At 51.4% G+C, this 70,516-nt stretch overlaps 4 protein-coding genes and 2 long non-coding RNA genes across 6 annotated transcripts in view; 2 read left to right on the top strand and 4 right to left on the bottom strand.

The window, feature by feature from the left end:
* Nucleotides 1-12,006: 12,006 nt before the first annotated feature.
* LOC125707808 (uncharacterized) lies at nucleotides 12,007-28,202 on the bottom strand. The gene is made up of 3 exons (XR_007382362.1): nucleotides 28,074-28,202; nucleotides 13,450-13,581; nucleotides 12,007-13,368 (listed from the first exon to the last, which is right to left on the bottom strand). It is a non-coding gene; the product is annotated as an uncharacterized LOC125707808 (long non-coding RNA).
* On the top strand, nucleotides 25,895-27,736 carry c14h2orf50 (chromosome 14 C2orf50 homolog). Its single transcript, XM_048975146.1, has 3 exons — nucleotides 25,895-26,327; nucleotides 26,515-26,554; nucleotides 26,995-27,736. Exons 1-3 carry the CDS (start codon nucleotides 26,086-26,088, stop codon nucleotides 27,190-27,192), a joined length of 480 nt encoding a protein of 159 aa, XP_048831103.1. The 5' UTR covers nucleotides 25,895-26,085; the 3' UTR covers nucleotides 27,193-27,736.
* Nucleotides 27,897-32,681, top strand: slc66a3 (solute carrier family 66 member 3). The gene is made up of 7 exons (XM_048975145.1): nucleotides 27,897-28,186; nucleotides 29,361-29,443; nucleotides 29,564-29,633; nucleotides 29,756-29,813; nucleotides 31,418-31,538; nucleotides 31,625-31,666; nucleotides 31,772-32,681. The coding sequence occupies exons 1-7, from the start codon at nucleotides 28,041-28,043 to the stop codon at nucleotides 31,861-31,863; spliced, it is 612 nt and encodes a 203-aa protein (XP_048831102.1). The 5' UTR covers nucleotides 27,897-28,040; the 3' UTR covers nucleotides 31,864-32,681.
* On the bottom strand, nucleotides 30,085-30,919 carry LOC125707809 (uncharacterized). Its single transcript, XR_007382363.1, has 3 exons — nucleotides 30,833-30,919; nucleotides 30,482-30,598; nucleotides 30,085-30,403 (listed from the first exon to the last, which is right to left on the bottom strand). It is a non-coding gene; the product is annotated as an uncharacterized LOC125707809 (long non-coding RNA).
* A 415-nt stretch (nucleotides 32,682-33,096) lies between the features above and the next one.
* rock2a (rho-associated, coiled-coil containing protein kinase 2a) lies at nucleotides 33,097-63,169 on the bottom strand. Its single transcript, XM_048974415.1, has 32 exons — nucleotides 62,396-63,169; nucleotides 51,925-52,006; nucleotides 51,529-51,629; nucleotides 50,033-50,170; nucleotides 49,684-49,944; nucleotides 48,550-48,694; nucleotides 48,316-48,454; nucleotides 48,129-48,220; nucleotides 44,685-44,844; nucleotides 44,525-44,588; nucleotides 43,944-44,032; nucleotides 43,775-43,823; nucleotides 43,563-43,698; nucleotides 42,999-43,090; nucleotides 42,529-42,775; nucleotides 41,785-41,891; nucleotides 41,392-41,551; nucleotides 40,792-41,137; nucleotides 40,636-40,705; nucleotides 40,456-40,559; nucleotides 40,164-40,350; nucleotides 39,786-39,879; nucleotides 39,533-39,627; nucleotides 39,254-39,445; nucleotides 38,740-38,908; nucleotides 37,139-37,209; nucleotides 36,916-37,004; nucleotides 36,753-36,831; nucleotides 36,137-36,398; nucleotides 35,474-35,687; nucleotides 34,670-35,207; nucleotides 33,097-33,887 (listed from the first exon to the last, which is right to left on the bottom strand). The coding sequence occupies exons 1-31, from the start codon at nucleotides 62,492-62,494 to the stop codon at nucleotides 35,174-35,176; spliced, it is 4,167 nt and encodes a 1,388-aa protein (XP_048830372.1). The 5' UTR covers nucleotides 62,495-63,169; the 3' UTR covers nucleotides 33,097-33,887; nucleotides 34,670-35,173.
* Nucleotides 63,170-69,961: 6,792 nt separating this feature from the next.
* The window catches only part of sobpa (sine oculis binding protein homolog (Drosophila) a), a 38,788-nt gene continuing 38,233 nt past the window's right edge, over nucleotides 69,962-70,516 (bottom strand). The window contains 1 exon segment of the mRNA XM_048973880.1: nucleotides 69,962-70,516. This exon segment is cut by the window's right edge and continues 1,767 nt beyond it. The gene's annotated coding sequence lies outside the window, so the exon portion shown is untranslated.

Here is a 70,516-nt window from a genome sequence, read left to right as displayed (position 1 = left end):
GGCTGGATAGGGCATAAGGTTGCCATGTTGTGACAAAGAGTATAGCATAGTAAGGCTCCATCCCCATTCTCTTGCCCTGCTGTGAGACCTCATATTATGAGCCTCCAGGGTCCATTTTGCCTTTGTCGGTGTGTCTGGCCTAAGCACAATACCCTCCGGGTAAGGAACAATCCTAGATTTAAGAGGATTACTCAATCAAGTGCAGCTGGGAGTTTTATGATATGCAAAGCAATATAAGATAGCTATAGTGCTGCAAGGCAGCACTGAGCACTGACAGCGGAGCTGCGGGAGAGCGCAAACTAGCATCGCGAGGCAGCACTGAGCACCGATGGCAGAGCCGCGGAAGAGCATGATCCAGCGTCGCGAGGCAGCACTGAGCACCGATGGCAGAGCCGCGGAAGAGCGTGATCCTGCGTCGCGAGGCAGCACTGAGCACCGATGGCAGAGACGCAGAAGAGCGTGATCCTGCGTCGCGAGGCAGCACTGAGCACCGATGGCAGAGACGCAGAAGAGCGTGATCCTGCGTCGCGAGGCAGCACTGAGCACCGATGGCAGAGCCGCGGAAGAGCATGATCCAGCGTCGCGAGGCAGCACTGAGCACCGATGGCAGAGATGCGGAAGAGCATGATCCAGCACTGCGAGGCAGCACTGAACACCGATGGCAGAGCCGCGGAAGAGCGTGATCCTGCGTCGCGAGGCAGCACTGAGCACCGATGGCAGAGATGCGGAAGAGCATGATCCAGCACTGCGAGGCAGCACTGAGCACTGATGGTGGAGCCGCAGGAAAGCACTAGCCAGTGGCGGCGAGCGCCCGTTTCCTCAGAAGAACTCGGAAATAGCAGTATGTGGGACTCCGCTCCCTGCAGGCACAGCAGGCTGAACTGTGACGTGTCCCTGGCTCCACTCGAAATGCCTTCTCCGCCTCTCTGTGGCGCGTTTTTGAAACACAGGGCTCTGAGCCTTTTTGCCATGTCCCCCCTGTGAGCTTGTTTTGACTAGTTTCTGCGTTCTGACTGACACTGCGCTAACAGGGAAAACAAGAGAACATCCTGTAACAGCCCTCAGAAGCACATCCTCCCTCACACACCCGAGACGATTCTGGAACGCTCTAAAAATGTTATGAGAATTGTTAGATGGGTACATTCTGGAGCAAAAAGAGAGACTCCAGGCCAGCCCACACCTTTGCTTTCTGGCAGCAGTCAAAGGCACAAAGAAAGACATAAAGAGACACAGACACAAGTACAGAGACACAGGCACAGAGATACACAGAGACACAGACACACAAAGGCATACACACAGACCCACACATACAGGCATGCACAGAGATACACAGAGACACAGACACACAAAGGCATACACACAGACCCACACATACAGGCATGCACACAGACACACAGAGACACAGACACACAAAGGCATACACACACAGACACGCACACAGACACACAAAGGCATACACAGACAGATATGTGCATGTGTGAGCACATAACTGCACATTTATGCACCCCCACAAAGACCCATGGTGCAGCTTTGCTGGGACTGTGTCCCTGGTGAGAACCCTCATGCGCCTCATCCCACTTCCTGTTTGTGCCCAAGAGCTCATGGGAATTCAGTTCGATCCCAACCACTGACACTGAGCTGAATTAGTAAGATCAGAGCAGCGGTATCACTGTAGCAGTACAGGGGGGGGGGTTCTCTGGGGACCCCCTGCTGCGAGGGATGGAAATTATGGGATGTGCTCAGAAAAACACAGTGATGGCATGTATCATTGTGGGCAGAGCCTCAATCGAACCCGGGGCTATCTGCAGGCCATCACTTTGCTGAAGTGACCCCATTATGATTAATCAGTTAGCATCAAGAAACTCACTAACACTAATAAACGCTAAAATCATTACCGTTAATTACTGATGCAGAGCGTGTCTTTATCCAGAGTGATGGCTTCAGACCCCTGGCACACAGCAAAAGCCACTGCAGTGAGATGCAGTGATCACACTGACCCACTGGAACATGGTAACCAGAAACATGTACACACACATCACCGCAACCTCCATCACCACAAGCACCATCAGAATGACTGACATCACCCCAAGCACAGTCACCATGACCCCCATCACCATCACCACGGCCAGCATCACCATGAGCACCGTCACTATGGCCCCCATCACCACGAGTACCGTCACCATGACGCCATCACCATGAGCATCATTACCACAGCCAGCATCACCATGAGCACCGTCACTATGGCCCCCATCACCATGACGCCATCACCCCAAGCACCATCACCACGGCCAGCATCACCATGAGCACCGTCACTATGGCCCCCATCACCACGAGCACCGTCACCATGACGCCATCACCATGAGCATCGTTACCACGGCCAGCATCACCATGAGCACCGTCACTATGGCCCCCATCACCATGACGCCATCACCCCAAGCACCATCACCACGGCCAGCATCACCATGAGCACCGTCACTATGGCCCCCATTACCACAAGCACCGTCACCATGACAGCCATCACCATGAGAACGGTCTCTATGACCCCAAACACCATGAGCACCTTCACCTCAACCCCCAACACCACGAACGTCATCACCAAGAATGCCAAATCCACCAAACCCATCAGTGCTGCTCAGTGGCGACATTCTGCAGCCCTACAGGGCACACAGGCCATAAGCCACAGAGGTGCAGAGTAATACTCCACATCATCGATTTCCGCTACACCTCCCCCTTGCCACCCAGCAGTCCGCCCACGGTGCTCCACCCCCAGCGTCGCCCTTGCCTTGTTCCCCCTTTATGTCCCACTTGTAAACCCGCCATTCGATAAGCTCTCCCTTTATCATTGTCTTCTAATTATGGTGTTGCAGATTTAGGGCAGACAGGGCGTGACCGCCACCCCGTCCGCTCTCCCTCACTCCTCCATCGGAGTCTGTGATTCAGCTTCTTAATGAGAGCCGCTGTGGGTCTCCTACGTGTCGCCCGCTAAGTTTCCCTTGCCACAGCCGCTGCCAGCGCGGTGTCACTGTGCCCAGCGATCTGTCGGCCACATCTCTGCGTCTGTGCGTGGTCCCCGCTGGAGGAGGAGGAAGAGATTGCGGAGGCCATTAGGACTCCGCCGCAGCACAAAGAGGCTCATTGTTCCCGTGGAGCGGAAGCTGAATTCTAGAATGTTCACACACTATTTGGGAATTTGCTGCCAAAATGAGAGTCTGACGGCAAACAAAACGAGGAAATCCTGAGTAACATCAGGCACGGCTTGTTCCACCACAGATGCAGCAACTTGTTCTGCCTCCCAGCACTGAAGCAGAACCGCTTCTGACACTGTACTACTGCACATCAATCATTATTTGCTCTCCAAGCCTCAGTGCAGTCAGACGGCCCAGTCCATTTGGGCCAAGATCAGTGCGCTGAGAGGCCTCCACCATCCTTCTCAAGTATCTCAAACTCCAGGCCAAACCTTCCTTCCTACGGAAAACCAATTCAGAACCTGTCACCATCTGTCCAGTGGCGTCATCCTTTTGGCCTGGCTTAGACGGGAAGGGGGGGGCCAGTCACACAAGGTCAGGCTGCAAATGTCGCTGACATTCTGATGCTCTGACATTTGGGCTTGCTGTCAATAGCTGTGAGACAGAACGGCTGTTTGTTGGCTGTTTTTCTGTATTCCGGTGATGAGAGTGAGGGGGTGTGCCCATATAGCCGTGGTAGGATTCCGGAGCAGACCGGTGTGTCCTCCCCCCGCCCCTCCTTGCCATAAGATTCATTTGACTCTGGCTCTATCGCCTTGTCATGGAGGATGGGGCCACACGGTGCCCGCAGCTACACCTGGACGAGGAGCTGGGAGGAGAAATTACTGGCGAGCGAGTGCAGGTCACCTGGTGTAGCGGAGAAGGAACCAGGAACACAGCTTATGGGGACTCCACACAGGAATGACCCCATCCTCATTCGGTATCCCACCTCCCTTAAGGAGTCACTCCACACAGGAATGACCCCATCCTCATTCGGTAACCCACCTCCCTTAAGGAGTCACTCCACACAGGAATGATCCCATCCTCATTCGGTATCCCACCTCCCTTAAGGAGTCACTCCACACAGGAATGACCCCATCCTCATTCGGTATCCCACCTCCCTTAAGGAGTCACTCCACACAGGAATGACCCCATCCTCATTCGGTATCCCACCTCCCTTAAGGAGTCACTCCACACAGGAATGACCCCATCCTCATTCGGTATCCCACCTCCCTTAAGGAGTCACTCCACACAGGAGTCCCGCGGAATCACACTCCGTGCAGAGGGGATGGAAGGAGAGGGGCACAGCCAGCGGGCGGAGGAGGGCCCATTGTCTGATTTCATGGCACCTGTTAGTGAGGTGTCTATAAATACAAGCGTAGCCGGCAGCACCGCAGACAGGAAGCGGCATTCCGCGGGAGCCGGCGCATGCTGCAGCGCACGTCAAAACCTGCGAGTGCGAGGAGCGTGACCGCTGGCATCACGCACAGGTAAATGTCACCCAATTCCGCCTCGTTTCCTGACCACTGTTGGGCCCCCGCGGCATGGGGGTCACAGCAGAGGCACCAGAGAGCGTCGGGGGGGCTCCGACAGAGCAATTAGCGGCTCCACAGCGGCGCCAGCTCTGTGCGGAGACATTAAATACGCATTAAATTAGCAGACAGCCAACAAGGATATGAAAAAGCATATAAATAGCTTCTGGGGACCTTGCAGAGCAGAGACAGGGCAGCTGTGAGTGATTACAGGTTTAAGGAAGAGGATGCCGCAGGTCCATCTCATGTCCGAACATCTCCTCAGAGACGGGGAAGGCCAGATACAGCCAGCGGGGCAGAAACACGGGTTCAATACGGCCACCCTCAGCACGGCTGCCCAAACAACAGCTGCTAGCAGGAGCACAGCAGGCCAGAGTAGCAGCGATGAATCACAGACAGTCTGGAGAAGAATGGAAAAGGAAAGAAGCAGCCCTGAAGTGGGTACAGGACAAAGGGGGCCACATTTCACATGAAATGAGAAAAATGCCTTTTCTTTTGTTGCCATGCACACATGCCTGTACAGGCCGCTCCTCCTGGTTACGGCGCTGCTGCCTTTCCTTTGCTCCTATTTATACAATTTCATGCTTTTTATTGTGCCCAGAATAGCACAGAAAAGCTGGGAATGCAGACGCCAAAAGCAGCCAAAGACGGCAGTGCCTTTGTGTTCCTCTCCCGCCGATAGCCGATAACAGTTCAGCCTCAGAGTGCGGGGTGGCCGTCGTCGAGGTGCACAGTGTCTGACAGTCAGATCAGCTGGTTAACAAACTTTCTGTTTCTGAAGCCCGTCTGTGACAGGCGACATCAGAGACACGTGTTACTGATACAGCAGCAGGAGTCAGTGAAGGCCCCCACGGCCTGCTGCAACAGCTCCCCCTACAGGAAGCAAACAGAACCTCAACAGGTCGAACAGCAGCTCCGGTGGAGAAAATGTGACTGGATAGTATCCGTACAGGGGCACATGGGGCGCCATCCGCACAGGTGAAGATAGACACACAGTCCATACTCATGCGCTTGCGTAGGACAGCCAGTGATGCATTCTGAAAGGTGCTTCCCTGGGTATAATGGTAGATTTGTCAGCCACCCACTCCCCCCCCCGGTCCGCGTTTTAGGCTCCATCATAAAATATTAAAGGGGTATTTATTGAGAGACTGGCTTCAAGCTCTGCGAGCTGCATTTCTTTAAGGCTCCACCCTGACCTAAATCATTCTGCACCTCCATCTTATTTGAAGAAGCTGCTGCTGAAGAAACACTGTGTATGTGGGGGGGGTCTGGGGGGGTTGGGATCATCAAGGTCCCTGTTTGACACCCACTCTTATCCAAACTACTAAACTGTTGCTCCAGCTGAGTGATTTTATGTTTGCACAGGCAGGAACCCCAACCCCCCGCCCCACCTGACTGTACGCCAGCGCCCCCCTGGCTGGGACCCTGGTCTTTTTCAGCACCTAGGCTCATTAAAATGAAGCCTCTTAGCTACGAAGCTCCCGGTGAGAACCGGCCAGCACCGCAGTCAGTGCGTGTGCATGGCCGCGGGCAAAGCTGAATAATAATATATATGATTATAGAAGCAGAGCCATTGCATAACTCTGCATGCTGGTGCGCACTTGGGCTGCAGTCTGCTCCTTTTGTCACATTAATCTAAGTAAGACGTGCAGGAGAAGAAGCATCACATAATTATGCAATTCCACTAATGTGCGAGTTTGCAATTACAGCCAGCGAGAAACCATTACTGAAATGTCTTTTGTTGAGGTTGCCTGCGATGTGGAAAGAAACATCGATTTTAAAAACTATTTCAATCGTGTCACATGCTTTGGAAGCATCAAACGAAAAAAACAACACATTGGAACATTGGAATAACCCGACGCACACGTCCTGATCGCAGGGACCTGCTAATCGACCAGGGATGTGAAACTATTAAAAGCAGCCAATAGGAAAGCGGCTTTCATATTCATTTTAGTCGATCTGAGCTGACATTTACAGATATAAAGGTTGCTCTGGTGGGATTCTATAAAAATCACATCCGTCCAAAGAAAATCTTGGCTGAAAGTGCTCCGCTTCATCATCGCCGTGTCGGATGCAGCTTATCAACTCCGGCACAGTGTCTGAGGAGGGTTTCGGCACCTGCTCACGTGCCCAGCCTTGGCAGCCGGTGGTGGGCATCTCCGGAGCCAAGCACAAGCACGCACCCTTCCTCTTCAAGGCCTCACGGCCGACTTGCCGCCATGACCCAACATCAGCCTTTGCATCTTCCAGCATTCTGTTATCGATAAGGAAAAGAAAGACTGCACCAGAGCACGGCGGGAAAAACAATGGAAGTTCTGACCCGAATCAAGGGGAAAGACAGGTGGCAGGGCAGGTCGCCGCAGATGCCAGTCACCGTGAGGCGCCGACAACAGGCGCTGTGGGGCAAATGTTTGTTTTAAAGGCTTTTTCCTTTAACAACCCCTCTGTCTGTCACTCCGCTTCTATCGGGATGGATTCTCACTGTTTCCTCTACCCAGAATGCAGTAGGCAGTAAAGCACATACTTTCTTACAGCTGTTAGCAGACAGTCATATTAATGCGATAATGCATGCACCACACAACGAAACAACTCAGGATCCCTGTTGGCAAACCCCAACGAGGCTGACACACAGTCCTGTCCCACTTTCTAGGTGTTACAATGGGTGCCCCCTTGGCCTGGTCCAGCTGCTCGGGTCCTCAGCAATGAGGATCCTGCGAGCGGATCACCCTCAGGGAATGTTTTCTCCCCCTGTCCCCTCCATGCTGCCGGCACCCTTACTGGGGGGCGGAGAGCAGAAGAGAGACCTGTCTGCTTTCTCAGAGCTGTGTGAAGTTCTTACAGAAGCTGGGGTGAGAGTCCCCCAAATTTCCCTCTAAGTTGAAGGATGGCTTGCAGGGCCGGATGCAGTTTAACATCATATCCAGGACAGAGCTTGTCAGGTCAGACTCTAACCCATCTTTGCAATATAATCTGATCTCTTTCAAGCCACTGAGCTGATCTCCCTATTTATTTGCATAGTTTGGTCACCATGTTGATTCCTCTTCAGATGTTTGTTATATTGCATTAAGACGGCCTCTTTCCATGAGACCTTCCTTTCTCGCCAGTATCTCAGGGCTAATCTGACCTCCACTTCCATTAGAGAAGGTCCTCATGTGTCTCTGATCTCATTAAATCTACTGTGCTTGTTGACGCCTTTTCCTCTAAAGCTCTTCTGAGGATTCTTCCCATCTTAGCGTAATCTTTGCTCTCGTTTATTATTTGTTGGAACTTCTTGTTAACCTTACAAATCGTGGAAATGCAGCCCAGGTTTTATCACATGCATGTCCTTCTTCAAAGGCTTTATGCTATTTTTGTAATCTGAGACCTCTTTCTGGTAGCTTTGTACAATTCATGATTTAGTACTTCTGGAGATCATTGTCTCTCCAATAGCGTATAGGAATGCAGTGGATGTGTTGATTAAGCCAGTGGCCTTGCGATCAGGCCGTATCTTTTAACGGTGTCCGCGGGGATCTGCATTTGCTGCTGCTCGCGTGTTTAAAGTCACACGCAAGGCCGCACTCCCAACCCCAAAGTCATCTACCCCGCCCCCATTCCTGGACACTAATAAATAATACCGTCTTTACAGCTGCAGTAAAATACCAGGACCTCCATGGTCGAATGCCAATCAACCCGAGCCACTGCAATAAATAAGGTCCCGGCTCCCATGCAGGTGTTGTGTGGCTGCATTTCCATGAATTGCATGAATTGCACGGCCGAATGATCGGCACACTCGCTTCACACACTGGCCTCCTTCGCCTTGCTGTAATCTGTCATAAACGTCAGCTTCTGAATCCATTTAAACCCTCTTGGAAAAAAAATTAAATCCCAGCTCTTCAAACAGCATCGTGCCTCCGACATGTTATCACGCTCGGCTCGTTCTCATATTTGCTTTCAGATGTCGACAAGTCGCCGCTGCTGCTTCAGGACCCTGCCTCCTCGCTATGCTTCCCCCACTATGTTCAACAGAAGCCTGCATTTGATTTCTTGCACTTATTTGTACACATTATGTACATTTTCATGAGTTAAAATGAGGAGACACACCTATTTACAGTTTGCAGCCTAAAACAAGCTGCAACAGTTCTAGATGGAACTGGCCCTGACGCGCAGTGCCATCAAGCTGGGCGTTGGCAGCTCACTGCTGTTGTCCTGGATGCCAGACCTCAGTGGACAGAAACACTACAGACTGGTGAACACTGCTGGGAGAGTTATAGCTAAGCATTAACGTCTACAAAGCCTATGGGAGAGCCTCTAACATGTTAAGTACAAACACTGGCATGCTATGTATTGAGCTCTAAAGATTAGAAGCTAAGCTTAAGGACTAGGAGCTAAGAACTACAGCTTAGGGGCTTATATGCTAAGTGCTAATTCTTACTAAGCATCGCTCTGCGTAAATCATTTTCATGTTAGCCTACATTGATGATAATGTTAACATAAGGTGTGAGGGGCAACAAATCTGAAGCAAATATCTGCATTTGTTAGAGAAAATGAAAAACATTGCTTGAACCAAAAAGCATTTAAACAATAAATATTTTATTTCACCTATATATAGAGAATATTTGGTGCACCAGTTTGGAAGAGCTAAAGGTTTTAGCCCAATTAACTTTAAAATGACAGTCATAGCTTTAGCCCGGCTAGCTATGTGATGAGGGTCACAGCTAAAAGGGTTAGCCCGGTTAGCTTTGTGATGAGGGTCACAGGTAAAAGCATTAGCACGGTTAGCTTTGTGATGAGGGTCACAGCTAAAAGCATTAGCACGGTTAGCTTTGTGATGAGGGTCACAGCTAAAAGCGTTAGCCCGGTTAGCTTTGTGATGAGGGTCACAGCTAAAAGCGTTAGCCCGGTTAGCTTTGTGATGAGGGTCACAGCTAAAAGGGTTAGCCCGGTTAGCTTTGTGATGAGGGTCACAGGTAAAAGCGTTAGCCCGGTTAGCTTTGTGATGAGGGTCACAGGTAAAAGCGTTAACCTGGTTAGCTTTGTGATGAGGGTCACAGGTAAAAGCGTTAGCCTGGTTAGCTTTGTGATGAGGGTCACAGGTAAAAGCGTTAGCCTGGTTAGCTTTGTGATGAGGGTCACAGTTTGTAGCGACTCATTCCAAGCTCCCCACACCCACATTCACACAACATTCACTGAACTCCCCCCCCCCCCCCCAGGGTACCTTGTCTATTGCTTGCACTCCCTATATGATTTTTTTAAGGCAAATTACTCAGGCTGCACAAGATGTGTCAGTGCAACAAATCCCCCCCACCTCCAGCACTGAGGCCGCCGCCCGTCCAGCTACATCCCAGGTTTACCTGATTCACACTCGCACTATCAGTGGAGCCAGAATCTCCTCACACACGGCCAAGCAACACCTCCCCACAATTCTTCTGTTTGCTTTCAAGCAGTGCATCATCCCTTGGGCGCAGTCTCTGTTCTCCACAGCTTTAAAAATCCAAACAGCCGCTGCATATATTCCCTTTTCTATTTTTGAAGATGTTTTGGTGCAAACAGCTGATGCAAACCCCTCCGCGGTTTAGGAGTTCAATGCATGTGTACTCTGAAAATGAGCTGTTTTTTTCTACCAACCTGTGTATAATTATATATCTTCTCATAAAATATTATAAAACTTGCTAAACTTTAATCACAGAATAAACGCCCCCATCTTAGACCCCACGTCCAGCAGGTCCCGCATTCCATCCCAGACCCCCCGCCCACAGTAACAGACTCCGCCCCCTGCACTATCTATTTGATCCAGTTTCCCAAAGCTGCGGAAAACACAGCAGGCACCTTGCATCAGCCAGTCCGACTCCCCCACGTTATTGTCTCAGAAATAAACAGGGGTAGGAGGAGGCTGAGGGTGGGTGAGAAATCTGAAATGGGGGGCGGGAGGGGCAGACAAATAAAAACAAAACTAACACTGAAGTACCATTAAGTAGTAGTATTTAACAATAATAGCGAAATTGTATATAATAGTGAGTTTCAGTGTTGTCTCACTCACAGGGTTGGGCTGCATGTTTGGAAGTTATATGTTCTAACCCCAACTGCAGTGATTTCCTCCAAACACTGCAAACCGGCTCCCAAGACATGCAGCTATACAACTCAACATTGCTGCGTGCCCCTGTGACGGACCGCCATCCCATTCACCCTCCGCTTTCTTCCCGAAGCCGTCTGGGACAGAATCCAGGGCACTCGAGGCCTTCTGCTTCATAAATAGCTGCAGGACGATGGATGGATGATGGAGAGCAGATGTTAAATCCACAGAGACCTTTTTTACTTATCTGTATTGATTTTTCTGTTGCGTTTTTATTTACAGAGGCAATTCAGGTTAAGTGCCTGATCCGCCGACTCAGGCCCAAGCCCAGAAGACAGCGGAGAGGCCCAAACCTGGCTAGAATCTTGCTGGGTATCGATCAGTCCCTGCAATGCTGGAAGCCCCAGCAGGGCCCACCTTACTCCCTGTGCAGAACAGATTGATCATGAAGGTTTTCCTCTTTACATCAGGGGCTGCCTCCCCCTTGTTACAGCCCCATATTAAAACACTCTCAGGGTGATTATCACTGAAACAATGACACCATGTTTCATGCGCTGGACAGATAGAGAGTTTGGGGAAGCCCACTGTATAATATCTACCTTTCTGGTTGGCTGACTGCCCTTTTTTCTGATTGGCAGGTTGTAATATTGTACATCTGTAATTATGGCAGGTGGTACAGTCACATAGGCAGCATGAACTGGACAAGCTGGCCAGTTTAAAATTGCTGCAATTTGAACCCATGTCCGAGCTGCTGGGGCTCAACATACCTTCTGCCTCGCGGGTTTCATTCTTGCCTGGTGAGCTCTGATAAACCGCTTTCCTGGGGCGTGTGGAGGGAGGCGGAGGGTCACCGATGCGGGATCCGTAGCTTCTTATCGTGGTCCAGAGAGGCCAGCTTCCTTGGCAGACACCATGCCCCCCCACCCTGACGTGGGAGCACCACCAGCTGCAGTACTGTGCTATTACTCTCCACCTCCGGGGCAGAGGATTGCTCCCAGAAATCTGTGTTTTGCTACAACACTCCATGCAAAAGTCTGTGTGTGTAAAGGGACATGCACCATGCTGCATGCATCAGCCACCAAGGGAACAGTGTGTCAGGAAAAATGTATGCCCTAACCGTAATAATATGCAACCAAATAAACTACAAGACTTTTGGTTTAACTAAAAACTTTTTTTTGATTGCAGACATAGATATTTTTTTTTATAAAACTGAATTTCCCCAAGTGGGGATAGAAAAAAATGTCCCCAGAAAGTCAAAATAACAAGGATTATCATTTTTAGAGACATTTGATCCTCATAATGTTATACACACAGATACTCACACATGCACTCGCCTCACACAATGCAGCAATAACTGTGCATCTCTGAATGGTTAAAAATGTTCAATACCAAACAAAAAAGCCACAGGACATGGCCCAGATGCATTGAATTCTGAGTATTTTAAGATCATGAAAAGCTGAACAACAGTGAAAGCAGTAGGAGACATGCAGTCGGGGGACACAGTGATGGTGTGCTGACCTTTCAGCTTTCATTCTTATCCCCCCCCCCAGTGAAACTCCAGCCTCATAACAGGGATTGATTTCTCAGAATCTCGTTTGCCTGTCATCTGTCTTTCAGATATCCATCCTGCTCTCTGACATCTAACAAAGGCTATCGAACAAGGTGATGAACTGAGACTGAGGAACACACCAAACCCAGAGGAAGCCACTGAATCCTGAGGAACGCACCAAATTGAGGAAAGCATCGAACCTCAAGGAATGCACCATGCCCCGAGGAACACCCAAAGCCCGGGGGAAGGCACCAAACCATGAGGAATGCATCAAAAGCCAAGCAATGCTCCAAGCAATGCGCCAAGCCCCAAGGAACGCATCAAACCCCAAGGAAGGCTCTGAGTCCTGAGGACCACACCAAACTTTGAGGAATGCATCGAACCCGAAGGAACGTGCTAAGTCTGAGGATTTCTCCAAACCTGAGGAAGTCACTGAACCCTGAGAAGGCACTGAACTAAGGAAGGCGCCAAGCCCCAATGAACACACCAATCCCTGAGGAACACAAAGAGGAAGGCCCTGAACCACTGAAGGAAAGAAACAAACTCTAAGAAGCACAGAATTCCGAGGAACGCTCCTACTCCCTAGGAACATACGAAACCCCAAGGAAGCCACCAAAACCTGAGGAATTCATTCAGTCCCAGAGAAACTGGCTTTATTTCCGACTGTAAGCCCAACATATAACTAGAGCGAGGTTTGCCGGTGTGGCCAGGCACTGCCTGACCACAGAAGAACTGAGGCAGAACCACATGATGACGAAGTGATAAAGGAGGAGAACTGAAGAGTGCGTAATCAGAGGCGATTCACCACATCCCACTTGAAGCGACCTCTTGGTTGCCGTGGTACTCAGCCAAACGTGATCCTGTCACCCGCGGCGTGACAAATTACCCAAGCGGCTCGATCTGTGGTAGATGTAGGCGAGTCATTCGACTGTGAAAAGCAGGATGGAGGAACTGACAGAGGAAGATGTTTCTCTAGGTAACTGGCACATGGATGAACCACATGAGTCAGAAGACATGACTAGAGCATATGTGTGTGTGCGCCTGCGTGCGTGAGAAGCTTTCTTCCATCTTTGGACTGAAGTGGCCCTTTGGACAGACACACAATCCTGGACAGATGGTATCTACAAGGTGGCCTTAAACAGTTCTGGGGGGTCTCAATGTTACCCAGGAAGCAAGAAATGAGGTGAGGTCCCAGGCACGGGTGGGTTCGATTCGCAGGGGCCTCTCCGGAACCTGTAATGAAAGAGGGAAGGGGGCATAAAGGATTCACACACTGGGCACCTTTTCATTAATGCCTACCCTGAGAACACTCACCTTCATCTCATGTATTAATGCCACTTCCTTTGAGTGGGTGTGGAGGAAGGATGGCGACCCTTACCAATGGTCCCACTGCTCTGGAGGGCATGTAATAGGAGAGGAGGATTCCTGACTCCATTTGGGCGCCCCCTAGAGGTGGATGACATCAATGACACTTATCAGTCCTGGCAGACAGTAGTTGCATGAACACATATCACACACACCCACACTCACAGATCACAGACACTCACTCATACATCCAAACTCTCGTAAAATATGCACAACCAGACCATCTTTTTAAAATGAGCAGCACTTCTTTCCATTTACTTGAATATTTAAATTTTATCGATTGCAGAGAAACATTTCTAGTTTTTTCAGCAGTTTCAAAATACTTCATAACCTCAAAAAAGTGCTGAGCTTCACTTCAGTGCTGGAAAGCAACACTCACAGCCTGTGGCTGTGTTAGTCTGAGAAGGCCGAGCGGGATTGGACCACATCAGCAGGCGCTCGTCCACCACGGCCTGCCCTGCACAGGATTGTGGGTAGCCTCACAAGCTTGTTTTCAACTATTTATTCCCCAGTCAAGAAAAACTGTGTCAGATATCAGAGATTAAAGAGCTGACAGCCTCCATGTGGTTCAGGAGTGCGGACAAAAAGACCAGATATTAAAAATGTATCACATCTTCTCTTTGAAGACGTTTGTCAACTTTGTTGCGTAACGGAAAGCCCATGGAAAAAAGGGCAGGTTAATATTTAACGAGTTCCCAAAGCCGGACCTCCACTGTGAATGAGGGAGGGGCTTGCTCTTGTGATGTCACTTCCCCTTAATTAATGCTCCTTCTGCGACCTACTGTGATTGGCTGATTCATTGGGGTGGTACTGAGGGGTCAAAGGCAAGGAAGTTTATCTAGGGCGCCTCTCTATAGTCATCAGAGACCCTTACAGACCTGAATACCTTTTATTGGCACCAGAACCAGTTTCATACATTCACTCCAAGCAGGAGAACCATGGAGGCCGAGTCAGATCCTTCCTAAGGACCGTCTTCTCTGGCCACGACTGCCAGTGGACAGGAGGTAGAGGTTACTGCAGATTTAGCGGCGAGAGGAGCAGCGGCATCTCTCTGGCGTGAGGACTCCCTTGAGGGCGAGGCAGGGCGGGGCAGGGAAGGGAAGGCATAGAGGAGACAGAGGAAACAACAGGATACAGGCTCTGAGTGTCTGCGGCTGTGCATCTCGCTCCCATCTGGTCTTTGCTCCGAGGAGATTATCCTGGGCGTGTCCATCCCGACCAGTATTCCCCTCATTTGGGCCCTTCCCCCTCAGCGGACCGGTGTCACCCAACTTATTATGATGCTGAAGTTCATGGAATAGCTGCAAGTTCGAATCCTTACTGTATGCAATATAAAAAACAGGGAAATATTTCAACAGAAGCATCTGACGAAGCCACCCAAAAATTCAGATTATGGGGGGGGGGGGGGGGGGGGGGCAGAGCACGACGGGGTCTAGCGCAGGAAGCTGCTGGCATCTGACTGGCAAGCGCCTCGCACTGACAGAGCTGCTCAGAAGCTTTGTGATGTTACGTAACGATAGAGCCATACTGAGCCCAAAGGAGAGAAATGACACATTTACAAGCAAAATATCATTTGAAATGAGTTCGAAGGCTCAGATCAGTGCTTCTTGACCCTAATTAATGTGACCTTTGTCAGCTGCAATGGCCACTGAGCACCATCTGTCATCAGAGTGATTTTCCAGCTCTCATCATCCCCTCATAATGGCAGACCCCCCATCACCGCGACAAAGAATACAAGGGAGACTGGGAGAGCAGAAGCTGGGGGGGGGGGCAAATCGGACCAGGGTTCTGGACCCCGCAGACCCAGTGAGAGCATCGCTTCGTCTCGGGTTTATCCAACCAATGCAGCTGACACAGTCACTCCAGCTGCGCAGCAGAGCTTGACATGCTGGACCTGATCGATATCCAGCCTGCGAGTCACTCGCTTACACCTTACATACAGACACAGACACACACCACAGACACAGACACACACACACAGACACACACAAACACACACCACAGACACAGGCATACACACAGACACAGACATACACACAGACACACACACACACAGACACACACCACAGACAGACACACACACAGACACATACCACAGACAGACACAGACACACACCACAGACAGACAAAGACACAGACACACACACAGACACACACCACAGACAAAGACACACACTCACACACACACAGACACACACAGACACACACCACAGACACACAGACACACACACTCACACACAGACACATACAGGCAGACATTTACATAAACGCACCTCTGACTGGGTCAGGCCTCCTTTCTCGGTGCCAACAGGACGGTCTGAACCTCACTGCCACAGTCTCACGCCAACAGATCACCTTCCTGGATTTGATTGGTGTGGATTGGGGGGGGGGGCAAAGGATACAATTTCATGGGGTCGACCAGACACCCCTGACCAGACACTGCAGTTTCTCCCAGAGGTATTTCCTAGTTACTGGTTTAGTTGTTTACAGCCCAGGAGCGGAATGGTTAGTTAAGCTGTATTAGACGCCGCACGGGTGACTACGGCAATTACCCCGATTTCCCATGATGACACGGTTATCGCTGGAAATCACACCCTTCAGCTAAACCCTTTGCAGTTGCTGATGATTCTCACGCATCCTAAACTCCTTTGGATAATGTATGTATATCTGTAACCTTTGCAGTTGCTGATGATTCTCACGCATCTTATACATACATTATCCAAAGGAGTTTTTCTGTAAATATTTATAAGGCTGTTCCCAGACACTACAATTATTCAAATTTGCGATGGAAGTTTAACGAGAGCAGCTCCTTAATGAACTCCATGAATGTTGCAGTCCCCCCAGATAGCAAACAACCTGAGGAGCTGAGAATGAGGTCAACCCAGCCCCAATCAGCCTGCCGGGGGGGATTCAGTTGGACTTGAATTTAAAAGTCTATAGGCTCCAAAGGGCTTCCAATCCACACCCCTACACTGATTACTTAATTAGCCTGTATGTAATTCACACAAGTGTTAAATGCACACCTTAGCCTTTAGCACAGCGTGTGTAAACAGGACCAGGGGAAATCCCACCAGGCTCAAGTCCTCTCTCCAGGGATCTGAACCCACAACCTTTCGGTCTCTCCACTGGTTTCTGGACAGCGAGAGCATTTCACATTCACTGCAGCTGCAGGAGGGTAAACTTAAGTAACAACGGCGACACCAGGCTGCATGATTCCCCCCCCCCCTCTGAAATGGGCCATTGAAAGGTCAGAGCGGTTGGCGGCCCAGAACGGGGATGGGGTCCCTGGCGAGGTAATCGAAGGCTGCTGGGGCGAGCAGCACCAAAGCCCATTGTCACGCCAGCCTGTCAGCGGCCATTGATTTCTGCAGTCAGGCCCAGACAAAAGAGCGATTCGTTCCATCATTCCAGCCACTCTGGAGCCCCTCGGATTTGCCCTCGAGTTTAGATCCAGCAGGAGAGCAGAACCCCAGACGGCGTCCTTCTAAAGCATCCCACGCAGGCCGCACTGAGACCGGGGCAAAAATCTCGCCTTTGATAGACTTCGCAGATGCACAGAGAGCTCCGCCCCGTCCATGGGGAAGGCAAAGCTGCGGTCCGCTGACAGTCGTACCTCTGTACCGCCCTTAAGGCTGAACGGCTATATTTTTGTAAGCGTGTTTTTTTCCATGACGCGACTCAGCCCCTAATTTTAGCGCGCGGCCACCGTGTAGTTGCCTGGTTACAGATCGGAATTGCACGGCTCCCCGCAGCGCCATAATTCCTCCGACAAACGCAGAAATGTAAAGCGGACGAGCCCCTCAACGCGGACTGTCGCCGCTAACGGCTATCATGACCCTCCCCTCACACCGCTAATTGGCCGCTAATGACCGGCTGGGCCCCCATTCACCATGGGGGGGCTTTAATTGAAGCTTTTAGTGTCAGGAAGAAACCAGTAAAGAACTAAAGAGGGGACACACATGGGGGGGGGGTGTAATTATTGTAGTAATTAACCGTGACAATGGCCAAAATGCGTGAGGGTGACTTGGGGGAGGACACAGACGGAAGGACGGGAGGAGACAATCTCACACACTACCCCCCCCCAACCATGTGCACCAATGACGGCTAAACGGCGCCCAAGAAATGGACGAGCGTGGAGCAGCCATTTGGAGAAGCAATAATTACCATTATAATGCCGCCATCAGCAGCGGCAGCCCGGGTGGAAAATAATAAGCGGGATTACATAATGACTCCCCCAGACACAGTGAGTGGGGGTCAGGGAAGGAAGAACCACCAGCGAGTGACCGATTCCCCATAGAAACACACAGGAAGTGCAATTCCCCCCCCCACACACACACACACACACACAAAGATCTGTACTGATATCTTTGTGGGGACCGCCTGCTGTGCGATCCCGTGATCCCGTTTGAATGGGATGCCCCGTGCCAAGGGACACTCCGACAGAGGCTCACTCTGAGCTGGGATGGCGGTCGGCATGACGATGGCGAAGCTTGGATGGGGGCGGGCTTTGCTCCACAGGCACAAAAAAACTCTGAAACAGGTGAAACTAGATGAAAAGTTCAGTAATGACAAGTAAGAACAGAAAACGACGTCTGGGGGGGGTTGACAGGGCTGTGTATCACCCGCCACTCTGCCAGTGCATCACTCTGCCAGCGCGTCACTCCCAGCTCACACTCAGTTTATGCGGCAGAGCAGGTCCATCAAGCTGAATTAGTGGCCAAACCAAACAGTCGCCCCACTGACCACTATTACGGCGAAATCAGGCAGGGTGGGGTCTCGGGAAGATGTGCTGTGAGGGCAGAGCTGCCTCGGGCACCAGGACGACGTCGATCCAGATCAGCCAGACAGCACCTGGGAGTCACCAACACCCCAAGCGGTCGCCATCCTCAACATGGCACTTCTCCTGGCCTGCAGCGGACACGCTTATTCACCGAAGCCCCTGGCATGCTCCCGCACTGGGGACGAGCTCCCGCACTGGGGACAAGCTCCCGCACTGGGGACGAGCTCCCGCACTGGGGACGAGCTCCCGCACTGGGGACGAGCTCCCGCACTGGGGACGAGCTCCGCGGGACCCTCAGGATGGCGCCACATGTTTCATGGGAGCAGTGGCTCAGGCCCATGATCTTGTGATCAACGCTTATCGGCCTGTGAACACCGCAGCCCAGTAGCAGCCCTTCATGGAGAGGATAGAGTGAACGTGTGAGAGGGAGAGACGGAGGAGTGAAATGTTAACTCTATTCTCTGTGTTGCTTGAACTGCCAATCAACCTGTCAGTCACAGGCTGGCAGACAGACCCCCAGAGGGCGCTATTTATAACCTTTAAATACCCCCCCTCCCTCACGGCAGCTTGATCCTCATTTACCACTTCCTCCGCACTGCGCTCCTCCTCCTCCTCTTTTCTTTTGGTGGGATCATGACAGCGGCATGGATCAGGTGTGTGTGCCGTGTACAGAACCGGGGCACCCTATCGCCGCCTCCCAACCGCTGCACACTTCCTCCAGGAGATTCACTGAAAGATAACGGCCTATGAAATCGCGAAGTTTAGCACCAAGACTGCTTCCAGTTTTGGCTGAAATATAAAGCCCATGACCGGTCTGCCAAGGGGCTTATGGTTAATCATTCGGCTCCGGAGATTATCGGCGCACCATTAAAGCCAAAACCGAGTGCATGCGGTCCTGTGTGGGTCGGGTGCCACGTCTCCCACAGGCTCGCTCATTACGGCTGATCTGTGCCTGCTTCCTCTATGGAACGGTGCTGCGGGGGCGACGGATGGGGGGTTGGGGGGGGCATTTCAAACCCATTATAAGATAATCTGCTCAGGCTCTGCTCTTACACGCAGCGACTTTGCCGGAGCAGCTAACCTGGTTTGCAGTCCGCAAAGCCGGTTATCTCACGGAGAAAGGGGGCTTCCTCAGTCGCGGCCCCCCGGGAATTTCCTTGCGGGGCTTTCACTCGGATGAGCAGGGAGCTCTCAGGCACACATGGGATTTGTCTGCCTCCACCAGTTTCGTTTACTCGCTAAAAAGCGTCTCCCCCCCCCCACAAATTTCAGGTGACAGATAATCATCCAAGCAGCTCTGTAAAATCCCAGCCGACGGGAATGTGGTGGCCGTAGAGAGCAGAATACAGAGGAATGGTAGTAACAGTCCCTGGGGCTCGCTGCCCCCACCTGGCTTGCTTACTGCATGGCTCCATCCTCACGGTGCCTGATTGTGATCGCCCTGCCCATCATGCCCCCCATCTGTCTAACATAAACACAGGTGACCGAGGGCTCAGGCGGTGGTGGCCCAGCTGAACGTGACATCCTGGTTATACTGAACATGCAGCTGAGACTCACGCCTCACTGGCACAGCATGTCGGCCGAGGGCCTTCCTCCCCCCCCCAGTTACACACTGTCTCACTGCAGCAATCTCCATGCCGCCAGCCTGCTGGTCCAGGATCCATCCGGCGAGTTACATAACTACATTGCATCCCAGCATACTCGGGCTGTGTGTGTGCATAAGTGTGTGTTTAGAACTTTTGGGGAAAACAAGCAACCACCACCTCCCCAACTGGCACGAGAGAACAAATGCTCCATAGACCCCCACTGGCTCAGGGGTCCTGTCTTGATCCGTTCCTGGAGGGGAGGGTTAAGATAAAAGCCTTCATCCTAAAACGCTGCAATGGGATGCAAACCTTCACTCTCCCCAGCTGTCATGTTTCTAGAGAGAAAATGGCATCAAAACCAACTTGAGTTACCACAGGCTTCCCCCAGCTGGTCAGAGCCGCGCGTCATTGGTCACCTTATTGGCCAAAGTCAACAGTGATTGGCAACAAATGGGAATCCCGCCCACTATTGGCTTGCGGCTCCCATCCGAAATGTGACCACAACTTCCACCTGACCCCAGGCATTCGGGCACTGATGCAGTACAGCATGCCTCATGCACCTGGTCCGTCTGCACATGCTCACTCAGACCATGTGATCCGAGGGTGAGGCGCTGCTCTGTTCATTATGATGGTAGCAAGTCATTACAGGGATATTAGCACATATGCTAACAAGCTGCACTATGCCAGGCAGCAGGGACAGAGTGAGGCACTGTTATGTGCCGTCTCACCGTTTGGTTAACTTCAAAATCCCATTTCAGTAAGTTCTGTCAGGACGGGCAGAGCCCTGCAGCAGCCTGAGGGTGCTTCTGTCCAACAGGGAGTGTCACGGACTCGTGGCATCATGGCTAATTGAATGATTGCTGCTGTTCCTCCCCAACAGCTACCCCATGAATGAGCAGTTACATTATTATGTGTTTAGTGGGTGAGAAACGAAAGCTTCCGGAATTCTGAACATAGGGGGGTCTGTTGGAAAATAACGGAGTTAGAAATCAAATTATACGGTAGATTGGGCTGACTTTATCCTCAAAGCCCCTCCGGACCTCAAGGACCCATTAACACATCCGAGGCGAGACGGACCACCCCTCACTTCATTATCCCTGGTCAACCGAAGAACATTTGAAATCAAACTCCTAAACTGTCACCTAAAAGTTATTAGTTGTGTGGCCACTTTTGGGGTGTTGCCATGGAGGCAAGGCATGCAGCCCTGTCTGGGACTGGCAGAGTCCTTCCACAGGACCCTTGCTGACGGGCGTCCAAGGCAGTGCCCGCGTCGAGCCCCCCACAGCCGCAATTGCTAAGGAGCTGCTCGTCAAAGCCACAGCACTTAGCATGACACGTAGATTTAATATTATTCAACAGACGTCCGCCTAGGTGAGAACCTAGTTCTCACGTTTCTGCAACGTTACAGCAACAGCGTGTAAAAAACAAAAAAAATAAAAATGTCTGTGCGTTGGCGAGCTCCCATGTTCCCTGTGCCTGCGAATTTCCAGCAGGATGTAACCGACCGCATGTGATAGAGCAGTTTCTGTTATTCCACTGCCAGGGGGGCAGAGCAAGGCCTAGGTTCCGGTGGAGGGCGGGGAAATACAAATTAATCAAACAGGGACCCAGAGCAACAAAGAATTAATTAAATGCTTTCAAAAGGGAAAATCTGTAATTATTTTCTGTGTTTGGTGAATTAAGTCCCTTCAGAAATGGAAGTGCAAGCCCTGTAACATAGCATAACCCACAACTGGAACATCAGTTACCCTGCGTCTGACCCTAGGCTAAACAATGTGGGGGGGGGGGTCACAGAGTTTACTGATATTCCCAAGAACATGGCCTTGGTGGTAGGGAGCAGACATGGTTTATAAGGGAATTGTCCATATGTCCATTTCCTGTACCCATTTGTCCTATTTAGAATTGTGGGGGATCCAGAGCTTATGGGCCCAAAGCCGGGAACAACTCAGGATGGGATGCCAACCCACTGCAGGGCAAAAGCATGGAACAACTCAGGATGGGATGCCAACCCACTGCAGGGCACAAAGCAGGGAACAACCCAGGATGCCATGCTAACCTATAGCAGGGATGCCAACCCATCGCAGGGCACACTCACACCATTCACACGCACATACATCTATGGGCAGTTAGTGAATAGCTAGTGAATGCTGGTCCTGAAGGTGTGAGAAGACAGTGTTAACCACAGCACCACCGTGCCCCCCCTCCCCCCCCTCAAAGGAAAGGAAACATATTCGCCGCATTGAGACATGCTCCTGCGGATGTGGATTTCATTTCTCGTCTGCTTTGAATGCAATTTGAATCTGGATGCAAAGCGTCACCTTCAGTAACATCCTATTGGCCAATCCAGCTAAATTTAAATGCGTTTCGGACAACGAGGCCAAAACAGTCATGTTGTGAAAACATTGGCTGAGGTGGGAAGGGTGACCCCAACACAGCGCTCTAAACGACTTCTCAGCATGCCCCGTGTGGGCGCAGGTGACACCTGTTTGTGGTGACAACTGCGGCCAGGTGTGAATCAGTAGCGCCATCTGCCCACAAGGGGGCCTCAGCTATTGGCAGTGAAGCTATAAACGGGATCTCCTTCAGCTCCTTCAGCTATGACATGAATCAATCACCAACACGGTCCATTCGTCTATGGGTGAAGGACGGGAACCCTCAACCAATCATGGAGAACTCTGTCACCTAAACGCGACCTTAGAGCACTGGTTCTCAAACTCGGTCCTCGGGACCCACTGCCCTGCTTGTTTTCCAGCTATCCCTGCCCTACACACTGCTGATTACCTGGATCAGGTGTGTTCAGTCAATCAGAAGCTGAAAAACAGCTGGGAATTGTGTGGGGCAGGGATAGCAGGAAACACAAGCAGGGCAGTGGGTCCCAAGGACCGAGTTTGAGGACCACTGCCTTAGAGAGACTCAGCGTTCCTGTGAAAATGACTTTGGAGGTACAAGTGGAATTTTATGCTGATTCCAGGCAGGCTGAGTCTCTCTCTTACTGGCACTAATGTCGATTTAGACTTTTCCTGGCAGTTCAGTGTGGCTCCTTCATGCCAACCAATATTTTAAGATGTGATGCACACTAAAGTTATGGAAATGCCACCTACATTCTCATTTGCAGCAGGCTGCAAACACTTGGCGTAAACCTGATAGATGGACGGCTTTGCACATATTCGCAGCATTTCAAATTCCCCAACTTCTCTCATGATCCCGGAGCAGAGTTGAGTTGCCTGAGGTCTGGTAACGGGAACATGGCAGGTCGCTTCCCCGTAGAGTCTGACAGACATGTACGGTGGTGTTTATCAGCCATTATTAGAGAGGTGTGGCATTTCCTGGGCTGTAGGTGACTTAGGGCTGAATTATACTTGACGCTTACAAAGCACATGCGTACGCATCACGGCCGCACGCGCTTTCCGCGTGCGCCTGCGCGAGGAGGTATCTCGAAATGCAGTACCGCCAAAAACTGAGGCACTATTTCGGTTACCTCTATGTATTTAAATACGATACTTAGTATTAAGTAACATCTGATTTTTAAATAATGAATGGCCGGAAAAAAACTGTATATTTTCAGAGGGAAGAGAGAAAATATTGTAAGCACTATTATGCCCCTTACAGCGACCTCAAAACTAAATGGCAGTTTAAGTTTCTAAGAAAGCAGCATCATGTGAACGAAGAACAATCTCTCAAACTCTAACTTGAAATTCTGACTTTCATAAGAAACATTATTTTTCAGTATAATTCCGGTATTTATAAAACTTGGTCATAAAATTCGCCGAGAGTGTGGGGTTTACGTTTCGCTAGAACATTTACATTCTTGTAGGAAGCTAAACTTAACAAGCTGTGCAATTTGTTCAGGATTATCTAGTAAATTTTTAACAGTTTAAAATTTACCGCCGCTACTATTGCATGAGCTCTGCATGCGTTCTGAAAGCCAAACCTAATTATATATTTTCATCCTAGCTGTTTAAATCACTCATGCATAGACGTGTTTGTAGGAATTTGATTTATTTAAAACTTTTTTTCTTTATAATTGCTGCAATAATTATTGCATAAAAAACTTATTTTCCAGTGTCGTGCAGTCTAATTACCAAATACAAACTACTACGACATATCTAACATACACTGCATATTTCAGCATGGGGTAGTACAGTGATACGTGGCAGAGCGAAAAACGATGTGGAGCAGTGGTTAGAATACAGAGAAAACATTACAAAAATAGCAACTCGATCTCTGGGGACAGCGAGTGTACATCATTTCATATCACAACCTCGTACAAAACAAGTGTGAGCGGAAACGAAGGAGCCGACCAAGATGGTTTTCTCGCACTGTCCCCTGGGGGACATGACCTTTAATCCTCCAGAGAGACGTAAACTACTCATGCAAGTAGTCAGTTCACTTCTTGTGTTGCGTATGCGTCACCTCGCCTGAAGTATATTGCGGCCCTTATAGTCCTTCCAGGCACAGGACCGATGCAATAAGAGCATTTGGAGTTTTATATTAAACATGTTAAACAGCTGAGTGGAGGTTTACTAGAAATAAGCAATGGACATATCCATTCATATTGCTGCTTTACATATAACCTACATACACAGTGTAGCGTCCATACTGATATGCACACAGTGTAGTGTCTGTACAGATATATACACAGACCATGTAAAGAGTGCTCCCTCGCCGCCAGCCAGACGCAGGTTCAGAAGCAGCCGCACCAGGACTGTGACTGCGTGGGCGCTCACAGGCACTTTCTGCGTTGCCATGGCGCCCTGCAGCTTCCGTTGTCTCATGTCAAAGCCACGGGCCACACCCCCTAGCCCCTATGGCTTATTCACCCATGGCCACGCCCCCTCACCCCGATGGCTTCTTTCAGCCGTGGCCACGCCCCCTTCCACCCCATCTGCAAGTCGTTCACGGGTCAGAATCAGTATCCATCCAAAGAGCACCGGGGGGTGGGGGGATGAGTGATGACTGCTATTCATTAACTTGGCAAAAGCGTCCCCCAGCAGTCTGCAGCTTACATAACTTACACAATTTACCAATTAATTAGTGGTCAGAAAAATGAGTCACTGACTGATTTAACCTATTATATGTGCTATTGCTGAGAGCAGGCCATGACTGACAGCAGAAAATAACTCCCACTCCCCCACCAGTGACTCAAATAGCTCCTGCAATTACACACACAGCTGTACCTGAATCTGGAGCCCACAGGTGTTTGAACATCATGGGTGCCCAATTCCTAGAAATAATGGACTAACTAATGATGCATTACCTAAAAGAAAACCAGTCATTTTATACAAAACTGTGTCCTTCTCCCAATCAGTCACTCCTTTCAAAGATTCATCTCCAGCGGAAACAATTTCTAGTCTTTTAAAGGACCAGCTATTGACATTTTGAACTTTCTTGTTTTAAACCTAACGCCAGGCATCCGAAGAACTGTGAAGGAATCTGGCTCCATCTAGTGGACACGCTGCGCTTGTATCTTATTACTTGCGCAGAATCCAAACCAGTTTTAATTCGGCTGACTGACAAACGTAATGTCAAATGAAAAGATTTAATGAAGTAACATCAGGAATCCCACCACACATGTTTTCTTTAATCTAATACTCTAGGGAAAGAAATCACTTGCATCTCTGAATTTATTTTCTTGTACTTGAAAATCAGCCCCCAACCCCCGCCCCCTTAAACACATGCGGTACTCCCACAGGACATGTCCCTACCGTCCATACCCGAATCTTCGCACTTGCCCTTGTGACACCCGAGGCAGTTATCCAAGTAAATAAGGGGCCTCACCAAACAGCAGCATTTCACATAAGCAAACCTTACAGTTCTATGTTACAATTAATTATGAGAGCAGCTTCATAGAAACGGCAGTTCTGATTTTCCTCCTGATATAAAGCTCTTACAGACCTGCTTTGCTGAATGTTTCACGGTACTGGTGTATAATATGCTTCATATGCTTGTACAATCCGAAAAGACGCCCCAGTGATTCTCCTCGGAAGGAATAAGCTGCGGCACCGTTTCCATGGCGACCAGCCGGATAAACAGACGCCAAGAGCGCCGGCGTGGCCTCAGCACGACCGAGTGACATCAAGTCTCCCTGGGGCTGTAGAGGACGACTCTCGGTGACTCTTATCCGTGTGACGAGGCCAAAATCGCGCTCTTCTGTGAGAATTACACGCCTCACACATTTACCGTCGTTTACCCGTCTGAGCTGAGCCGGGCTCCCCCGTGATGGATGGCAGGAAAGCATCCACAAGGCGCGCCGCCTCTGCGGGGTACCGCTTCCCGGACCCGGCGGCCGCGGCTCTCACTTCGCATTCCTCCGGGCCGCCGTTTAGGCAGCCGGCGGCCAAAGCTCGCCTCGGGAGAACCGGGGAGGCTCCGACGCGGGACCCGGACTTCCGTGACCCCGTAAAGCAGGACCAGGTGTGGCGGGAGTTCGTGCGGGCGGAGCGGGACGGAGCCAAGGAGTGGTAATTATTACAGGCGATCCGGCATTTAGTCACTCTAGAAGTTACTGCAGAGCTGCTTCCCATCAGACAGCTGTAATATAAACCACATGAACACAGATATATACTCAGCCGTCATGGCGTTTCTGCTTTGTGAGCGGCCTGAGCAGCTGCAGATAAACCTGCTCTTTCCACTCGTTGCATTTTACAGGCAGAAGAATTGGAGTTTTCTCCGAAATTACGACCAGCTGGTAAGGTCTTCTTATGGTTCCCCACTCAGATCTGTGCCACCGATAGCGCGTCTCTTCCAGACCATTACACACATTTTCCCTCCGGTCTCCATTAAGCCAGTCATTATACAACAATCATAATTGTCTACATATGCGAGGCAACTTGCCTGCATATTTTACGGGGAGTTAAATATTACTGCTACATCTGTTTAAAGCAATAGTTATACCCAGTAACTGTACCAAGCTTCCATGATTATTTTGTCACTTAGCTGAACAAACTATTTCCCACTTCTAAACAGCTGAATATTCCACTGCATATGAATTTGGTTTCTGAGTCAGACAACAGCAACGCCTTCCTGGGACATTTGTGTCCTGAACCAGCACGCTGCCCTCTCGGTATCCAGAAGCAATACATCGTATAGTCAAGTATATACATGTATCCCCCCCCCCTCATGATTCAGGGTCGCCCCCGGAAGGAGACGCCCCTCCCCAGCTATGTCCCAGTGTTCTCAGACCTTGTCCCCAACACGGCGAACGAGACGTTCGGAAGCCGCGTGGGGACCGACCTGGGACAGGCCCTGGTCCGCCTGGACAACCTTGCAGTGTTGCGCAGAAGTCACCGGAAGGCCAAGCTGGACCCGGACATGCAGCCCTGCTAGGAGCGGGCTGGAGCACAGCAGACCACAGAACCATTCCACTGCATGGAGAGCAGCCGGACTTCAGGGTATCACGAGAGCGGTTCCACTGATCCCAGAGCAGTGAAACACCTCGCATAGGAAGAAACGGGGAAAAAATTATACAGGGTCTCTAAAATTATTTCTAAATCTCTACTTTCTACTCTTTTGCCAACACTCTCATTAATTCGAGTGATAATTCGAGTGAGATGGCAGTTTTGATAGCGGTCAGTTTCTTCTTCATTTTGTACTCTATTTTTATACAGTTTTGTAAGTCTTTTAAATAAATCTTCTTTCACAGTTGATCAGGACAGTTGCTGTAGTGCCAAGCAGCACATGTGAAATGTACCCCCCCCCCCCCTTGTGGATTCTCTAAGACACTTCTGTAGCTATTCAAGAAATTTTGAATAAAAAAAAATATTCTTGCTCTTTTCGGTAAGTTGCACATTTACCGGATAATTTGGGAGCTCGTCAGGTTCTCATTTTGTCATAAAGAAACAACTGAAAGCCATCGATGGGCAGACAAACATGGTTACTGTAAGATTTGATCTAGCACGCCCACTTTCACCAAGCACGACTAAGGCAGAGATGTAAAATACTTCCGCATCCATCACATATTTAAGTTCATGAGGAGTCACCCACCCTCGGGTGACGTCACGCGACTGCAGTCGCGTGACGCTGCCAATGCCACGGATGCCTCGAGAGAACAGAAAGCACCGCGCTGATGTGTGCGGAAGCGAAATCACAACCAGGTTGAAGTGCTGTGCCGAGGTACCGTACAGAGCCAGACGCCCGAAACGAGGAAGAAGCGCCGATCTCCACGCCGGTTAGATATGAGTGTTAGCGGCATGTTGCATTTTGCAAACCTGAGCACGCTCCTCGTCTGCATGGTGCTGAAATTCCCGCAGATGTTCGTGCTGATGCAAAGCAAATCCTCCGAAGGTGTCAGCCTGCACAGCTTGATCCTGGAGCTCATCGGGTAAGGCAATGTGGTCCGGTGGGTCCACCCGCTACCCCTAGTTAACCCATCGCTAATTAAAAAAAAACACCTAGCATTATTTTCCCCGGCTGCGGATCACTTTCATTAACGGGGCAGCCCAGGCTGCCTGGTGCCGGCGGTGCGGATCCCGTTTCCTGTTTCTGTACATCGCCGCTCGCCTTATTCGCGACTTTTCTTAAATTGCCACTCCCTTGCAACTTTTTGTGCGTTTTCAGTTAAAGGAAGACGGTCATATAAATGCTTCATCCCGTTATGTAAGAGACTACAGGACCACACCGTTGAATCGACAGTTCGATTTTAATTATACCTGAACCTTCGTTAAGTGGCACCCAAAATGCAAGTGTCCTGCCCGGCTGAAAAAACAGCATAGACCAGCACAGCATCAGCTAAACCAGCACCAACCAGTATGGAAGTCATGCTGGTCTATGCTGTTTTTTCAGCTGGTGGACCGTCTTGAAACATAAACTTTGTTAAATTAGTGTGTTTGTGTTTTTACAATCAGTGACACAATCTAAGGATGTTGTGCAGGGTCGGGGTTCAGGGCGTGTCCTGGTGATGTCATCCGTGAAAGCACACAAGTTCTCCGTAATCCGCTTGCATGCTCACCTGTGATGCACAGGTTTCTTCCTGCAGTCCAAACAGAATCATTTAGGCTAATTGATTATACTGAGTGTTTTTGTGCTGAGTGTGTAGGTGCCCTGTGATAAACTGGCACCCCGTCCAGAGTGAATCGCTGCCTGACAGGCTTTAGCTGTCAGGAGGGGGGTGTATGTTCTCATAATCTGTTGTGACCACTGTGAGTCATGTGACCACCATGCATAATGATGTGCCTATGGCTGCATGCATGCTTTTGATTGGGCTGCCATGTCTGCAGCGCTGAGGGTTGGGGAGAGCATGTCTAACACAGACAGATGTCCATGTGGCATCCGCATGACCCCCCCCCCCCCTCCTACGTCTGTACTGCTTCCAACTGGTGACTCGTAGATGCAGGGGAAAAGTACAGGAAGACACCCAGCACACGCCGAGATCCCAGGACACACGCCGAGATCCCAGCACACACTGGGATCCACTCCCCTCGCCATGAACCGTCACCCCCGCCTCCATGTTTCTCCTGCTGTCCTCCCCTGATCTATGACCCCTTTTCGTTTTCCAGGTTCATTGTGTTCAATACTTACCAGGTTTACTATGACTACCCACTGCCCACCTACCTGGAGTATCCCATTCTCATTGCTCAAGGTCTGTATCTGTGTTACTGTGAGTCTCAGTAACTGTGAGTCTCAGTAGCCATGTGTGTTACTGCGAGTCTGTCTCTGTTACTCTGTGTGTCAGTGATCATGTGACTCTTTCTGCTCCCAGACGCCATCCTGCTCCTGCTGATCCTGCACTACAATGGCAACTTGAAACAGAGTTTATTCTATGCATCCCTGTATCCTCCCAGGGTAACGGTGCCCAGCACCGAGCTCGGCCCAGCCCACCCCCCCGCCAGCCTCACTGGCTCAGTCACATGGGTTTTTATGACGCTGACACCTCCTTGACTTTGAGCTTCAGGTTCACAGGGGGCTGGCAGCTGCTGACTTTAGAGAAGTGGATCATCGACTGGGCCATGGTAGGAGCCTTTTTATAATCATAGTGTATGGGCAGCCTGAACATCTAGACCGCCAGCTAATCCTGTATGGGCAGCCTGAACAACTAGACCGCCAGCTAATCCCGTATGGGCAGCCTGAACAACTAGACCGCCAGCTAATCCCGTATGGGCAGCCTGAACAACTAGACCGCCAGCTAATCCCGTATGGGCAGCCTGAACAACTAGACCGCCAGCTAATCCCGTATGGGCAGCCTGAACAACTAGACCGCCAGCTAATCCCGTATGGGCAGCCTGAACAACTAGACCGCCAGCTAATCCCGTATGGGCAGCCTGAACAACTAGACCGCCAGCTAATCCCGTATGGGCAGCCTGAACAACTAGACCGCCAGCTAATCCCGTATGGGCAGCCTGAACACCTACACCGGCAGCTAATCCCGTATGGGCAGCCTGAACACCTACACCGGCAGCTAATCCCGTATGGGCAGCCTGAACAACTAGACCGCCAGCTAATCCCGTATGGTCAGTCTGAACAACTAGACCGCCAGCTAATCCCGTATGGGCAGCCTGAACATCTAGACCGCCAGCTAATCCCGTATGGGCAGCCTGAACACCTAGACCGTCAGTTAATCCCGTATGGGCAGCCTGAACATCTAGACCGCCAGCTAATCCCGTTTGAGCAGCCTGAACACCTAGACCGCCAGCTAATCCCGTATGAGCAGCCTGAACATCTAGACCGCCAGCTAATCCCGTATGAGCAGCCTAATCACCTAGACCGCCAGCTAATCCCGTATGAGCAGCCTAATCACCTAGACCGCCAGCTAATCCCGTATGAGCAGCCTAAACAACTAGACCGCCAGCTAATTCTGTATGAGCAGCCTAAACACCTAGACCGCCAGCTAATCCCGTATGAGCAGCCTGAACATCTAGACCGCCAGCTAATCCCGTATGAGCAGCCTGAACACCTAGATCGCCAGCTAATCCCGTATGAGCAGCCTGAACACCTAGACCGCCAGCTAATCCCGTATGAGCAGCCTGAACACCTAGACCGCCAGCTAATCCCGTATGAGCAGCCTAATCACCTAGACCGCCAGCTAATCCTGTATGAGCAGCCTAATCACCTAGACCGTCAGCTAATTCTGTATGAGCAGCTTAAACACCTAGACCGCCAGCTAATCCTGTATGAGCAGCCTAAACACCTAGACCGCCAGTTCCTTTCTGCAATCTGAATGCTCCCCGGGACGCCACAGGACGTGCTCTGGGCTGGAGCCCCACCCTGACCTTCCCTCGGCCAGTGCAGTTAAACGTCCCCCAGGCCCCTGCCATGTAATTTGCGGGGGGGGGGTTATGCCACACCCTTGGGCGCCTGGCACTTCCTTCCTTCCTGCCCTTAAATGGTGCCCTCTGTGCCCTGGGGCGAAGGCTCATCACGTCTGATATGAAATGTCAGGCAGTGTTCCGCAGACTTCCTCAGGAGTCGTAGAATGTTCCAGCACCAGTCTGTTCCAAGTGATGAACTACTCACCAGCCACAGGGCTGGGTATTTGGCCGGTACATCATTCTGGCTGGTGCTTTGGGTCCAAGAAAGACGGGAGGCAGTACTGAGTCCGATTCCCCCCCCTCCGCAGAGTTTGTGCACCTTCATCAGTGCGGCGAGTAAGATGACCCAGCTGCGCTGTCTGTGGAGCTCCAAGGACTCTGGGCAGGTCAGCGCACTCACATGGGGACTGGCGACCTACACCTGTCTGGGTAAGCCCCCCCCGCCCCCCCGCACCCTGGACCAGGATGGTTCCTCCCTTCTTGTGTAATTCTTTGTTTCTCTTCTGGCTTTTCAGCGAGAATTTACACCACAGCCGTGACGTCTGCCGACACCCAGGGTGAGACAGGCCATCTGCATGTTTGCCGTAATTCTGACGCTCTGCTCCATCTTGGTGGGTGTGACTGTGCCGGGTCTCATTACCCTTTCTCCCTCACCTCTACAGTTCTGGTCCGTTTTGTCGTCATGACGATACTGAACGGGTGGGTTACAGCAGCCGTGCTGTACTACCGACGCCGCAGGACAAAGCAGGACTGAGCCTGTTGTCACGGAGACATGGGCCTTCCTGTCGTTACAGCTGTAGCATGGAAGCTTCCAGATGGATATGTTGTTCTCTTCCCCCCCGCCACCAGCTGGTGTTACACCAAAAATCCTTTGTCATGTTCTTCTTTTGGCGCAAATGTTACATTTTTATATAAACTTTTCCCAGTTTCTGCCACCTTCTTATTGTACTCGGCAGAACAAAGTGAAACATTGGTCTGTTTCCCATCTGAAACTTCCTTCCTTCTTTGGAATCGTATCCCAATCACGTCCCTTTTCACCCTTCCTGCGTCCTCTTGGTTAATAGGTTGGTTCAGCCTGGCCATGAGGAACATCCCCTCCTCCGGCTGCTGAGTCAGGATGAGTCAGAACAGAACAGATGGTTCTGGGTGTTTCGGTGGCGATGTCGAGATCAAACCCCCCCCCCCCCCCGAAATCATCCAGTTAATGACAGGAGTCGAAACCCAAAGGCTACATTATTTTATTGTCAAATAGACTAACATTAACACAGCAGTATAAAACATGCAGTATGAACATAGCACTTTTAAATATAAAGTGGACAGGCTGATATAAATAATACATTTACGTAAGATGGCATGTAAAAGATTATACTGCATATAATCCTATGGAGCGTGTCGTTCACAAAGCTCGTCACGTACGGACATCCTCACCGCACACGGAACTCTATACGGAAAAAAACAGAAAATCTGCTACAGCGACCTGCAGTAAAATACTTCAGAGCATGTGGATGGGTTGTCTGCAGTTAATATTTTATTTCTTTAGCAAAAACTGACCACAACCTTTTTAAAGTTTTTCTGTTATTTAAAAAAAATTCTCCGTTTATGAGCACGAGCCGCAGGGTGAGCAGGGGGCTTGTGCACGCTACTCACACGCGTGGTGTTCGTGGGGCTGGCCAGCCGTCCCATGCTGGAACTCCAGCCCTCCTGCAGGGTCTGTGGACAACAATCAAACCCCCCCCCCCTCCCCTCCTCCAGCTGAACAGGTCGAGCTGCTCATTCACAGATTTCTCTTCTCCAAAGTGCTCGTGACTGAACATGCCTGCGGTGAGCAGTTTTAATACTTAATACTAAACAAGCCGCATCTTGGGCTTTAAAATCCAGCCGTGTAAAAATAATGTGGGGTGGGGGGGCATCAGTGTCACTGTCATCACGGATGGTGCGGATATGAAAATATACATCCTGGCCCTGTGGGGGGCCACGCAAGACTGCGCGGAGCCTGAACAAATACATTCATACGTTTGGGTACAGCGGCGTGACCGAGGTGCATAACAGTGAAGGCATCACACCCAGGGGAGCAGAGCGCTGCCACAAACACAAATTAAGGCATCACACGAGCAAAGTGCGAAGAAGTAACAAACGGGGGGGTGGGGGGGGCCTGTGGATTCAGGCTGCTCCCGCCCAGAATGCATAGGCCCCCCCCCCGATGTGGCCTCATCTTGGATCTTGGTTCCCCAGATCAGTGGAGATGCTTTGCTGAAAAACCGTCATCCTGCTCAAGTCCTTAACATACCAGGGGCCGCGATGGCGTTGCCAGGGGGTGCAGCTGCAGGGGGGGCCGCTGGTCCAGCTCCTCCTCTCTCTCTGAGTCTCAGGCCTCTGTCCCCCCAGGTGCTCCTGCATTCAGGACCATGGAAGACCAGTAGAGCATCTGAAGCTGCAGCTTTCCTTGAGAGTCCATTGACGGGGGGGGGGGGGGTTTAGCCAGTAGGAAAAAACAGGCCGAAACACTGTCATGTGTCCACACGTTGCCACGGATACAAGGAGCCCAGGTACTCAGACCTGATCCTGCTCGACGCAGAACTGAAGACTAGTTTTCACAAGTGGAAGCCAAGTGTTGCAAACCAGGATAGGAAAGATGGTCTCTAAAAGAATAAAAAAATAGTATCTGTGCATTCATGTCTGTTGTGGGTACGCAAAATGAAAGAGTGTGTTTTCAGTCCTTTGCACTAGGAAGGAATACCACACAGGGTGTTCAACACGTCTACAAGAAGAGATGGTTAACTGTGAGGAGAGAGGGAGGGAGAAGAGAGAGGGATGGAGGAGAGAGAGAAAAAAAAAGAATTAGATTCACCTCAGTAAACCAGTGATCAATGTGTAAAAAAAAAAATCACGTGCGTAGAGCATGTCACACGGCATGTCACACGGCATGCTGGGAAACATACACCACCAGGCTTCTGGTTCGCATGTTTTATTGCGAAGTTCCACATGGACACAAGCACGTTAAGCTATACACTCAGGTGGTGCAATTAGCCAACAAACCCAGAAACCAAAATCAGGATTATCTGATCTGCGCACTGTCAGTCTTCCCACTTCATCTTGGGGCCATCTTGTCTAGGGGGGCTGGACAAAGGTCACAGATGAAAGGCTAAAGGCGGGTGGGGAGGGGTAAATTAAATACTGCAGACACCGGCATGCAATTCCGCTACACAGAATAAACAGGCAAACCAGGCTTTGGAAATGTAAACACAACCAGCAGCGCATGGTTCACGGGACACCAAGTCAACATTAACACTGTCAGCTGACTTTGCGTTACCAATCAGCGAATCGGATTGGCTCAGGAAGAGAGCTGTGCCCTAAACTGGCTCTGCTGTTAATCCAACTTCCTGCAGGCTTCAGCCTATTGACTTCTGCTGCAACGTCAAGTCAGTTGCTAATGAGCTTAAGCCCCGGATAACCAGACATGCAGCCTGTGTGGGCATCCGCCCTCATGGCAACTGGCCCACTGCACACCCACGACGTCGGCGAGCGCCACTGGCTTCTCGCCCCCCCCCCCCCTCCCTCACATGTACGTCTTCAGAAATCAAAAACGTCTGCCTCATCGACATCATCGACGGCCCAGTCCCAGTCCTGCAGACCACAGTCCAGCACTCTGGAACGGGAGAAGGCGTGGCTCAGGGGTGGCGCTGGTCAGCACAGTGGCGTGTACGTTCATATCCCTGGAAGCCAGTTCCTGTTCTATGCGGCATGCTATCCCTGAAAGCCTTCAGTCATTCCCAAGTGAGAGAATGCATGATGGGACACACAGAATGTGGGAAAGACGGACATGAAGATGGATGATGGCACGATATGTTGAGGCAAGGTATGACTGATGGTATGTTTAATGGTTACAAGGACGGACCCACAGTCCTGCCCCATCTAACTTCCTTGCCTAAGCGGCCATGTTAGTTGCTCATATGCCTCCTTGGCAGGATAAGTGGAACACACAGGCGTTAGTAAGGTCACAGTCACATGACCTGTGCACACTACTTACGGTCTACCGCAGTACAAGAATGGACAGGGGTCAAAGGTCAGTGGAGGATGATTTTGAGCATGGGGCCACCACTATGGGAAGTTACCAGTGGAGAAAACTGTCAGGGTACCGGAAGAACCTACTGTGCTTGTGTTCGTCTCGCAAGTTGAGCCTTGATCCCGTTATAGACAACAAATAATCTGTGCCATGGAGAATCTGATAGCAGTCCCAAGGACAGATTTACAGATTTACAAGAAAATGTATCATCGACATTATAAAATGGTGACAAGATGTCCCTACCCTACATCTGTAGTCCTGGACCTGATGTAAATGTGAAAAGGGCAAGCCCCCCCCTCACCTAGGCTTGCCAGGTGGCATCTGACGGCTGGGCCTCCTCGTGCTCTGGCTGGGCTGCACCTTGATCGAGGCGCGAGGCGAAGAACGAGCGAAGTGTTCAGGTGGAGGCGGCTTCTTGGGAATCTTCTTCACCAGTCGGCTCACCCACTTCTGCTGCTCCTCCTGAGTCGCGGCCAACAGTAGCAGGTTCTTGGCCGTCGATACGTCGTAGTTCACTGCGGTGTGCAAGACAGGAGGCGCATCAGTTGAGAGGTGCCTTAGCAGCGATCCGCCTGGCAGGAGCCACGATAGCCACGAACCGCCCAGTGTGAGCCACGTTAGCCATGAACTGCCTAGTGGGAGCTGCATTAGCCAGGAGCCAAGTTAGCCAGACACAAAGTGCTCTGTGGGAACCATCTTATCCTCAAAGAACTCGACGGGAGCCAAGCTAGCGCAGTGGAGAGACCGATGTGTCTGTACACTGTACGGTTTACTTTCAATAAGACAGAAGTACATTAAATATTAACATAAAATGAAATTAAAGATGGTTATGACTGTATTCGAGCTTTGGGCGGTACAAAGCTCTCTACCAAACACCACTGCCTCCCCTATACTGATGACAGCAGGATGTCGGTAACATAGCCTGCTCCACACAGCCCTCCCACCAAGCGGCATGCTCACTGACCCCTGCAAGGGGCGATGACCTCCTCCTTCTTGTCCATGTGGTCCTTGTGGCACTTGATGTGGCAGCGGCGGCATTCGAGCGCGGGGGGTGGCTTGAACATGTTCCACAGCGGCTTGGTGCAGGCCTCGCAGTTGGTCGGGAAGTGGTACAGCGTGGGGATAAACTCATGGCCCTTGTGGCAGATGTAGCTGGACTTGTCCCCAATTGCCTCTACCGGGAACTCCTGCTCCTTCTTGCTCTCCCCTTCATTGGCATACAGGATCTAGGACGGCAGGTGTGGAGAAGGGGAATCGCATCACACGAGAGCTCTCAGGCTTTCACAGAGTACTACGTGATCAAGCCATGAGACAGCTGACATCTCCAGTTTCAGAGGTCCGAGGTGTGTCTTCCAAACCCGAACCTCAAGCGCTTCATGCTGCATTCGGTTTTTGGTTGACCTCAGATGTTGACCACAAATCCAGAAACATGCAGCACTTCCTTTCAAGCCACAAAGGCAATTATCGAATCGATCAGTGCGGCTTCAGAAAAAAGGACCTGCATCTCTCTGTGCGGAAACACAGGGACACGATTGACGGGAAGCCTAGGAGGACTAGCAGCTTAGCCTATGTTGAGGCACCTGGAATATCCTGGGGATCTCTTTGGCGTCAGCCCGATACACGTCCGTCTGGGTGACAGGCCGCACATGGAAGAGCTTGCTGTGGAGACAGAGAACGGAGCGGATCAGTGCACTGGAAACCGGCACCACGAGTCCTCTTGGGTTTGGACCGGCGGGGACTCACTCGATGTCCAGCACCATGTGTGGGTTGGAGTGCTCCTTATCCTGCTCACTGTTGTAGAAGAGAATCTTCTTGCTGCTCACCACCACATACTGCAAGGACGAGAAGGAGACAGCAAGGAGCCTGGAGATTATAGACAATGGAGATTCAGATGTGCTTCCTCACTAAAAACTCATCACACTCCTGGATAATGGACCGCCTTGTTGGGGAACTTTAAGCAAATTACCTTTTTTTCCCACCCAAATTTCTTGGTGTTGTTCCTAAGTGGAAGTGAGAGCCAGCCCTCCAGCCTGGTTTCTGCAGACGACACAGGAAGTGCTCAGTGGATGTGCACCGACAGACCAATAGGAAACGAGTATTCCAAAATGATAATCAAAGAAAGCACCTCCATCACAAACAAATGCAGCCCGATCATGAGCTAGTTAAATTAGTCAGTCACAACTTCATACTATTAGAGGCAATAGTCTGGGCCAAACCAGGAATTACACAAACCAGGATGTATCGCACCTTTCGTTTTTGTTAATGGGAAATGGCATTAGCATACCGCTAACCCATCAAAACCATGAGACAGTCAGCAATCCTCACAGCAGCGAGTCTGTGACCCCCAGAACAGTCGTGTTTGTCATGTTTCTGTGCTCATTGATTTAAGTGTTGATTTCCATAGATTCATCTTGTGAAATTAACCCCACAACAGTAATAAAAACAAAAGCCTCGCTTTAACATAAATACTAAAGGGACGGGTTGCAAACTGCCCTAGCGTTTTTGATGCAGCTAATTCTATAAGTTCATAATAGATTAATTTAGATTTGCCATAACATTTCTTGCGTGAGAGTCTGACAGCTTTACGATTTCAGAACAGCCACTCTGTTATGAACGTTGCGGTTTTTGGTTGAGAGAGTTAGATTCGCTGCTGTTAACACGAATAACACATTGGTGCAAACAAAATGGCTGCAGACACCGAAGTAGTTCTTGCTTATTTATTGGCTGGGAAAAGGCAGTTAGTGTTATTAGGGGCCAAGCTGTTTGCTGCAAGATCGTTTTTCTTTTCGCTGCAATTGTATTCATTATTACTTTATTTAACTTAACACATCACATCTTTAAATTCTCCTCCTTGTATTAGAATATAGACCAGTTCATATTTTGACGGTATCTCAAGTGGTATTGATGTGTCATGTGTTTTAAATTTATTACGCACTTAATATTGAACTGAAGCTTGACGTATAAAAAATTATGTCGCAAATGAAATCGTAATCGCAATGTCTGTCAGAAAAAATCGCGATTAGATATTTTCCCCAAATCGTTCAGCCCTAAGGTCTAGCAAACCCAGGGAGGACCTGAGGAAAGCCGCAGTGCTCAGCGGCGTCACTCAGTTAGGTTAGTGACACTGCAAGGGTATCGCAAAGTCAAGGCTCATGCGGACATGTGACGCCAAGCAGGTCACCTGCATTGTCAGGTTCCGATAGGGCATAAGATTCAGTCTCAAGTTCCAACTCGTCATCCTCGGGCTCAAAGACACAGGGCCTTGTGTCGACGCAGACAGAGTGGGAGGTGAGTTCATAGGTGAGGGAGAGGGACTCGGATGTGTGGGAGTGTGTCAGACGCACTGGGGGCCCCGATTGGGGGAGGCAGGGAGAGGAGGAGGTGAAAGTAAGGAGACATGGAACCAAAGAGAAGAAGGTCACATAAGAAAAGCACAGAAACTGAACAATGATGCAAGACCAACGGGAAATGACACCCCATGTTGGCGATGCTGCATCGTTCAGTTGGGAGAGAATCACCGTTTCAGGCCCCAGCTACGACACACCGAGTGCCATACTGACGCATTACCTGGGTAGGAGTCGTCACCATCGAAGTCGGGGCCACTGCTCATGCTGGCCGAGTCGAGCGAGTGCACGTTGAGCGACGTGAGGAGGTTACGCAGTTGCTCAATGTCACTGTCTTTGCTGTCCAGCGCCATCTGCAGCTCTATGCGCACCTGGCTCTCTTCCGCGATTTGCTGGGGGGAGGGTGAGGGTGGGGAGGTGGGGGGCTTTACTGTGCATGAATGAGCAAAAGGCTCTGAGAGTTCAAACCATCATGTGACTAACCCAGTTCCATAGGTGACACTGGATGACTTCCAACAGCGGCATTTGCCACCACTCAAAAGACGCATTTGTGTGGAGCCCCCTACTGGCCACAACATCACTACTCAATATTAAATGCATTCATCTAGATTTTGAAACATCCAACGGGGGGGGGGGGCAAATTGACTTCTTGATTGAAGCCCCAGTAATAACAAAAAGCCCCTTGTGACTTCACATGCAGAAGTGGTGTTCTTGCGATCGCCGCCTCAGCCACTGACCGCCTGCATGTCGTTGATCTCCCTCTGGTACTTGATGATGGTGCTGTTCAGCTTCTCCTTCTCCGAGCGAAGCTCCAGCTGCAGCTTCCTGTTCTCCTTGTCCTTCCTGCGCATATCCGTGTCGTTTCCGCGCCGGCTGCCCCCGCCACGCACTTCCTTCCTGTTCATGATCTCCGCCAGCTTGTTCACGGCCTGACAGGAGCGGAACCGACAGCTGAATGACTCGGCCGGACGCGTGAAGATCTACGGGTCACGACGGTTAGGCACCCTGCACCGGACCTGGGTCTTCAGTGTCCTCTCGCTCTGCAGCTGCTTCTCAAAGCATATCTTCATCTGGCTCAAAAGCAGCTCTTCCTCCTTGGTCTTCTGCAGCTCTGAGGAGCAACAAACATCCAACTCATCATCATAGACACCAGCCCCAAGCCGACAGAACAACGAACATCATGCCATGAGTACCTCACTCCAAACCAGCTGAACAGCTCCCCGTCGTACTTTAAGAAACTCAAAGATCAGCCTGGAAATGGTTACTTACGCTCTTGCATCTCCTTCAGCTTGTTGTTGAACTCCTCCTTCTCGCTGGCCAGGATGGCTACATCATTCGTCAAGGTGCGGTTCGCCTCTTCCAACTGTAGGGGGCAGGAGAAATCCAAAGAGACCTTCACACTAAAGTCCAAGAACCTTATTCCAAAACTAGTCTAAATTTTCACTGCCCTTGGATATTTTGTCACTTATTATTATAGGAAAAGATGTCATAAGAGGCAGTATTCCACAGCATGGTGTAGCACCACAGAGCGTATTCCACAGCATTCCACGGCATGGTGTAGCACCACAGAGCGTTCCGCTGCACTCATTCCTCCTAAACCATTTCGATCTTCCCTATGGCCCACAGCTGTCCCACTCCCCAGCACACCGAGCTAATGGTGGTGTCCTTCTCTCCCAGCTCCTGCTTGTGCCGTGCCATCATCTCCTTGATCTCCAGTTCCTTCATGATCTTCTCTTTCTCCAGGTCAGAGTACTGCTCCTCGGCGATGGACCGGGCCAGCTGCTCCGAGTCCGCCTTGGTTAGCGTGATCTCCAGTTGAGCAGCCAGCGAGTCCCTGAAGGCGGGGGCCAGTGGGACCAAAGTCAGACCGACCGACTGACAGACAGGCAAGCAGGAAACATGGAGGCGCATCAGATAGACGGATCAGGCCTCCTCCCACCTCTCTTCCTGCAGCTCCTGCAGACTTTGCTGGATGTCTTTGTACAGCTTATTCTTCTCTTCACACTCCTCCTTCAGCTCACGTACCTGCGTCTTGTACAGTGTCTACGGAGGAAAGTAACCATGGTTACAGCATTATGAACATGCACGCCCCCCCCCGCCCCTTGCAGGATGAACTCACAGAGAAGTACTGCTCAGCTTCCAGCTGATCCTGAAGCTCCTTCATCTGTCCGTCCGCGTCCTGCCTCTCCCTGGCGACACCAGTGAACACGCGTGAGCACAGACACGCATGGAGGAGGATCGTGCCCCGCATGCCGCCACCCTGCCCATCGCTCACCTGCGCAACTCCTGGTTCTGCTTCTCCAGGCTGCTCTTGATCTCCAGCAAGTGGTTGGCCTCCTGCTTCAGCTGCTTCTCCGACATGCGCAGGGCATTTACCTGGTGCTTCTGGGTCTTCAGGTCGTTCTGCATGAGGCTGCGCTTCTGCATCTCCTGCTCAATCTTCAGGGTCAGGTTCTTCACCTCCTCCGTGAGCTTCTCCTTCTGCGCTCGCAGCTCGTCCAGCTTCTGCTGGGCTTGTTTGTAGTCGCAGTCCAGCATGGAGCAGCGCTTCTCCAGCTCCAGGAGGTTATTCTCCACGCTCAGCTTGGAGGCACGTTCTTCTCGCAGCTTCTGCTCCATCTCTACAAGGCGGTTTGCAGACATTAAGCATCAAAACCAGAACCAACACCAGCGTGCTTCACAGCACTGTGGCCTCCCCAGAGACCCTCCCCTCGCACTCGGAATTCTATCATGTCCCCCCACTTCTCTTCTGTATGTTAATCCTGTTAAATTCACCTTCCCACCCCCCACCCTACTTTGATGGCCACGCCCCTAGCCAATAGGTCCCACCTCCCAGCCCACTGACCCCACCCCCAGCCCACTGGCCCCACCTCACCCTTCATGGCCTCAGACTTGGCCTCCTCGATGGACTCGTAGATCTTGTTCTCGTCCACGAGCCGCGCCTTGGAGGCCTTGTGCGCCGCCTCCTCCTGCTCCAGGGTCTGCTGCAGGAGCCTCATTTTGTACGTCATGTCAATCTCCTGGTTACTCTTCTCCTATTGGTCCACAAAGGAGGGGCAGAGGTTAAGGGGAGGGGTCAGCAATTATGGCTGCACAACTGGCCATGTACCGTGTGATTCTAACCATTTTATTTCTCTCTGAATATGTACCATATTTACAGTGCAAAATAGTTTTACATTTTACTTGACAAGACTGTAAGCAGTGCAGGAAGATTAGATAATTAGCCCAGTTTTAGCCACTTCATCAGTCAGGGGGACGAGCTCCTCACCTTCTCCAGGTCAGTCAGCTTCTCTTGCAGTTCCCTCTTCTCCATCTCGGCCTTGGCCAGGGAGCTCTTCACCTGCTGGACCTCATCCTCCAGCCCAGAGATACGTCCTGCAGAGAAAAGTGGTGATAGAGTGTGGAAAATGGGATAAACCAAGTCGTGCTGGGAAGCTCATACAAAGTAGAAAAATAGACTAAACAGATTGGAAAATGTTCCATGATCGTTTATTACAACCTAGAAACAGAAATAAGTCTTTGTTTCTATACTAAAAATGCCCAAAGTCAGCATTGCTGGCTCCAAAAACCAAACACGTCCATCGTGCTGGAAGTTCTTTGCCAAACCAGTGAGAGCGAACATAACACATAATCCCCTTCTGGTACGTTCCCCAGCTGACACTACTTAAGTCTCCTTCCTGTTCTAATAACACACCCCTTTTCTGTGTGTTTGGAACATTCCAATCCAATGTGTAACATTCCATTATATGCGTTTGGAACATCCCATTCTAACAGAGAGGAGCCCTGTCCTGATCGGACAGATATCTCAGCTTTATTAGCCAATTACACTGAAACGTACGTAGGACATTCTAGGAAGTTTTGGTCCTGCACATAAATCAAGCAGGTAGTAAGCAGTTACTTACAGGAGTACAGATAGGGGGGACTAAAATTGATCATTTGCCATTTGTAGCTGTTCTCATCGTGATTGGTTAACAGCCTGCCGCCCCCCCCAACTCCAAACCCTCCAGCGTACCCTGTAGGTCTGATATGGTCTCGGAGCCTTGACTGCGGTCCCTCTTCTCTGCCTCAAGCGCCGACTGCAAGCTGATGAAGTCCTTCTCCAGCTTCAGCTTGCTATTCTCCAGCATGCAGCATTTATCCTGAAGGTCGCGCCCGTTGGACTCCAGCTGCTGCATCTGCTTGCTCATCTCCGTCTGGGTCTTCCTGAGGCGAGTGGCTGCATCGCTCTCAGCGCGCAGCAGCGTGTTGGCCTCGTCCAGCTGGGAGCAGGGGAGTGCATGGGATGAGGGACGCATGTTAAAACATGCGAATACTGAGAAGCAGTGAGCCCACGTCATTCACAAGAATATTCAGATATTAGTGAGAGGCCACGGTCTGTGACCAGAACAACAGGTAAACAGGTGACCTCCTTTATTTCAGCATGAGAAGGAAATGGACATAGGCTCATCTGGGCCAAATCGGACCGGGCCACTGTTCACTGACCTGCCTCTGGAGCTGGATGTTCTTCTCATTGGAGATATGGGAGTTCTGGTTCCTCTTCTTCATTTCATCTAGCTGGTCCTTCAGACTGTTCACTGCAAGGGAGGCACAGCTTTGTGACTAGGGAGCAGCTACATGCTTTATACGCAGGATATGCATGGCAGCTGCACGGGAGCTACACTGCAGCTACACGGGAGCAACGTTAGAGCTATACGAGTTCTACACCAGATCTAGGAGACGCAGAAGCACAGCCTCATGTAGAACGACCAGCTACACCGGATCTACACAGTGGCTACATGAGATCAATACTGGAGCTAAATGGGATCTACATAGTAGATACATGAGATATCCAGTGGAGCTAAATGGGATCTACATAGTAGATACATGAGATATCCAGTGGAGCTACATGGGATCTATATAGTAGATACATGAGATATCCAGTGGAGCTACATGGGATCTATATAGTAGATACATGAGATATCCAGTGGAGCTACATGGGATCTATATAGTAGATACATGAGATATCCAGTGGAGCTACATGGGATCGACACAGCACAGTGGACTCACCCTCGCTCTCCAGGACCCGCTTCTTCTCAGACTCGCTCTCTGCCCTTCGCTGGCTCTCTGTGCTCTTGTGCTGCAGGAGCGCGTTCTCTCGCTCCAGCTGGCGCAGTGTGCCCTCCATGCTCTTCCTGCTGCCAATCTGCAGATGTTAACAGGGGTCAGGGGGTTCCCTCTCTCGTGTGTTCGGCCCCGCCGCCTCTCCGCGGATGGCTCACCTCTTCCTCCAGCTCCTTGGAGACCTTCTCTAGGCGGCTGCTGGCAGTCCTAAAAAGACGACAACACCGGGCGGGCAAATGAGATGCCCACATGTGGCAGATGCCGTGGCACCGGTGGCCATGGCGACCAGGCAGGACCCCAGGGGCCGTCCAGCCCGCCTCTCCCTACCTGCACTTGTGCTCCATCTCGTCCTTGGCCTGCATCTCGCTGTTAAGCTGCTCCTCCAGTACGTGAATTTTTTTCTGAAGCTGAGCAGACTGGGAGTGGGGAGGTGTGGGGTTATAAACAGGACACACACTGCGGACGGCCAGTCTGGGGGCACAGCTGCCACTCAGGGCATCTCTGCCATTATAATCTAATCTACACGGAAGTTTCTAGAACAGGAACATGCACGACACAGTAGAAGATCTTAGAATATCCGGGGTGGCTCCCTGTGGCTATGCTTGGTTCTGAATGGACACACTGTACAGCAGAGGGACAAGGCAGTACTCACTGCGGAGCTGTCCTGTAACAGAGAGGAACACTCTGTCAGTCTTAATATTTCTACATATTGTATATATGCAGTGACTGTTTGCAGTCAATAGGAGTCCCTGCACAAATGCGCGGTGTGGGTGGTAAACATCTCACAGACCATGCAGCGCCTGAGGAGTCAGAGTATTACGTTTACGTTTAAGCCATCCTGCCCACTGGCCGTCAAACCTCAGAGAATCCAGAGGAGAGCATCATGGGAACAAATCCTAAGCACCCACCTCCCGCTTGATGGACGTCTGATGTTCGTTCTTCATAGCGGTGGAATTTGTGTCATTTAACAACCTGTGGGGTAAAATTGGGCAGGATGAGATTCCCCCCCCCAAGCCACAGGGGTATGACTGCAGGGGGGGAAGGGAGGGGAGGCTTGGGAGTTCTTACTGGTTCTCCTTGAAGTAGCTGAAGCCCACAAACGGCAGCTGGTTGCCCACGAAGGCCTTGGGTGTGGGGAAGGTCTCCACGTCGCCCTTGTCGTCCTCAATCTCGTCAAAGTTACTGGTGTCGACATCACTGGTCAGTTCCGGGACCACGGGGGCCACGGCTGGGGTGAGAGAGGGGGCCGCAGGAGGTGACACAGGTGTGTGTGCGTCCAATCGCAGAAAAGGCAGGAGCTGGCAGCACTCTGATTCTTTTCCCCCATGAGCCTGGTGATCCAGGCAGCCAATCTGAAAAAGGGGCGGGCCTTGGAAGCGGCCGTCTCCACGGCAACAGCTAGAGTAACATCCCTTTGGAACCACACTCTGGGTCTGTGGGGAGCTGCAACTAAGGGCGACAATACACAGGGCAACCTGCTGAGCAGTGCTGCCAGGCAGTGCTGCTCAGGCACTTTCCTATTCATACTAGGCGACAGATTTCTATTTGAAAAGAAAACTGTGACCAGCATTGGACAACTTCTCTCGATCATCCAGTTCCAGACGAATTACCCTTGGTCTCACCTGGTTGGCAGTTGCCCGGCAACACTGCTTAAAAAGTTGCCCCGTGTATCATCACCTTAAGGCTATATTGACACACTCTGATGGGGGCACATCACACGGGACCCAGTCTGGTGTTCAGGGCCTGAACCGTACCCAGGCTGTCTGTGCAAACAAGCAGCGTCTTGAAAAAGTACCACATCAAACTTCCACTTCATCCAGTTCATCATACTTTTCTGACATTTATACGGCAATTCAATCCAAGTACTTTACAACAAACTACTATGAACTACAGAGCACTGTTACAGTAAAGCTCCACTGCTCTCAATTTTTTATATTTACACATTCAACATCCGCGGATTTATATATATTTCCTTAACATTTCGTTTTTCAGGATATTCTGTGTACTTTTTGTTTGAACCAGGTTTACTTTGTTTGCACTACAGGCGTGTTGGGCTGTGCCCGGCGTACCTCACTGCTGTATGCAGTACAGGCGTGTTGGGCTGTGCCCGGCGTACCTCGCTGCTGTATGCAGTACAGGCGTGTTGGGCTGTGCCCGGCGTACCTCGCGGCTGTATGCAGTACAGGCGTGTTGGGCTGTGCCCGGCGTACCTCACTGCTGTATGCAGTACAGGCGTGTTGGGCTGTGCCCGGCGTACCTCACTGCTGTATGCAGTACAGGCGTGTTGGGCTGTGCCCGGCGTACCTCACTGCTGTAAGTACTACAGGCGTGTTGGGCTGTGCCCGGCCTACCTCACTGCTGTAAGTACTACAGGCGTGTTGGGCTGTGCCCGGCGTACCTCGCGGCTGTATGCAGTACAGGCGTGTTGGGCTGTGCCCGGCGTACCTCACTGCTGTATGCAGTACAGGCGTGTTGGGCTGTGCCCGGCGTACCTCACTGCTGTATGCAGTACAGGCGTGTTGGGCTGTGCCCGGCGTACCTCACTGCTGTAAGTACTACAGGCGTGTTGGGCTGTGCCCGGCCTACCTCGCTGCTGTATGCACTACAGGCGTGTTGGGCTGTGCCCGGCGTACCTCACTGCTGTATGCAGTACAGGCGTGTTGGGCTGTGCCCGGCGTACCTCGCTGCTGTATGCAGTACAGGCGTGTTTGGCTGTGCCCGGCGTACCTCGCTGCTGTATGCACTACAGGCGTGTTGGGCTGTGCCCGGCGTACCTCGCTGCTGTATGCAGTACAGGCGTGTTGGGCTGTGCCCGGCGTACCTCGCTGCTGTATGCACTACAGGCGTGTTGGGCTGTGCCCGGCGTACCTCGCTGCTGTATGCACTACAGGCGTGTTGGGCTGTGCCCGGCGTACCTCGCTGCTGTATGCAGTACAGGCGTGTTTGGCTGTGCCCGGCGTACCTCGCTGCTGTATGCACTACAGGCGTGTTGGGCTGTGCCCGGCGTACCTCGCTGCTGTATGCAGTACAGGCGTGTTGGGCTGTGCCCGGCGTACCTCGCTGCTGTATGCACTACAGGCGTGTTGGGCTGTGCCCGGCGTACCTCGCTGCTGTATGCACTACAGGCGTGTTGGGCTGTGCCCGGCGTACCTCGCTGCTGTATGCAGTACAGGCGTGTTGGGCTGTGCCCGGCGTACCTCGCTGCTGTATGCAGTACAGGCGTGTTGGGCTGTGCCCGGCGTACCTCGCTGCTGTATGCAGTACAGGCGTGTTGGGCTGTGCCCGGCGTACCTCGCTGCTGTATGTACTACATTTCCCCCTGGGATCAATAACGTTTATCTCATCTAATCATGGGATGTGAACCAACACCCCACTCGGTTATGAACTCATTGCCTTAACCATTGAGGCCTGTCTCGATATTATTGTGCTTTTAAGATGATTTACACCACTGATACCATTATAATACCATAACAGCACGAACGCCGCATTTCAAAGTGAGATGAACTTCTAATTCATGAGAATCTTCAAACACTGGAAAGCAAAGACCTGTAAATGTCTGACATAAAACATAAAACAACCAAAAAAAGAGATTAAATGGACTCTGAGGCTCTTATCAAAAACTGTACTAAATATTACATTTGGCACAGAGGTGTAGGGGGGGGGTCATTGGCTCTTAACAGGCAATATACTGCCCACCCACTTCTGTGGCAGCTCCGCTTGGTGACGTGATAAAACAACCAATCATTCACCTGGGGAAGGGTAGCGGGGAGCCAGACAGGGGTCAGACTGTATCAGGGTGACGAAAATGGCAAGAAGGTTTGAAGAATGATGGAGAAAGTCCAGAATTAGAGGCATTTATACGATTCCACACAAAGACTCCCAGATGGCTACTAACTAAAATAAAATGCTTGTACTGCATCGCCATGCAGCCGTGTATGTTTCTGAGTCAGTGTCCTCATCCTATTCATTTCTGATGCACTTTCCTTCTTCTTTTGAGATCTAGTTTTGCTTTACGTGTAGCTTCATGAGATGCCTGGCTTGCTGGAGCTGGAAGTACGAACACTGAGGACTGCGGATATTCCAGCATCACAGCCCTCAGGCATCTGCGTGAAGTGAAAAGCAGCCCCGAGGGTTGCCTGCGGAGCACAGGGCAGACGAGAGAGAGCGGCAGCGGCGGTACGGTGTGAAGGCTTAGGGGCATTCGATGTCACGTAAACGCAATTTAGTAATATCGAGGTCAGAAAAATGATCAAGGTCATGGCCCATGCAACGCGATAAGTCGATTATCGTCATTATCCTGACACTATTACGAGGCGAATAGAGACGGTTACGTAACGTTTCCTGATACATTAGGAGTGAACCTAGTAAGTGTATTTTACAGGGGGACTGAGGAACACCTCACAGACGCAGGTAAACAAACAGGTCCAGTCAGTAACGGCTAACCTCTGTAACCTCTGGACCGATCTGTACCGGACCAGACTGGCCTGGCCCATGATAAATAGCAGCACTTACTGTCCCGGATGGTGTCGAAGGTCCACTGGTCGTTTTGGAAGAAAGGGTGTCGTTTGATCTCCTGCACGCCACTGCGCCCCAGACGAACCTCCCTGCGCGCAGAGCGAGGGTCACATGTCTGCCATGGACCAATCAGATATCTTCCTCCCCTGCGCCCCCCTCCATCACACGATCATTTGTCATTTACCTGTCCGTCAAGAAGGCACAGATGAGGTCTTTGGCGTCCTCAGATATCTCCACATCGTCCGGAAAGTTCAGAGAGTTCTTGTGGTCCATGATCTTGCTGTAGGTCCCGACAAGAGAGTCAGCATAAAACGGGGTGTCGCCTGTGAAGATGGGGGGGAAAGCGGCAGGGGGTGGAGGGGTTATTCAGCAGCGGACAGAGCCTCAGGTCTCCGGGGGGGGGGCTACGTTCACTCACCAACCAGCATCTCGAAGATGAAGACTCCCACTGACCACCAGTCACATTCCCGCCCATAGTAGCCGTCGCCCCCCTGGGACTTGAGCACCTCAGGAGAGATGTAGTCTGGCGTTCCAACGGCCGTGTCACAGCGAACCATCCCGGTCTGCCAGCAGACAGAGCCCACAGAGATCAAAAGCTTTTACTCCAGAACCAGCCACCTGCCTTGCCCCCCTCCCCCCAACACACACTCAGAACACAGACAGGCAGACAGACTGATGGACAGACAGCTCCATTAGCTTCATAGTGGGCCGAGACATCCCAGTCCTCCCGGACACTAGGGGGTGCTGGTTTTAGTTCCATTACTAGCTTATAATAGGCAATCATTTTGCAGAGTTGCAGTCTAAGCTATACACCAGACTAAACCCCAAACCATCCTGCCAACTGGCATTCACTGGCATCCCAGTTCACCGGCAGATGGAGAGTCAACTGTCAGCTCCATCCACCAAAGGGCAAGCTGGTGAATTCGCACACAGAAGCTATCGATTTCCCACCCGGCGATATGGAGCCGGAGCTGAGAGACAGTTTGACACAGGCTGGCCGGGCAGCAGCATCACAGCCCTCATGTGCTAATGGGCTAATTAGCATCAGATCGAACGATGCGGCTCCCATGAGTCGGCTGGTTCATACATCCGTGTTACAACCAGACCCTCAAAACTAGACCCCAAGCTGCGAATCCTTAACAAACAAGGTGTGAATTATGCTAATTACACAGTGGCTGAGAGCCAGCAGCAAGTCACTGTCGGGGGTTGGGTGCAGGTCACATTCTGTCCACTAGATGGTGATGCTGAGCAACGCTTCTGCAGCTCTGACACTCCATCCTGCTAGATGCAGGCGGCTGACTAATCCAGTGTGTTATTTGGTGGATCAGGGGGCTAGGGGGGTATGTAGTGAAGCCCCCTCCCCTGCATTCTACAATCAGCATTTTATAACCAAGTCCTGTTTGAGTCCAGCATGAAAGGTTCCTGTCCGTACCAGGAAGATGGGGCGACTGGCGGACGCTGCTGGGGGATTGGGGCTCACTGCAACCCTAAAACTGAGTTCAGAAGCATATGGCTGCAAGAGCATTTACAAATTTAAGAGGGGGGGCCTCACCGAGTCCATCTTCATGCAGGTCCCAAAGTCGGCCAGCTTGAGGTGTCCCAGGTGGTCCAGGAGCATGTTGTCGGGCTTGACGTCGCGGTGGATGAAGCCCATGGAGTGGATGGCGTCCAGGGCCAGCACCACCTCCGCGGTGTAGAAGCGGGCCCACTTCTCAGGGACGTCGTAGGTGCTGGTCAGGTTGACGAGGTCCCCGCCTGGCATGTACTCCATCACCATGTATAGGTAGCGCTCATCTTGGAAGGCGCAGCAGAGCTGAGGGGCACAGCAGCAGACGGCGGGGCTTGGAAACATTCTCGCAAGTCACGCGATAGCTCACCCCCACCGGCTGAGGCGCCCCCACCTGGACGACCCAGGGGCTGTTAGCAAAGGCCATGATGTCCCGCTCCTCCCAAAAGAAGGCGGAATCAGACCGCTTGATCATCTCAAACTTGCTGAGCACCTTCATGGCGTAGACCTTCTGAGATGCCTTGTGGCGCACCTGCCAGGGAGGACACACAGAGCCGAGATCACACACACAGGAGCCGGCACAGGGACAGGGACAGGGACACGGGCACAGGGACACGGGCACAGGGACACGGGCACAGGGGGTTCTAGGTTACTTTATTGTCATCAGCAGCTTCATTCATGTACAGAGTGATGAAACAGTGTTTCTCCATTAGTCCTGGTGCAACATATAGTAACATATAGTACAGTAACATGGCGTGCAAGTTGCAAACAGGAAGTAAAAAAAATAGTGCAGAGATAAATGATGCAGTGAAAACACGCACATACACACGGACAGAGCTGGGATCACACACACACACACAGACAGAGCTGGGATCTCACTCACACACACACACACACACTCACACAGAGCTGGGATCTCACACACACACACACACACACACACACACACAGAGCTGGGATCTCACACACACACACACACACACACACACACACACACACACACGCGCGGACAGAGCTGGGATCACACACACACACACACACACACAGAGCTGGGATCTCTCACACACACACACACACACACACACACACACGGACAGAGCTGGGATCTCACACACACACACACACACACACACGGACAGAGCTGGGATCTCACACACACACACACACACACACGGACAGAGCTGGGATCTCTCTCACACACACACACACACACACACACACGGACAGAGCTGGGATCTCACACACACACACACACACACACACACACACACACACACACACACACACACGGACAGAGCTGGGATCTCACACACACACACACACACACACACACACACACACACACACGGACAGAGCTGGGATCTCTCACACACACACACACACACACACACACACACACACACACACACACACACACACACACACACACGGACAGAGCTGGGATCTCTCACACACACACACACACACACACACACACACACACGGACAGAGCTGGGATCTCATACACACACACACACACACACACGGACAGAGCTGGGATCTCTCACACACACACACACACACGCGCGCGCGGACAGAGCTGGGATCTCACACACACAGAGCTGGGATCTCACACACACACACACACACACACACACACACACACACACACAGAGCTGGGATCACACACACAAACACACGGACACTCACACACACGGACACTCACACACAGAGTAGTCATTTCACAAACACTTCCAACGTCTTGCAGCTAATGAGTAGTTTTAGCACATAGTGACTCTCTTTTTGCTCAGACTGGAGCACATCCATCTCAGCGTGGCAAAGACAGACACCATGAAGGCAAGGTGCCCTCCCCTCCCCCCCCCCCCCTGACGCGCTGCCCTGGTTCCTTACCAGCTGCACCTCGCCAAACGCCCCCCTACCAATGACCTTCACTTTGTCAAAGTCCTCTGACATCATCTGCAGGTCCCGCATGCTGCCCATCAGCTTCTCATCTGCGGGAGTCATGGCAACGTCACTGCACTGTCATGGCAACGTCAAGACACCACCACACTGTCATCAGAGCACTGTTGTGGCCAAACCCTGTGTCTGCATGGAGGGTCCGAAGGCCTTAAACCTAGATCTCCCCCAGCCTGTGCTAACGCAGTCGCCTTCAGCCCCGCAGAACCGGTACGGACTGGCTGAAACAGCGTCGCCACCGGCAACACCGAGCATGTCCTCTGCGGATTCAGGGACTGCCAACGTCCCAAAGGCACAGAATCCCAGCCCAGGAGGCGTGGAAGCACTTACATCTCTGCAGGAATGTCTCGATGTTTTTGTTTTTCCGCAGTGCAGGGAAGTCCAGGTCCAGGACCAGGGCGTTCATGGCATCCTACCGGAGAGAAGAGCATGGAGGCGACGAGTGAGGGGCAGGGGGACTCCATCCGCATGTCCTATGCGGGGTCGCAGGGGTCCAGAGCCTCTCCATCATAACAGGCAAGTGAAACAGCACAGCCAACCTCCCAGTGGCCTCAGTGACTGGGCAGAACCAGGACTGAGCTCTGCAATGACCCAGCAGGTCTATGGGGGCCAGAGTCACTCCAGGGTCACGCAGCACAGCTGGCCAGTTCTAGAGCAGAGCTGCAGTTACGTTGTGTGCGTGTGTGTGTGTGTGTGTGTGTGTGTGTGTGTGTGTTTGTGTGTGTGTGTGTGTGTGTGTTTAAGAAAGCAGCAAAACGCAGGTCACATGACCAGGAGACCATCGCTGAGTGGATGAGAGAGAAGCGGCTGCCGTCTCTCCAGCCCGCCTTTTTACACAGGCCAGGCCGGCTGCAGTTAAGATGATTGGCCATATCTGGTCTCCTAGGAGATATTACCCATAATCCTCTACACCTGTTACCCCAACCGGAGGCTGCGAATGCGCCGATCGCCCACGCAGCCAAGACCATGCAGCACAAACACTGCCGCCACGCAGCAGCCACACAGGCTCTCCACACACAAACACGGCTACTGGGGGGAAGCACTCAGGGTCCAGCAATACAGGAAGTGACATGCGGCGTCCACAGCTCCGAAGCCTCGCTCTCCGGCAGGAAGTCGGCTCCCACAGCCAGTCTGCAAGTCATTTCCTCTGTTGCCTCATCTATGGGCCAAGCTCTGGCCACGGGAGCCCAGGGCATGCTGGGAAATAGCTCCCCCTCCCCCGTGAGGCACAACAGACCCAGCGATTTGCCCTCAGAAGGTCGACATCACCCCGCCCCCCCCAAATACCCCACGCAGAGCAGGAACAGCAGCGCAAGACACAAAAACATGAGCCCCCCCCCACACAGAAAACAACAGGAAAGAGTGCATATCTGCACATCCATTCCAGGGATATTTGTGGTTAACACCGGGGTAGATGGGGGGAGGGAGCTTCTCCCGGGCCATTAGCCTGCCTGCTGATAAGATGAGCTGAAGCTGGGGTGTCTGTCACCAGCTCGACTGGGGGACTGGGGGGCCACACAGAGGCAGTAAGCAGAGAGATACACAGTCCTGCTGAGGATGGTCAGGCAGTCACATACTGCAGTCAGCCAGCCAGCAGGTACTCACCAGTACCGTCCATACAGCAGTCAGCCAGCCAGCAGGTACTCACCAGTACCGTCCATACAGCAGTCAGCCAGCCAGCAGGTACTCACCAGTACCGTCCATACAGCAGTCAGCCAGCCAGCAGGTACTCACCAGTACCGTCCATACAGCAGTCAGCCAGCCAGCAGGTACTCACCAGTACCGTCCGTACAGCAGTCAGCCAGCCAGCAGGTACTCACCAGTACCGTCCGTACAGCAGTCAGCCAGCCAGCAGGTACTCACCAGTACCGTCCGTACAGCAGTCAGCCAGCCAGCAGGTACTCACCAGTACCGTCCGTACAGCAGTCAGCCAGCCAGCAGGTACTCACCAGTACCGTCCGTACAGCAGTCAGCCAGCCAGCAGGTACTCACCAGTACCGTCCGTACAGCAGTCAGCCAGCCAGCAGGTACTCACCAGTACCGTCCGTACAGCAGTCAGCCAGCCAGCAGGTACTCACCAGTACCGTCCGTACAGCAGTCAGCCAGCCAGCAGGTACTCACCAGTACCGTCCGTACAGCAGTCAGCCAGCCAGCAGGTACTCACCAGTACCGTCCGTACAGCAGTCAGCCAGCCAGCAGGTACTCACCAGTACCGTCCGTACAGCAGTCAGCCAGCCAGCAGGTACTCCTCAGTACCGTCCGTACAGCAGTCAGCCAGCCAGCAGGTACTCCTCAGTACCGTCCGTACAGCAGTCAGCCAGCCAGCAGGTACTCACCAGTACCGTCCGTACAGCAGTCAGCCAGCCAGCAGGTACTCACCAGTACCGTCCGTACAGCAGTCAGCCAGCCAGCAGGTACTCACCAGTACCGTCCGTACAGCAGTCAGCCAGCCAGCAGGTACTCACCAGTACCGTCCGTACAGCAGTCAGCCAGCCAGCAGGTACTCACCAGTACCGTCCGTACAGCAGTCAGCCAGCCAGCAGGTACTCACCAGTACCGTCCGTACAGCAGTCAGCCAGCCAGCAGGTACTCACCAGTACCGTCCGTACAGCAGTCAGCCAGCCAGCAGGTACTCACCAGTACCGTCCGTACAGCAGTCAGCCAGCCAGCAGGTACTCACCAGTACCGTCCGTACAGCAGTCAGCCAGCCAGCAGGTACTCACCAGTACCGTCCGTACAGCAGTCAGCCAGCCAGCAGGTACTCACCAGTACCGTCCGTACAGCAGTCAGCCAGCCAGCAGGTACTCACCAGTACCGTCCGTACAGCAGTCAGCCAGCCAGCAGGTACTCACCAGTACCGTCCGTACAGCAGTCAGCCAGCCAGCAGGTACTCACCAGTACCGTCCGTACAGCAGTCAGCCAGCCAGCAGGTACTCACCAGTACCGTCCGTACAGCAGTCAGCCAGCCAGCAGGTACTCACCAGTACCGTCCGTACAGCAGTCAGCCAGCCAGCAGGTACTCACCAGTACCGTCCGTACAGCAGTCAGCCAGCCAGCAGGTACTCACCAGTACCGTCCGTACAGCAGTCAGCCAGCCAGCAGGTACTCACCAGTACCGTCCGTACAGCAGTCAGCCAGCCAGCAGGTACTCACCAGTACCGTCCGTACAGCAGTCAGCCAGCCAGCAGGTACTCACCAGTACCGTCCGTACAGCAGTCAGCCAGCCAGCAGGTACTCACCAGTACCGTCCGTACAGCAGTCAGCCAGCCAGCAGGTACTCACCAGTACCGTCCGTACAGCAGTCAGCCAGCCAGCAGGTACTCCTCAGTACCGTCCGTACAGCAGTCAGCCAGCCAGCAGGTACTCACCAGTACCGTCCGTACAGCAGTCAGCCAGCCAGCAGGTACTCACCAGTACCGTCCGTACAGCAGTCAGCCAGCCAGCAGGTACTCACCAGTACCGTCCGTACAGCAGTCAGCCAGCCAGCAGGTACTCACCAGTACCGTCCGTACAGCAGTCAGCCAGCCAGCAGGTACTCACCAGTACCGTCCATACAGCAGTCAGCCAGCCAGCCAGAAGGTACTCACCAGTACCGTCCATACAGTAGTCAGCCAGCCAGCAGGTACTCACCAGTACCGTCCATACAGCAGTCAGCCAGCCAGCAGGTACTCACCAGTACCTATTACTAATCACCAGCACCCACCATACTACAATCAGCCAGCAGGTACTCACCAGTACCCAAGAGTACTGATTTGCTTATCAGAGTTTAAGACATTAGCCATGTACTACATTCACAAGTCAAACTGATAGACTGGATGTTCACCAAAGTAATCACACCGGCCTCAAGGGTCCCTCAGCCCCTGAAAAGGGGTGACTGACAGGCATGGCCCCCCCCAGCTACCCCCCCCCCCCACCAACCACATTGTGCTTTTATTGGAACTTCGGATGCCATAAAAGTAGCCATAAAGACACAAAGCAGCCGGCCCATGATTCAGTGGGGCTGGGGGGGGCGGCTCCAGGACTGGGCCGAGTCAAGCACATATCAACAGCAGGCTGGCTGCAGCCCGGGTCAGGGCAGGACCCAGGACCACAGGCATTCACAGGAACGAGGACAAAGAGGAGCGGGGGCTGGCACAGCACACCGAGAGCGGTTAGCGGCTCCGGTGACTCATCCTGCTCGCGATTGTTGCCGAAGGGAAAGAAGAAAATCATTAAACCGTCATGGGAGCTGCGGGGACATGCAGAGGTGCGGCAGGCAAACGTCGCCCAGATCCCCATGAAGATACACACCCCAGAATGCAGTGCGGGTGCCCCCTCCCTCGTAAACCACAGTATCACAGGAAGGACTAGGGTGCGACATCATAGCGGTACAGAGCCAAATGGGTCACAAGGCCAGACACGGGGATCCAGTGTGACAGGGACAAACCGCAGGCCAGACACGGGGATCCAGTGTGACAGGGACAAACCGCAGGCCAGACACGGGGATCCAGTGTGACAGGGACAAACCGCAGGCCAGACACGGGGATCCAGTGTGACAGGGACAAACCGCAGGCCAGACACGGGGATCCAGTGTGACAGGGACAAACCGCAGGCCAGACACGGGGATCCAGTGTGACAGGGACAAACCGCAGGCCAGACACGGGGATCCAGTGTGACAGGGACAAACCTCAGGCCAGACACGGGGATCCAGTGTGACAGGGACAAACCACAGGCCAGACACGGGGATCCAGTGTGACAGGGACAAACCACAGGCCAGACACGGGGATCCAGTGTGACAGGGACAAACCACAGGCCAGACACGGGGATCCAGTGTGACAGGGACAAACCACAGGCCAGACACGGGGATCCAGTGTGACAGGGACAAACCACAGGCCAGACACGGGGATCCAGTGTGACAGGGACAAACCACAGGCCAGACACGGGGATCCAGTGTGACAGGGACAAACCACAGGCCAGACACGGGGATCCAGTGTGACAGGGACAAACCACAGGCCAGACACGGGGATCCAGTGTGACAGGGACAAACCACAGGCCAGACACGGGGATCCAGTGTGACAGGGACAAACCACAGGCCAGACGCTGACCACGCTTCCACCGGAGAGAAACTGGGTTGGGGGGGGGGGGGTCACATACAACACTACAGACAGATCAGTGAGGTCGGGATTCACATGGGGGGTGGACACAGGTCAGCCAAGCCCTTCAAGAAGCCAGGACCCCAGCCCCCACCCCCTGGTCAGTGTCATGCAGAGCAAATGCCAGGAGCACAGCCTGCTGAAGCCTCATGCCCTCCCAGCACCTCCCACTGACAGAGAGGTACATAAATACACTGTGAGTCAGTCCCCAAACACGCACAGACTGTGAGCGGAGCATCTCACATGTTCTCCCGGAACGTTACAAGCACGTCACCAGCACACACCTCTCCATGACACTGCGTACAGGGAACGGCAAAGGTCCGGCTCCGCGTGAGCAGGACACAGACACCTGGGGGGCGTCCCCGTGGCTGGGGATCCGGCATTCTCATGCCATCACGCAACAGCCAGGTCCCATGCAGCACACCTGTGATCCGCTTACACACTCTGCAGCCCAGCTCCACCTCCACCGCACACTAAACTGTCCCACGCCCTCCCAGGTCTCCCAGCATCCACCAGTAGGCGGAGCCATTCTGGGAATGCACCGCTGCTGCTCCTGCTCAGTGACTTGGGGTGGCCTGCAAGGAACAGTGCAGCTGCTGACAGCCACAGGCTCGAGATGGGGGGGCTTTGGGGGAAGGCGCCTCGGCCGGCCACCTTATACGGCAGCATTTTCTCCCTGTAGACAGAGGCAGCAAACATAAATCTGGAGTGGGTCACAGAGAGACCCTGGATCCCCGCGGGGTGGGGAGGCACCTCTGAAGCAGAATAAAGCTGCCGTGGATTCATAGGGCAACCCCCCCTTCAGGAATTAACCCACTTGGGGGAGGGGGAGAGAGTCTGCGCTTATGTGGAGGAAAAGAAGGAAAAGTGCGAGTGTGAGAGAGCATGTGAAGGAGGCAGTCTGTGACTACAGGAGTGCGTGTGTGTGTGTGTGTGAGTGTGTGATGGTGCGTGTGTGAGTGTGTGATGGTGCGTGCGTGTGTGTGATGGTGCGTGCGTGTGTGTGATGGTGCGTGCGTGTGTGTGATGGTGTGTGCGTGTGTGTGATGGTGTGTGCGTGTGTGTGATGGTGTGTGCGTGTGTATGTGTGTGATGGTGTGTGCGTGTGTATGTGTGTGATGGTGTGTGTGATGGTGCGTGCATGTGTATGTGCGTGTTTATGTTTGCGTGATGGTGTGTGTGGATGTGTGTATCTATGATAGTGTGTGTGTGTGTGAGTGATGCAGAATAATAATCATTTAAGGGTCCAACAGAAGGTCCTTCTCAATGCTGAAACACCCGTCTCCAGACGAGCACTACTGCCCCCACTGCTCCACCAGTCTAAAACACTGCAAACAGAGAGAGCAGAACCTGGAGCTGAAGCTTCTACAGGAGATGTGAGTTTGGACGCCTATCTGCTCTGCGCAGCTCCTGCCTCCTGCCATAATCACCAACACCACCATTATCAGCGCCACTGAAATCACCATCATCATCATCATCACCACCACCAACACCACCATTATCAGCGCCACTGAAATCACCATCATCATCACCATCACCATCACCACTGAAATCACCATCATCACCATCATCATCATCACCACCACCGAAATAACCATCATCATCATCATCACCACCACCAACACCACCATTATCAGCGCCACTGAAATCACCATCATCATCACCACCACCACTGAAATCACCATCATCATCACCACCACCAACACCACCATTATCAGCGCCACTGAAATCACCATCATCATCATCATCATCATCATCACCACCACCATCATCACCACCACCGAAATCACCATCATCATCATCACCACCACCATCATCACCACCACCATCATCATCATCACCAACATTATCACCACCAACATCACCATCATTATCACCACCAACATCACCATCACCACCACCACCACCATCATCATCATCATCACCACCGAAATCACCATCATCATCATCACCACCACCATCATCACCACCACCATCATCATCATCACCAACATTATCACCACCAACATCACCATCATTATCACCACCAACATCACCATCACCACCACCACCACCATCATCATCATCATCACCACCGAAATAACCATCATCATCACCATCACCACCACCAACATCATCATCATCACCATCATCATCAGTATTTCCTGGGAGTTCTAAGCCATATAACCAGCTTAGAAAGTACAATCGCAACCGAAGCTCTACACGAACTTAACTTAACAAGCCTGTCATTTCCAGCTAATGCTACTCGGTTCTCCGCTAAACCGGCTGATCCCTGACCTGTCTGCAAAGCGGGCGGCACTCACCCCGTCACTGTCGCCCGTGGGACCCCCTCCCCCAATTGTCCTGCAGCACAGTGAATCCCTGGGGCCTCCACACCCTCAAAGATAAGGAATACCAGGGAAGGGGGGGGGTGTGTCCTCTTCGGGACACATTCAAATTTAAATCCAGGATATGATTTCAATTTCCTGTGGGCTGTTTTGTCTCCATTTAGGGAGAGAGAGCTCAGCCTCGGGGGGGGGGGCATGGCACAACACTAGCCAATAAACATTAATCCCCCCCCCCAACAGGATGAGTGGGTGGTCACTGTGGCCAGTCAGAGGCCCAAACAGCCCACTCCCGCCCCCAAACACAGTAAAGCTCGGCAAAATTCACACCATCAAAACACTCAAAGGAGTAAAAATTATACTAATCGTTCTGTTAAACTGCTGGAAATCTCCTTATATACTCAGGGGGAGGCACATGGCTGTAAGCATCAAGCACTTTATTTACCACCCCCCAGGGAAGATACTCGCTGTACCGAACATTAGAAATGATTCACACTTAATCATCAACCCAGCAAGTTAAAGCCACGTCCCACAGACGGCACGGAACAATCATCTCATTCGGAGTGTCTCTGCCACTTCAGCCTCGCTAAACTTATCAGATACATTTCCTTTCGGGGGGGGGGGAACCGCAGGTGCCAGCTGTGGGAAGGTCCCTCCCCGCTAATGGCCAACGCACCGCGCTGGATAAATCTAAAATTAAAAGAGGCCATAAATAATTAGGTGGGGGGGTGAGCTGCTAACCCTCAAGCCACATATCCCAGCATGCATCAGTGCCATGAGAACACTGGCTGGCTCCAAATCAACAGGGTGTGTCATCAGATGTTATCAGAGCAGAGCGGAAAGAGAGAGAGAAAACTGAAAATAAGGAAAGATGCAGAATGCGAGCCTCCTCCCTAGCCTGTGCCCCAGGCTACTATCGCCACGTCAACACTGGACAGGACCAGTCACCCTCGGGGGGGTCACCACAAGACAGCACTGCCGTGGGTAGCTTGGGGTAAGGTGATGTGGGGTGGGGTGGGGCAGGGCGGGGGGACGGCATGTGAACCAGGATGGGTCTGGACACAGCATTGTCCTGCCTGGCTCGGGGCGGTGACCCAGGCTGGGTGGTTAACAGTGGAATTCCATCTGAGCCTGAACCTGCTGACAGGCCTGGGGGCACAGCCTCCTCACCCATACGAAAACTCCTCCCCCCACAACACCCAGAAGCGGCCTTCCCAAGAATGAGGAAGAGCGCCGACTTCCCGATGGCGAGCGGGGGGGGGGGGGGGGGGGGCCTCACAAACACACTCCCTCTAGCAGGGGGCGGAGCCTCACAAACGCACTCCCTCTAGCGGGGGGGTGGCGGGGGGGGCGGAGCCTCACAAACGCACTCCCTCTAGCGGGGGGGGGCGGGAGCAGGCAGGGGCGGCGGCCAGTGCTCGCCTCACTCAACTGACACGCCACACGCATCCTGTGATGGCGCCATGGCAACAGCACACTGGGCACCGTCACTCACAAACCACAGGGCAACGGATCAGAAAGGTCAGTCATTGGGGGAACAGCAGCATTTTATACTGGGGCCCCGATGTGGACATTCTGACCGAGACTAATAACCAAAATACTAATATTACAGACACTGATCACAGACACTGATCACTGCCCAGCACAGATCAGCAAAATGACATTTACATCTTTTTTTATTCTATGGAAAATCAAAGACTGATCTAGGGACCAGGGTTAGCAGTGGATTAAAACGTGTCACACGTCAGTGCATTTTGACCTCTTATAAAACCTGCACTATGGAAGACGGCGGATGGGCAAATCATTTCAGTAGCTGTGTCTAACTCTAGCGCTGCTAACACACGTCTAGCGTGTCCGAGGAGCCGCGGGGCCAACGGCCAAGTCTGGATTTGAAATGATATTTTGCATCTCTACTACTTTATCACCCATGTGGATTAATTCAGTCCCAGAAACAGCCAAATCTCCGGGACGGGCTGCAGATCCTCCCCCAAAGCCAGGAGCACACGGTCCACCTCACCTCACGGCTTCCTCTGTGGGCACAGCGGGACTTGTCCGCTTCGTGCACCATGCTCAAAGGTACAACAGCCGGGGTTCTGCTGGCATCCGGAGTCAATGCCAGCTAAGGGACAGCTGCCACTGCCTAATCCCACCCTTCAGCAGGAGATGGGGGGGGGGCAGAGAGACCATGTGCATGTTTGTGTGACTCTGCTGCTCATAGTGAGGTGACTGTTTGGACCCGGGTGCATTTCAGGGGGATATCAGTCACTGCAGGGTTCTGACCCATCACACCCCCACCTGAGCAGATACAAGCAGACAGTCCCTTTACAAGCACGATTTCGGTGCTTCCTTGGACTGTGACGCTCAGACACAGGAAAGGCGGTGAGGTAAAGGCTTACTGCTGATAGGAGAAGCCATAGCGTATGATGTTGGGGGCGGCGGGGAGGGGGGTAGGTGTTAAAAACAGGGATTTAAAAAAGGCACTATCACCGAGGAGTGCAGGATCTGCTGTGCCGCCTCCCCCGCAGTCTTCCCACTCGCTGATCTACCTCATCCCCGGAAAATAAACCTTCCCCCCCCCCCCCAACTCAACTCTTCCTGCATATTTAACACATCACCTCACTGCTTTTGCCACGAAAATAAAGAAGAGGGCAAAGATCTGCACGATCAGCAATGCACAGGCATTACGGGCGGCGCGCGGCTGTTCGGCGCGCGCACTGTAAACGATCGGCGGGTTTAATCGCGATGAAAAGCTGGGCGTCCAGCCTCAAGTCCGCATTCCTGAGCCATGAGACCATGGCAGAGTCCCTCGCCGGTCGGCAGTCACTGGCTGCATTATTACAGCCAGACGGCGTCTCCGCCGCCCGAAGCCGCGTTCGCTATTGCTGGAGACCGTGCGGCACATCGCGGGGCGTTATCGGCATTCGCCCCCTTTCCATCTTCTGCCCCTCCAGCCGGGACCGAGCCGTTTTATGTGCCGGATTTACCCAGGTCTCACGGACATCAGGATGCGCTTTGAAAGTCCCCAACGCGCCTCGTTAATAGTCAATAAAGCCGAAAGGGGCGGTTAAAGTCCACATCCTTCAAGGAAACGTGCAAAATCATGAACACATCGGTCATCTGAGTGCTGACGTGCGCGAAATGGTCAAACATGGTCATGAATTAACTTGACATATTGCATAATACAAATACACAAAAATATACGTAATACATATGCCAACAGGGAATACAAGTCAATAAGCCGCGATCCGGCCAGCTCACTCCTCCTGGGACTCGTACGGTCCGGCGCAGGGCTGCAGCAACAAGGCAGCCGTATTAAATATTAATAAAACAGCACCGCAAACTTACCACCAAACTTTCCAGGTTGAGCGCGGATCTGGGATCCTGGATCATGGCTTCCAGCTTTTTCACCCGGTTTTCATGCCGCCTCTCTGCCCCTGACGACATCTTAGTGGATGGATCGGCGCTGCTTGCGGTCCAAAGAAAAAAAAAACACTTTTCCTTTATTATTGTTGTTCGTTTTAAATATGCGTTTAGCCGGAGACGGCCAACGCAGCCCCCTGTATGTATTTTTTGTTCCTGGGTTATGTCCGTGGGCCTAAACAGCCTGGGAATCGCCGCCTCCTGAAACTGCTTCGGACCCACAAATATTCCAGGTTAAAAAAAAAAGCCCAAAGGGGCGAAGCGCCGCGCGCACACTGCAGCCGCATTAAACTTCCCCGTCTGCCGCCTGCATCATCACGCCGATGTCAAACTTAATGCTTTTGGGGCGGCGGACCGGGGCGTCTTCCCGACCCCCTCCTCTGCGAGGCTGCCTCCCTTCGGTCCCCCCGTCTTCGGGATCCAGATCTTTTCTTTGCCGCCAGTGAAGTGCGAAGTCGGTCCGCATCCGAAGCGCCGGTGTACGCGGAGCCGCGAACTAGGAGCCGCTTTTCGCTTTTTCCCGCACGGCGGCGTCTCTCGTCACTTTGTTTCTTGTCTGTATCCTGATTTGTGTTGTCTTTTTGTTACACTCCGTGCGCCGGGTGGCTCACCGCCTCCTTCTGCCCTCCATACTCCTCTGGGCTCCAGGCGCTCCCGTCCTTCCCCGTGACGCGCACTCTGCCTCCTTTACCCATAACCCCCCTCTCTGCGCTCGGCCGTCCGGACTGCGATCACCGGTCCGCTCGGCTGCGGTGCGGAAAGCGGCCCGCGGAGGCAGATAAACGCTATCAGTTTTAATAAAGAGCCATTTATGACCAGCGTCTTATTGAGCAGATTGTATCGCATTTGAGGCCGTTTTGTCAGAATTTACTGATTCTATGCGACACATAGGCTAATTTTGGAGCTATTATATATTGTAATGTTTTTAAATTATCAATAAAGATTAAATGCGTTATGTTGTTCATAGAACTGAAAGTCCTGCTGTAAAATTATAGAAGATGCTATATTATAAATCAGCAAATCATTGTTGTTTCCAAATGAAAAGAAGAGGAAACAAAAAAGAATCTGGTGTTAAATTAGAAAAAAAAAAATCACCTGCCGTAAATTTAACCCCACTTAACTTAATTTTTTACTTGAAATGACCTGACATTAGAAAACTTACCAGCATCTTAAGCCAACGTGATCCGAAGCGCATTGTCACGCGACTGCGACTTGAGTATGAATGATATTTTGATAATCGATTAACATCTATAGGTCACACTTAAAACGACGTACTGGTTTTTAATATACTACGTCATTAAAACGATCAGTCCAGAGCACAACATTACTCTTCTTCGGGTATGGTTACGTCTGTCTGTCTAATCTATCTGCTCCATCTATCTAATCTAAAGACAATAGACAATTGTTGTGCTTAAAGATTGCGCAGCCTACATAACCACACAAAAAGAGACAAAAATGTGCAATACACAGTACCACATACAACAACCTCTGCAAGAAATAAATAAGAGGCCCTACGGTAGAAATGGTAATAAATATGTGGGTGAGTATGACTGTCTGATAACCGTCGGCAGCAATGATTTCCTGAGACATTCGTTGGTGCTTCTCATACTGAGCAAACTGCAGCTGAAAGTGTTCTTCACTAGCCTGCAGACCCAAGTGCAAACCCATTCTGTTATTTTACGACACAACCTTTGTACAGTAAAATAATCTATGTTACAGATTAACTTCTGTGCGCCGGTTCCGATATCAAGATGAGTTTTGTAACCATCACTTCCCAGGACTCTTTCAATGAGGAGTCTCCACAAAAATCGCAAGTAATTTTTGTCGCAGTGGCCATTTCGGCTGCAAAACCGACCATATGCAGTAAAACATCACTTTAATTGATTGCTTTAACTTAATTATAATAATTATATCGCATAGCGATGGTCTCACTAATTCAGAACACATGTGGTACAGGAAAAAACGCTGGAAACCTGTAGTGGAGAAAGCATCTCGTATCTGAATCAAACGTTCATTTTATTCTGCAGAGTTGGGCATTTTTAATTTCGAATTAGAGTTCTTTTGGATTACAGTGTCCGTATCTCACATTTTCCGAGGTTTTAAAATCCAATCCGGCTGTCTACAGTGCTTGTTGCTCGGGGAAATTGTTCTCTAATAAAAACCATTGGGCAAATCCAGGTCCCTCAAACAGATCGACTCTGACATCCCCAATAACCCCTAATAAGCCAAACTGTTTGATTAGATGTGTTTTTAACGTATATATTGTAACTTGTACACCTTATTTGACTTTGACTTACGTTGCCTATAATTTATTGTAATCGTGAACTCATTAAATCAATTCCTTATATGTAGTTTCGGTTGTTGAGCGCCACCTATTGGGCAAAACATTAGGCGGGATTCATGTAAATGGCGCGTTTATCTGCAAGAAAAATCGCCATGTCCGATGCATTTAACAAAATGGCTTAGAAGGTTCTTTACATAATGCAGACCACTGGAGTCGGAATGCAACGCCATAACCTATTAAATCGGCAACTCTTACGATTTTCCTGGCTTTCTGGTAACAGAAAATGAACGGAATTTAAAGATGATCTGTGTTGGGTCTGCCCTCTGCTGGAATCTTTGCGTCATTGCAGAATAAACGTACGTGTTGTATATTAAGAGAACGTTGCCTTTGAGGGCTCCTCTCACTACGCGCGATGCGATGCATTTTTCATCAATGCGCGCGTTCTGCGATTTGCTAGAACGTCATATATTGCATAGAATGCTGCGTTGCAGTGCATTTTGAAAACACGCTGCTGCACGCATTTCTCTGCACTGCGCATTAATGAGAATGAAAATGGATACAAACGCATTCCAAAGTGTTTTTATGAGATTGTTACTCATTTATTTTCCAGGGAGGATCATATACAATCATAGTAACGGCTAATATGACGCAGCATTAAAAACGTATGAAGACGCACAAGAACGTGGACAAACGCAAGATGAAAACGCAGTACGACGTGTTGCGTTTTTCATCGCGTTTTCTGGCTTTCCTGGTATGATCATACCATGAAACGCGAAGGGCAACAGGTTATGTCGGAGAGCTGATAATACGGCCGAAAAGACTGCGCAAGACCGTGGTGGAATCTGTCCACTAGGACACCGGTTTTGTGACGGATACTGCAGCTGTAGGCGTTTTCCATACAGGTTTACTAATGATGTATGGGGCTTTTGCGAAGATGATGTTATACTGATTGTAGCTCGTCTGTGGCATTTCCGCCACCTGTACTGTGTCAGCTGGGGCTTGTTGCCCTTGAAAACACCCCAATCACTTATCCCCTTTCAGACAAAACACTATAACAACAAACCCCACGCACGCACTTAGTTTCCGCTAATTATTACTTGATAACTATTCACAACTGCGTAAATCACGTTTCAGCATTCGGAAGGACAAAACCAGCCCTGAACCCCCCGCCCCCCAAAACACGCACGGTACTCCCACGATTTTGGTAATGACTTTCCCTGCCGTCCACACCCAGTCTACGCCCTCGATTATTCATAATTTCGATTGTCAATAAATAATTTGCATTTGCACAGTTTATAATTTTAAATTTTAAACACAATTTTCAAATTTTTTTGTGTAACAACCCAACGACACGACTCAGTGAGTAAGTGAATAATCAAAAAATATATCTGAAAGCAGTGTTTTAGATGCTGGATGATGCGGGGAGGACTGTACAGGCCAGTATGAGGATGTCAGATTACATAAGATTTACATAAGTTAGGAAGGAAGTTTTATAACCAACCCTTACAAGGCAGCGTTCGCCGGGCAGACGGCAGCGGATTGCTGTCCTCGAAGCCTTTTCTGACGCACCAGGCTGCTCGCTTAGCGTCAAAGAAGTAAACCTAACATTGCTTTAGTTAAAAATAGCACATTGCCAAGCCAACAAGCCACAATTCTCTATACAAATACCACATTCAGAAAAACTGTATTATCAGAAGACACTTGTCTTCCCCCGTCGTGTCGTACTACAAATTATATCGTCTATCGTCCGTCGTATCAAGAGTGGAATATTGTGCGTGTGTACTGGTACTAACAGGTACGTAATGTGTTTGAAGCCTGAGTGGCGAGAGGCTCCAGGTTCCGCGGTCGAAATCTGTCATCGTTTCGTCTTCTGCGTGTCAGTTAAGCAACATTTAATATTTTTACTAGCTACACAATCCGTTCAAGGTTTAAATTAGTGACTTGCTGAATCTCTTTGTTTTTTTTTTGTTTTGTATATTAGATTCACTTTCAAAAAGAAAGTAACCGTTTAACTCCTAAAATATCTGCTTCTACAGAGGTTTATGTCAAGAATACTTATAACTACTACATGTAATAACATCAAATTCCTTGTATGTGCTTGCACATACTTGGCCAATAAACACGATTCTGATTCTGAAAAGCAATATTTATATACGTTATTGAACGTCAGGCTTTTGAATAATCGTGTTTTTAGTCTATTTGCAGTTACTAACTTCTACCACACGATGGCGCAATAAACCCATTCTTCCTTTGGACGAAAAGTGGTTTTTGAACCATGCTTTTCTAACAGCGTTCAGACTTGCGTGGCAGAAAAAAAATCAAGCGATTGATCGTCAACGTATAAATCGTACCCAAATATGTGCAAACGGGCAGGTCCCATATCAACTGACCGATTCCCAGGAAAGGACTTTTATGACTTTCAGGGTGGAAGGCGGGAGCTGTGACAGCCAGTGTGAGAGAACAAGGAGCCAGCGACTGAGTTCCAGGCTGAGTTCTGCTCTGTTTATTAGTCATAATAAGCAATTCACTGGAAAAAAAAAACAAATACAGGTACAACACAAAAAAAATCATACTTTTTAAAGCAACCTTGGCGACAAGTTATAGTAACAATTTCATAATATAAACACACGGGTATTTTTTCTGTCTTTCTGTTTCTCTCAGCTGAGCAAACAGACTCTTTCTTCATTGTGCAACTATGTTGCATCCAGACTTCTTTGCCCAAGAATCTTTTTTATTCATTTGCAAATGCAAACACTTGTCATTAATAAATAATACTATAAAATGTTCTGCAAGTACACAAAAATGTCCACCACAAGGTCAATGTACAGGGGAGTGTGGGGGCAGGACAGGGTATGTTTGGGGGGGGGGGGGTTCTTTAGCAAAATCTGAGGGTTTTATACAGAAAAGCTGATCATCTACACATCAACACGGGCGAGATAACAAAGTCGTTTCGGTTTTTATTGTCTTGTTTTTACAAAGTGAGTTTTTTTCTGAACAACAGGCAGAGCATCATTGGCACCTCCGTCAGGTGGCAGCCGTGGAACGTGCCGGTGAAAATTAAGGCAGATTCGCTGATTACCTATAAGAAGTGGCATTAAAAACGTCTGTGTGTCCTTCCGGAACTTTCCAGTGGATTTTGCATAACAAGGGCCCCAGGCACACCCACCCTGCGGAGTGACAGACAAACCCGTGGCTGCTGCCCCTCCAGGTGTCTAACCGGGTCATGTGACCCGTGCTTATAGCCTCCATCAAAAAGGTTGGTGCAATTTACGTCTAAGCTGAGATCAAGGTGGAGACCGAGGTGAACGAGGCTCAGCCACAGGCCTCGGGGAGCTGAGAAGATGCCTTCTCCCCCAGTATTTAACGTTGTGTTCCGTTTCTGCCAGTTTACGTGTTCAGACAGCAGCTTCAGGTTTAAGCGTCGGCATGTCGATAACGTCAAACAGCGCCCTGGTGCGGCAGCCGCGGTAAAAAACCGGGACGGACTCAACACTCCCACTTCGTGGCTGTTTATGTTACTGTAGGTTTCCAGCCAGCCAGCACACATGGCACAGCTCAGTGTCACACAGGCGTGTTTGTCTTTATTTATCTCTTTACTCTACACCAGACTGAAGGACTAAGGCCCTGCAGACATATGAGCCTCACTGGATCCAATCAGAAAGCAGAGAGCGGTGGCACTGCTTTGGGTCCAGCCGGGGACTGTGGCTGCGCTGCGGACCACAGGGGCTCGAAGGGCCACCGTGCAGCCGGACAGAGAAAGACCTGCTGGAACTATTGTGTAAAACAGACTCCCATGTCTGTCAGGAACCACAGTCACTACAAACAGTCTCCAGTTTCAGCTCTATATCTGTGCGGACAGCCCGAGGGCTCAGGTGACACGGGCAAGGTCGCACTGGCGCTGATGTACCCACACGCACCTAAAATCATACCCCAGTAAGCTCAAGCGCACAGACCAGTGCTCCCTCGCTGGGCAGGCTGGCTATCAACCTGGGCCAAGAATCTGCTACAGTCCACCATGCATGTGCTCTAGAATAAGCGACTTGCTGGCTTCTCTAGCAAATTCATAGGATTTGTCGGTCACGACCGGGGCTGCAATTGGATTGACTGTCGGTGGTAAGTCTAGATGAGGATCCGCCCACAGAGGCGGGGCTATGGTATGATTAGCTCACTGAGCCAATGCGACGCATCCCAGTATGGTGGTGTTTGTGCTTACTGGTTATTGTGGTCTGTAGATCAGGCTGATTGTGTTGGTCTGATTAGGGGGAAGCGTTTTAGTGACGCGCTGCAGCATGCGACCCTCATGCATTGGCTACCAGCAATATATCAGGGGGTGTAAGTGAGTGCAAGCTTCCCATGGGGGACACCTACCCAAACACCCCCCAAGGGGGGGTGTGCTGAATGAAGCAGCGCCCCCAGCTGGATATCTCTGGTGTGCGAGTTTATGCACCACAGTCTCCCTGCTGCGTCTCCGGAAACCCCCAATACATTATTCAGCACGCGAGGCTGGCCTGAAGGAGGCAACCCTAGCCGGGGGGGTAAACACTGCCCCTGAGCTTCTGCTATTGGGCGTGGTCCCCGTGACCCACCCCTCACACATGTGCGTGCTGACACACCTGGCACGCCACAGAGCTGCAGGGGCTGAAAAGAGGAAGAAGGAAAACTGGTGATTAGTGTGCCATCAGATAGGTGTGCCGGGCGTAAGCGAGCCCCCACCGCCATGCCGGCTAGCAGCGCAGCCGGGCTCCGCTTACACGGCCTACTCTGAGTCAACACTCTCTAATCTGGACGTTGGTGTTGGGTTTCTCCGCACTGGAGCTTGATGCAGCCCAGCAAAGGAGGGCAGGGAAGCCTGAAGCTGGGGGGCACATGAAGCGGTTACTCCACCACAGAGGACATGGGAGCAGGGGCCCCGTCAAACCTGCGACCTGCATCCCTTCGGTCCTGGGTGTGGGGGGAGTGCCGCCGGGAGGGAGCCCCCCCAGTTTGCAGAGCCCCCATGTGCCTGTAACCCAACACCAATGCTCAGGGTGTAGAGACCCCAGCAAAGATCCAGTTTCAGCACAACAAAAAAAAATAAAAAATCAAACATTAGAGAGCGAGCCGAGTTTGAAGGGGAGATGGGCTGAAATGTGTAACAATTAGACCTCAAGTGGAAAAAAAAAACAAATTAAACCAGCATGAAATCTAAGTCGGTCAGTCGGGGTGGGGGGGGGGGGGGTCAGCTGAGCTGTATTGCTCTTTGTTTGGCATCCAAGGTTGGAAAGTGGGAGACGGAGAGACGGAGACAGGCGGTGGCTAGGGGGTACTTCTGTTCCCCCCCCTCCCCAGGCCCCCCACAAACAGACTGGAGGACTCGGTTTGGCTGGGACCCCCGAGGTGTTTAACAAGCTCCTCTATTTGGGCATCTTCTGGACGTGGCTTTCTTTGGATTTCACACCAACGGGAAAACTCACTGGCTTGGCTGACAGGCGTGGTAAAGAGCCGCTCCAGTGTTTAGGATGGCACTGCGTGAGCTGCGCGTTCTGGCCGGCACGGCTCGCTTGGCTGACACTCGGGAACGGTCACGCTCCCATTTCTATTCCCGACTCATTAATGGAACAGCAATTATATTACGCCGATACAGAGGAATAAATTATAATACTGATAAATCTGGTGTCTTGTCTTCGCAGGCAAGGTCGCTGACTTACGCACGGAATAAATCTCAGAAACAGACATTTGGCATTGGCGATCTGCGCGGTCACGAATGCCCCAGGGAATGCTGG

This window comes from Brienomyrus brachyistius, chromosome 14, assembly GCF_023856365.1.
Source record: "Brienomyrus brachyistius isolate T26 chromosome 14, BBRACH_0.4, whole genome shotgun sequence".
NCBI classification, from domain to species: Eukaryota; Metazoa; Chordata; class Actinopteri; order Osteoglossiformes; family Mormyridae; genus Brienomyrus; species Brienomyrus brachyistius.
The sequence above is the reverse complement of the archived record's forward strand: the minus strand, read 5'-3'. Positions and strand labels throughout refer to the sequence as shown.

What these genes read in the sequence shown, in the direction of transcription:
- c14h2orf50 (XM_048975146.1), top strand. Translation starts at nt 26,086, where the DNA reads ATGGATGGCAGGAAAGCATCCACAAGGCGCGCCGCCTCTGCGGGGTAC. An exon ending in CGGGACGGAGCCAAGGAGTG is followed by an intron (nt 26,328 to 26,514) that starts GTAATTATTACA and finishes TGCATTTTACAG; the next exon opens with GCAGAAGAATTGGAGTTTTC. An exon ending in TCCGAAATTACGACCAGCTG is followed by an intron (nt 26,555 to 26,994) that starts GTAAGGTCTTCT and finishes CTCATGATTCAG; the next exon opens with GGTCGCCCCCGGAAGGAGAC.
- slc66a3 (XM_048975145.1), top strand. Translation starts at nt 28,041, where the DNA reads ATGAGTGTTAGCGGCATGTTGCATTTTGCAAACCTGAGCACGCTCCTC. An exon ending in TCCCATTCTCATTGCTCAAG is followed by an intron (nt 29,444 to 29,563) that starts GTCTGTATCTGT and finishes TTCTGCTCCCAG; the next exon opens with ACGCCATCCTGCTCCTGCTG. An exon ending in AGTTTATTCTATGCATCCCT is followed by an intron (nt 29,634 to 29,755) that starts GTATCCTCCCAG and finishes TTTGAGCTTCAG; the next exon opens with GTTCACAGGGGGCTGGCAGC.
- rock2a (XM_048974415.1), bottom strand. Translation starts at nt 62,494, where the DNA reads ATGTCGTCAGGGGCAGAGAGGCGGCATGAAAACCGGGTGAAAAAGCTG. An exon ending in CCTGCATGAAGATGGACTCG is followed by an intron (nt 48,695 to 49,683) that starts GTGAGGCCCCCC and finishes GTCTGCTGGCAG; the next exon opens with ACCGGGATGGTTCGCTGTGA. An exon ending in GACCATATCAGACCTACAGG is followed by an intron (nt 41,892 to 42,528) that starts GTACGCTGGAGG and finishes TTTTCTCTGCAG; the next exon opens with GACGTATCTCTGGGCTGGAG.